A 69022-nucleotide genomic window follows, 5' to 3' on the forward strand; every position below is an offset into this window, starting at 1 on the left:
AACGAGATGGCGAGTCCTTATGATCGAGTTCCCCTTCAAGTAAAGGTGAGTCCGAAGTTGTTTTTCATTAGCCAATTCCCACTTTTTTGAAATCACTGAAAGGTTAGTGTTGAGAGCTTGTTTGAAACAGATGAATGAGTTGGGCAAACATTATCCGGGTTTATTTGATCTTCGGAGCACCGAAATTTCACCTTATAGTTGGATGGCTATAGCTTGGTATGTTCCATTCATCTCCTTTCCTTTTTGCATCATTGATTTAAGATATATGTTATTTTGATAATGTTAAAAGTATACATTCTCAAAATATATTCGGACATAAATATGAGCTATAATTTAATTATTAGACTTATTCAAAGTCAAATAAATTTAAGTATAGATAAATAATTATTGATCTTTGACCAATTCGATAATTATTAATTTTGAAAATAAATATATGAATTTTTTTAAAAAGAAAATTTAATTTGTTTTTATATCAAATAAGTAATAAGTTCTAGTGGCAAAATGGTGTTTGGAAAAAAAAGTTAAATCAAAATTGAATAGAGGCTTGCTTGTCCCATGTATAAGAGAGATTCCCATTTGATTTTATTAGACTAGATTTGTCTAAAGGTCAGGAAGTCCTCTTAATCCAGCTTAACCTAGCTTTGATCCAGCTTAAAATACTATTTATTAATTAAAATTTTATATTTATTTGTAAAATATTATTTAAACAGTCTTTAAATTTTTTTAATATAAAAGATGAAAAATTGAAATTAATTCAACAAGTTGAGCAAACCAGAAAAGGCCTAGGTGAAAAATTGAGCTGTGATTAACTTTATCCATGAACCGTCCAAAGTATTTTGAGTATATTCGAATGCGAGATATATACTCGTATTTATGAATCTAGTGAAGTCTAAAAATGGTTTGCTTATGTTTGATTAGGTATCCAGTGTATCAAATTCCAATGGCAACGAATGTGAAAGAACTGTCGGCCTGTTTCCTTACCTACCATCCATTGTCAGGTACATATAATCAAAGCAACTGCTACAATTAATCCAATGTTTTTTGTTGTTGTTGTTAATTTCAATCTTGTCTGGTATGAGATCTTCTTTTTTTGGATTTGGGGTTTTGATCAGGTTCAAGAACAGGCAGCAACAAAGAAGAAATTTCACTCCCTCCATTTGCAGTGGTTACTTACAAGCTGTTTGGAACATTGTGGATCAACCCTGAAACATCAGACAAGGACACCATTATATGTCAACAAACAGCTGCTTGCAATTGGTTGAGACAACTTCAATTCCAGCACCATGACTTCAACTTCTTCATGTCTCGTCAGTTCCAAAATCCCTAATGTTAACCCTAGTCATAGTTTCTTTTTCTTTTTCTTTTTTACAAAGGAGGCCACAATTCAAGAGATCGATTAAGAATTGCATTCATAAGCATTTTAGGCATTTCCACAGTTTTGTTTTACCAGTAATCTTGGGGTCAGTAACAATGGATAAATGGGGTTTGGATTCTGTATGTATAATATATATATGCATATAGATAGTGAAAGGTTATTGCTGGTTTAAGTGAAAAACATTTCCAGTTCAATACCAATGAAACAATATCTTTCTATTGAACTACAAGCATCCATTGATAGCAGCAGTACCAGTTTATATGGGAATCATCACTTTAAAAGGTTGAAAATGGAGGGAATAAAAAGCAGGATCCATGATTTTACATCTACATCCTAGAGTCTATCAGTGTTTACATGAGTCGCAACCGAAGACGTATCTAACCTTCTAGTTTTCTGACAATTCTGGATCAATGTTTGGTTCAGATTTTGAAGTACTTGTAGCCGTAGTCGGGGTTTGTCATACCCTCTTCCCAATCACCCATCTGGTGACCACCGAAAACTATCTGTTGAATGCCTAAATAACTGCCATAAAAGAAAAAAAGGGACCAATGTAGACATATTCACCATGAAATTTGATATATATATATATTCTTTTACGTATTAGTATCATTTAAACTTACTCTGCACTTAACACTGTCATGCAGTTGAGGAGAACATCAATGGATAAGAAATCCGAGGTACCAAGGTCTACCCTGTAATGTCATCGTGTAAATTAGTCATATTATTCCATGAGAAAGAGCAATAAGAAGCTAAAATGAAAACTGCAGATTGAACATCAGAAATCATACCAAACACGGCCCCAGTTGTCTTGAAACTCAACGTCACTGATATCATGGAACGATGATGGCATCACATTAAAACCCTTATCTGCATCATAGAGGGGATCATACTCCATTGAAGCATTTCCCACCTGTCATCAATATGAATCAAGAAGCTTATTTTCTCTTATGAATCAAGACCTGGTCAAAGTTAAGAAAATGGAGAGCAAAGGCAACCATTGCCAAACCTGCAAATTAGAGGAATTAAAGGCACCCAAGCGTCCCATGACATACCATGACTGAATAACCTGCATGTATATCAAATTCAGTGAACATAAATTGTTTGTACGTAACAGATAATACACAAAACAAGAGCAAATACAAAAAGGATTCTTCTAAAATTAAATAAATTCAGCACCAATTTGCCAGAAGAAGGAATCAGAAGGAGAATGAGGCTTTGCTTACACTGCCAATGAGATTGACTTCTCTGTCGGAAGGTGATCCGTATAACTCGAACCATATATAGGAATCAAGTGGATTAAAACTGAATAGCCATAAAAATTGAAAGTTAGAGAAACATCAGCTACTTCATACAACTTTGAAACTAAGGGGTAAATTAGTTTAATCATACAGCAAGAGCTTATTGCTCTAAGTTGTTCGTTTCTAACTACATTTTACTATCATGGATAAACTAATAGTGTAGAAGGCATACTCTCGGAAGGTGACTTTAAAAGCAAGCAAAGAGCCCGTCTTTTTCTTGTTAAAATCTCTACCCTTTTTCCTAACACGCTCTTCAATCTACAAAACATAGACCAGAAAACTCATTAGAATATCAGATTATAGATGATTAAGCTGAGGAAATGAAGAAAGGGAATAGGAAAAGGGTGTTAACGAACTCGTTTCCTCATTTGCTCAGGGTCGCCAATGCTATCACCAAGAACCGCTCGTAGTTCCTCATCGTCTTTGCAAGCGTTTTCGAGTACCCTGTTTTTAATGCCGAAAAAGAGAAAACAAACAAAATAAATTCACAGAGGCAATAAGTCGAACAGGTAGAATGCATCGTATATGTATATAAAAGAAGACGAAAGTGACGAGTACTTGGCCCATGATGGATAATTGTGAAGCCTGTCGAACTCTCGTTTCCTCTTCTCTTCACGTATCTTGAGAAGTCTCCTCCCTCTCGCTGTCGTTCCCGACCCTTTAACGTCGCTTGTGCTTGAAACGCTAACAGTCGAATTGCTATCCTCAGCTGCTGCTGCAGCTCGGATTCGAAGAATGGGTGTTTTGTTTTTGTCGTCGTCGTTGTTTAGAATCGGATATGAAGGAAAAGAAGAAATAGGAAATGACTGCCTCGCTAAAACTTGACGAAGAAGATGATGGCGGGTTTCAATTTTACTTGTATTTGGATTGCAAAAAAACCCTTTCACTGCCATGCTCATCTTTCAATCACCGTTGCAAAGTTTTCTCCAGTGTTTATTGATCATTGAGGATAATGAAAAAGATTTTCGGCCTTTTCACTGTAAATATAATAAAATCAGCATATTTTCCTGATTTTACGAAATAAAGGTCATTTTACCTTCTTTATAGGTTAAATTCTGCTATTAGTCTATATACTTTGTGAAAGTTGTTGATTTAGTCCCTGTACTTTTCTAATTGACAATTAGTCCCTATACTTTGCAGATTTTAAATTAGTCCTAATCCAAACATTAGCAGTTAAATCCTTTTGGTTAAATTCAATTACTAGTATTATATCGTGCATATAGTTGTAGATTTAATTCATATTTTTTAATTGAATCATTTTAAGTCCCTATACTTTTTCGAATTTTGAAACTTTAGTTTTAACGCAAACGACTACCGTTAATCCATTAATTGTATTTTTAGTGAGTAATATAAATAAATAACAAGCCGGTATGGCATTACACATGTAATATATTTGTCACGTCATATTTTGAAAATAGAAAATTTTAATGAATTTAATAGTTATTTTTTTGGTGAGAACTAAAATTTAAAATTTAAGAAGTACAAAAACTAAAAACAATCAAATTAAAATGCAAATATTAAATCTATAACTTTCATAAAGTATAAGGACTAATAACAAATTTTAACCTTAATTATATTACATACATCGATTTTTAAGTAATTAAAAATGTTTAACTATGTGTAAAAAATATTTAATCATCAAATATAGTTTTAAAGAAAACATATTTAGTACACTGCAAGGGTAAGGTGATGACAAGTGTGCAATAGGATACAGTAAAATATTTAAAAAAATATCTATAATATATATAAAAGCATGAGTTTAGAAAGACTTGACCGAGTATATTTTATTTTCCATCATATTATTAATTTAATTTTAAAAATAATTATAATTTAATTTAAACTTATTAGTACAAAAATGGTTCTAATTTTAAAATAGAGTTATTAATTAAATAAAATTCTAAGCATAAAATATAAGAAAATTTGTGATAATTATAATTTATTTTACAATTATTAGTTAAAATTTTTGAGGAAAAAATTGGGTTTATTTTATTTTATTTTTCTTTAAAAAATTGTGCTAATTTTATTTATATAAAATAGTGTTATTATCTAAATAGAACTCTAAGCATCTTAATTATCATTTAATTAATATTAGGGTAATTAATTAATATTTAGGTGTGTTTGATAAACCATTAAATTAGATAAGTAGCTAGGCAACTACTTATCACTTAATGTAGAAAATATTAAATCAAGTTTATTTCATTAAAAATTGAAATAAATTATCTTTTAAAAAAAAAGGAGAGATATTCAAATTACCATAATTATTTTAATAACATTAACATTAGAAATAAATATTCTTTTAAAAATCAATATTTACTTTTATCAAACAACATAATTATATTTTGTCTTCTTTTTTTTAACCATTATGCAACTTAACCCCTTTTTTTTAAATTAATATTATAATTTACTTTTTTTATATAATTTTAAGTTTGTATATTCTTTAAAATTTAAAAGAAAACATCATTATCAATAATAGGTAAAAAATAATTAAAAATACTTTATTTAAAAATTAATTAAACAAAATCATACAAAAAAATGGATATAAAAATTTAAATACATGTATACTTGTGAGTCAGAGAATAACACAAGAAAATGAAGGTAGTCGATCAGCCAATAAAAGATGGTTGTAAGATCGAACTTGTGATTGCAGAGGGTCAACCTTTAGGTGACAAGGACTCTATTAAGTCCCCAAAGAAGATGAGAAAAACCCGGTTGGATTATGCCTTCTAATTCAATCTCAGGGCATTAGATTAGTTCCCAGTGTTCTTATATGTAACATTTAACAACATTTAATAATTATCAAAAGATCAATGGACACTTATGTGTTCCAAAATCCTGTAGATTTATCCCCAATATGAGTACATAAAGCTAAGGTGAACCACAGTCTAAATGTTCAGCTTAGAACAGATGCATATAATAACACGAAAAGCTGGCCAACGATACAAGAGAAAGAAACAAGAAAAGGATGATAATTGATCCTGAGTGCCTAATCACTAGCCTCGAAGTTGACAAAAGTTGAAGAAGCCGGAACCAAGTGCTCCTCCACTACAAATTAAGAGTAAACAAATTAACATGCAAAGTGGCAATGATATTCAAAAGGTTTACAGAAAGCAGAAGAGTCAGGCATCCGTAGGTGCCAATCGGAATAATATAGATTGCAAGTTTTGAGTGTTCTGTAAGGTGTCAGCAGATTGCTACCTGCCTAATCTGGTCAATTAGGACACACAAAGCACTCATGATAAGCATCCAGAATTAAGAAAAAAAAAACCAGTCGATGACTTTAATCACGTCACATTTCTGTTTCTTATCTTTACTCGAGGTAATAGACTATGGTAAAACAATCTGCTAAAACATGGTCTAGTAGCAAGATAATAAAACCCTGGGTTGAGATTCGATAGTAACATTTTCTGAACTTGCTCTATCCGCATGCAACAAGTATGTATTTTTCCGTATTTGAATTCACATCATAGAATGCCTCGGAAAACAAAACGGTGTATACAAGGGCTCAAAGACATACATGGAGTTTAGTTTGACTGAGATGGAATCATTCCTGTTTTTCTTGCATACGCAAAGATTCCTCCAGCTTCAATGACTGGCCCTGCATCCCCAATGGACTTCAATTTATACTCTTTCCCGGTGGAATGGTTGATCAAACGACTCTCCCACAACTCTATCGTCACCACATCCCCAGTCTTGCATTCCTCACATATTCTTGCTTCTGATTCTAATGGATAAACTTCCCCGGTTGCAACAGAATTCCTAAAAAATATCCTAGCATAAGATTCAGCCACGACTGCCTTTGCCCCTGCTGCCCCAAGTGCAACCGGTGCATGCTCGCGAGAGGACCCGCAACCAAAGTTAGCACCACCGATCACGATCGAGTATTTTGTCTTAGTCTCATTCGGTTCAATAAAACGAGTAGCATATGATGAAAGGAGGCCGATAAGAGCGTATGAGCCCAATTTCTCATACTCAGCCGGGTTTGAGGGAACCAATGTAAGGTATTCAGCAGGGATTATTTGATCAGTGTCGATATTATCCCCAACCACATAACAAAGGCCATGGAAGGTTTTTGTTGAGGTGTCCAGAACAGAAGCAGGTGTCGAGGTGGCATGTGTTGTGAAACTGATCGCATGTGCTGCATGTGGGGCGAAGGTGGACCAGAGGAGTTTGGCAGTCAAAGGGGAAAAGGTGGGGACTTTGATGGAGGAAGCGAATAGAGAAGGAGAGAAAACTGAGGTTTTTGATGCTGAGAAGGTGAAGGCAGATGAGTACGAAATGCGAGTCAAAGAGGCAGCCATTACTTGAATGAGTGGTGTTAATAATGTCTAATACACGTTGCGTTTTTTTCCTGAGAGCTATGCTTGATCCCAACTTCAAATTTCACCAAGTAACATAAAGCAATACTTTGTCAAGTATTCTGCAAGGCAATGAGATCGTGTAACAACTTAAAGCATACATACATACGGACATATGTATAAATACCCAAAAGCATGCTCATGCAGTCATATCTACATATATATTCAAAAAGTTTCGCATCTAAAAAAACATCAACAAAATATTGTACTGGAATAATAAACCAGAATAGTTTAGAACAGTGAGGTTCTTCCCAATCATACTCTCTAGTGCGGTCGTGCTCGAAAGAGAACAGTCCTAAATGGCACCCTAAATAAAACAGTAGGCAACGGCATAGCCTAAGGGCTAAGGCTAAGGATTGATCATGAAAGAGATTCAGACAAATCCAGAGACATAACATAAGAAACAGGAAATGGAATTATGTTAAACCAGAAATCATGAAAATTCAAACAAGCTATATACTATCCGGAGTTCCAAACCCAGAATTCATGTTATATTATCATTACCCAAATTGCTCAAACAACCCAAATCTTCATATAACGTTAACCCTAGTAAAACTACCCAAAACTTGAAAAAAAAAACATTTTAACAATGATTTCAACGATATTAAATCACCGGAAAAGAAGGGGAAAAGAAAACGGAGATATAGAAAAGTGAAAGAGAAGGGAGAGTGGAGGAAATACCTATGATCAGGCGGTAATGCCGAGGGTAGCTTGACTTCAGATATGGGCTCAGTGGTGAAGTCTGTAAATGGCGGCTCTCATTTATGTTCCCGTTGTGTTTTTTTCCTTGACGAATGAGTGGATACTTGCTGTATAGTAAAAACCACCACATAGAGGTGGGTAAAATAGAAAAAACAACTTCTTCTTTTTACGGTTACGGAACTTTTAAAAGGTCAAATGCTACTATTAGTCCTTTTATTATGAGTTATTTGTGGATTTATCTGTAATATTCTAATTTTATCAATTTTAGTCCTTTACTTTTTCTTTTTCTTTTTTTTTTTAATTTTGAAGTTTCAATCCTTACTAGTTTTTAAATTTGTTAGGTCAAATTTTGCTATTACTCTTTTACTAGGGGTAAGTTGTGGGCTTAGTCAATGCCTTCCAATTTGATCTTTTTAGTTTTGAATATTATATGAAAATAGCAAGCGACATGACATTACATGTGATAATATGTTTATGGTATAAAGTTTTGAAAACAACATAATTTAACAGTTATCATTTAACTTAATATTGAAATTTTAAAATTCAAAAAAATACAAAAACAAAAAAATAAATTAAAGTACACGAGCTAAATCTGCAATCGATTGCGAATATTACTTTAGTAAATATAAAATTTCACTTTATCCCCCCTAAAAATATAAAATTTTGATTTAATCCTTTAAAAATTATAAAAATATAATCTATTAAAATTGTGAAATTACATTTTGATGCGGAATCCCGGATCTAGACACAAGAGAAACACAAATTAGAAATAAAACGAGAATAAATAAAATTAGTTAAATAATAATAATAAAAGAAGAAAAAGGATAGATTTGCCCTATGGAAACCTTGGTTAACTTGTAACCAAAAACGCCAATGATTGAGCGACTCCCTACGAAACCCCTAGAAGAAGCATCTCTAAAAACACTAATGAACGGGAAAGAAATTTGAATATTTGTAACTCCGAAATATCCGCGAAAGTAACAAACTCCAAACTAAATAGCAAGAGAAGAATCACTCTACTCTCAAAAAATTTGCCTCACACAAATTTGGAAGAAAACAAATACTCTCTTTCTATTCCCCTCAATGTGTAGAAAGCAAGCCTATTTATAGGTAAAATACAAGAGTAATTGAACCCTAATAAAACTCTTTAAAATTATCTAAGAAAATAAATAAATAATAACCTAACCAATAAAATTACTTAAAACTCATAAGTGATGTGTCCCAACCAATGAGAATTAAGTAAATAATAATAATAAGATACATAAAAGATTAATCCACCAATTTATGGGCTTTCACTATTCCAAGATTGGTCCAGTGAATTGCATTCCCGTATTTGTCAACGTTACGAACATGATGAGTTAAATTTGTAGCAACAAAGTCTTGGACAAAAGCATTCATCTTTGATTTTAATTGTCGTGCCTTGCTTTGAGTGATTGAACCACTAGGAAAAACAACCCATTGAGTGTCACCTCATTGACTCGTATCAGATTTTTTCTATTGTAAAAATTACAATTTAATTTCGACCCAAAAAAATATTATAATTTCGCCCCTGCCCGCAACTTACATGTAATAAAGTAACTACCAACATGAGAATTTGACTTTTGAAAAATAAAGTAGTCCAAATTAAAAGAAAAATGAAACCTTTAATGATCTTCTAGTTTAACTAATATCATCAATGTTATTAGAACTAGATTGAATCAACCATTTGAATCGAGAATTGGTGGGTGTACTAATGAATCCGATTTTGAGCAAGCTACTTAGAATTGACATTGAAACAACAAAAAGTATTAATTGAACCAACCAAAAAATCAATCTTTTAGCCCAATTTATTAACTCAAACCCATAAAATCCAACTAAAACCAATAAAATCTAATATAAAATACAACCCAAAAATAAAAATATTGCCCAAATAAATAAAACCCAACCTAAAAAGTATAAATAAAAGTTAAATATATATTAAAATTGTTATTTATTTGTTTTATATTTTTTTAGATTTTTTTTTGTAAATTTTCTATTTTTTTGAAAAACATATAATTTTAAATTGTCATATACTTCTCTCCCATTCTTTCACCTCTCATTATTTCAATTTAAACGGAATTATTTTTATGCTTTAAGATAGGAAATAATCATATTTTTTATTTTCTTTCTTCTCACTTTTTTTTTCTACTAAGTATATTAAAAAAAAAATTCACTTTTTCACTCTCTCTTTTCATCCATTAACCCCACCTTTAACTTTTACACAAAACTCTAATTTTTTACTCAGCTTTAAATAATCATACCAAATCTTAAACCCTAAATTTAAGTGTGGCTTTTAAATTTTAAAATGAAATTATTGTGATGACAATAAAAATATAAATCCTTAAATGCAACACAAATAATGAAATTAACATAAATCAAACAAGTAATTCAGCTATAAAATCGAAACAATATTTTATTATAATAACTAAATTTGTTGAATGACCGATTTTTTATGTTTTATTTTTATATTTTAAAACAATTTTTCATTTATAACAATAATAACCATAAAATATGGAGTGTATATTTTTTATTAAATTAATTTTCTATGTCATATTTTTGTCTTAAAGTTTAGATCATACCAATTATACGAGGGATCTTATTTGGATTCTATCGTAAATCGATCAATATGAATACGAATGGGTAGTTTGTTGGTAAATTTGTATTTAGTTAATATAATTACTATCATAAACAAATTTAACTTAATAATTTGAATTGTTGACAGTCTGTGTGGATATCATATTGGTATGATGCTATTATTATTGTATCATCGCAAAGGCACACACAAGCATGCTAATGTGTGAAGCGCGTGCACAATACTTATCAACTTTTATATCTTTAAGTGGCACTAACTTGATCGAGTTTTATGATAATTTAAGTTGTTTCAAGATATTTTAAGAGAGTCAAATAATTTTATTATGCCTGATATAATTGATTTACGTAAGAATAAAGAATGCTATTGGCTCGAGGTTTGTCGGGAGTGGATCGAGTTAGGACGCACATCTTAAACATATCGTTAGGGGTGCTAAATGAAAATTTTCTTCAGCCACAGTGACCAAATTAAAAGGATTTTTTTATGACCAAAACGAAAACCTCTTGAAAATTGGACGATCAACTTATAAATAAATAAATAAAATGAAAAACGTCACGCCCACGGTCTCGTAGCGACTCCTCCAGCAACAGCAGAAGATGAGATGAGATGAGATGAGATGAGATGAGGATTGAGATGGCCCACTAACTCATCCGTAACACAATCTCTAGTTTCCATTTGTAGCCATTATTATCCCTTTTTCCCCCTTTCATATTCGTACTGTTACTACTACTGCTATTTCACTCGCTCTATTAATTTATCCAACCCAGCATCCAAAGCAACCCTTCTTTGCTCCTTTGCTCTCCTCACTGGGTTTTAAGGATTCCACCCTCCAATCAAGGTTTTCAATCTAATTTTACTAATTTTTTTTCTTCATTTTTTTTGTAAATACTAATTTCTAACACTTTTTTTTTTGGTTTGGTGCCAATTCAGCTATTTCCCTATGGCTTCCAATTTGCAGAAGGAATCCACTTCTTCCGGTGAGCTTAATTATTATTATTATGATGATGATGATTTGGCTTGGAATCTGTTCTGAGATTCAGTACTAATTTGGGTCTTTAATTGATTGGGCTTTTGAGTTTATACTAAAATAGTCGCTACTCTCATCGTTATCGTCAATACTGCTTTCTGATTGCATTTTTTTTTTGTTTCTTTTTTAGTACTTAGTTTAGGTCTTGAATTTATTGAGTTATTGAATCAAATATGAAATAGCTACCTGCCTTTCCTCGTTATTGTCAACGCTGCCTTTTTAATTGTGTTATTCCTGTTGAATACTATGCTTAGGTCTTGTAACTGAATTAAGGATTGCTTAATTTCGTTTTGTTGGGGTTCAATTTTCTGGATTTCTGTATGACTTCATTTAAGAGTTAGTACTTTATGTTTCTTTTTTGTCTTTGTTAGATGAGAAATCGACTTTGACAACGGAGAGCAAAAGTTCTAACCCAGAAACATCCACCGCCGAGAACAAAACTTCTTCCACTGGGCCGTCTCAACCAGCACAGGCTGGAGCTTCCCCTACCACTATGCCTGGGTTTGTGCCACCCAATCCTTTTGATTTCTCAGCCATGAGTGGCCTTCTTAATGTAAGCTTCTCTCTGTTTTTATTTCAATTCTTGTTTGCATTAGTGTGAACTGTTTATTTGAATGAATTAATCCAATAAGCTTTCATTTGATTGCCTTTTGATTATCATAGCTCATCTTACAGTTTATGGCCGTGGAAATACTGCAGTAGTAGTCCAGTACAGCATCTCTGTAGTGTATTAAGGCTGGCAAGTGGAAGAATAGAACAGTGTCCACTGATAAATTTAGGAACTTCCATAAATCTTTTGAATTAATCTATAATTTCACTTGTACAAGGGATGTTAAACTTTGTTGGATCTTCCTTTATCGGCCTCCACACAATTGCACCATCACGTGTTCAAGTCATTTTGGGTAATTTTGAGTTTTGGTTGTTTTAGATGTAATTTTGGGGCAGATTAAGATGAGAATAAAATTGACAATTAAATTTTAATGAAAAAGTTGGTAATTGCTATTTTATAGTATTAAGTTAGTATTAATGTTGGTTCAGATCAAGTTTTGTTGGTTTTATGGGCTGAAAGCAATATATCTAGAATGGAGTGTAAGGAAGAGGTGGCAAACAGGCAGGTTTGAGTCGGGCCATATGGCTTTGAGTAGTTTTCGGGCTTAGGTTTCTTGAGTTTGTTTGGTTTGGATTCAAACAAATTGATTATTAATTTTTAATCAAAATGCCATTAATTTAACTTTTTGCATTGAATTTAGATTAATGCAGGTTTGGATTATGTTAGTTCGGGCTTTGGTTTGTTCAAGGCTCAGATTTCTTTGGATGCAGTTTTTTACTTTTTGGTAAATTTGGGTCTAGGCAGGTTCTGAAGTTTGTTATTCTTGTGATTGATTCGGGTTGATATTAATCTCATGCATATGTGTGTTTGTGTAATATATCATATACATTCCAATTTGGTTCCCTAATAGCTTTTATTTAAGCCTCAACCTCAACACATTTTAATTTTATGGCTTATGCATGTTAATTATCTTGGTTTGTTACTTTGTTAGGATCCAAGCATCAAGGAACTAGCTGAGCAGATAGCTAAAGATCCTTCATTCACCCAAATGGCAGAACGGCTCACTAAGACATTTCAAGGGGCAGCAACTGAAGATAGTATGCCGCAGTTTGATCCACAGCAGTACTATTCAACTATGCAACAGGTTATGCAGAACCCCCAGTTTATGACCATGGCTGAGCGCCTTGGTAATGCACTAATGCAGGTGCGGGCTTGGTTGCAAGTTTAAGGGGATTCACAGTTCTTTTAGTGTTTTGCCCTTGTATTAGATTACATGAAATCACATTGAAAGACGAAGCTTTTGTTTTGTCTTTCTTTAGGATCCAGCTATGTCTAGCATGCTTGACAGTTTCACTAATCCTCAACACAAAGACCAGATTGAGCAAAGGATGGCACTTATCAAAGAAGATCCATCACTGAAGCATATTCTAGATGAAATAGAGACTGGTGGTCCTGCAGCAATGATGAAGTGGGTGATTAGTAGCCTCATAATTTTATTAGCTTATGAGCATAACATTTTCATCATTAGAATGAGTGTAGGATGCGTGTGTTAAACAATTTGTTCACTAAAAGTTTTCTTATTTAGGTATTGGAATGATAAAGATGTTCTGAAGAAGTTGGGTGAAGCAATGGGTCTTGCAGTTTCAGGGGATGCAGCCACTTCTGCCGACAACTCTGCGGCAGATGAAGGTGATGAAGTAGGAAATGAGGATGAATCAATTGTACACAATTGTGCTAGTGTTGGTGATGTTGAGGTATGGCAAAAATGAATGGTTTGTATGTTTGTTCTTGCCCTTTGACTAATAATCTAAAAAGTTTGATTCTATTCATGATTTAGGGTCTGAAAGCTGCACTAGCCTCTGGTGCCGACAAGGATGAAGAAGATTCAGAGGGAAGAACAGCATTGCATTTTGCATGTGGATATGGCGAGGTATAATCATTTTATAACTGCATCTCGCTTTTCCTCCCCTGCTCTCTCAACTGTTGCATTCCCAAGAATTGGAAAGTTGGATTAGATTTAATCACTAATTACCTAAAAGCATGCGTCTCTAACACTTATTATTGTCTTGTTATATCATAATTCATAAATAATAACCTCAGTCCTCTATGCACTAAGGACCTTGTCTTAATTGCCTCGTTGAAGGCAAGTTTTGGGATGGACAAATATTGAAAGTTGAAACAGATCTTGGATGGCCTACTTATAGTATGTTGAAAGCAGTTGGGAATAGTAGGGCTTGGATCCTTAAAGCGTATTCTTTTGCTATAGCATCTCATCTTGGGATCCTTGTGGTGGGAAAAAAAGTTTATATTGTTATTAAACATCAATATCAGGAATTAGTGTATAATGGAATATGCCATAGCTACTAAGGTATATGCTTGCTTCTTGGTTCAGCGCTTACTAATGACCATCTACTGGGCATATCGATGTTGCTTTTTGTGTAACAATAATCCCTTTATTAAACAATAGGAGTATCATGTTTTCGATATAATTTCAGGTGAAATGTGCCCAAGTCCTTATTGAAGCTGGAGCAAAAGTGGATGCTTTGGACAAGAATAAGAATACTGCACTTCATTATGCAGCTGGTTATGGAAGGAAAGACTGTGTGGCCCTTTTACTTGAGAACGGTGCTGCTGTGTAAGTAAACAACTTGTCGGCTAACCATCGAAGCTGACTCTTATAGGGTATTTTTGCCTTTCAATGAAAGTAATTTCTTGTTTCATTGCTGCAGCACACTCCAAAACATGGATGGCAAGACTGCTATAGATGTAGCCAAGCTCAACAACCAGCATGAGGTGCTTAAGTTACTGGAGAAGGATGCTTTCCTGTGAGTTGGAGTGTCGGCAGCAGCCATGTGTATTGTGTGGGTCCTAGCATGTGATAGGCCATTTCACTGTGCTATTAGACAAAAACAAATTTGCTTTCATTTCGTATGCGGGTTATGATCACACAGTCACGGCTCGACTAGTTGTCCATGCTGTCTGGTTGCTACATGTAGCATTTTTTTTCCCTCTCTAAATATTAGTTTTACAATTGATTTTCTAAAATAGTTTATATGTGGGAATGTTTCATGTGGACCACCGATTTCACTTTTCCATTTATCACCATTTACAGCTGTGCGGTCTTTTTAATGATTAAAGAAAAGGTTGTTAACGGTAACCTTTGTTTCTGCCAAATGTCTAATTGGTTTAAAAACCTAGAGTCAACAATAAATCCAAAATAATTCTGATTAATATTCAATTAATCCAACAGATTTGACATTTTAACCGTTTTTTAATTATTATGTAATTTTTTAAAATTCAATCAAAATACAAAACACAAGTATTTATAATTTTAATCAATTAATTAAACCGAATTAAAATTTAATAAATTAATCGTTAAAAGAGAGAGAGAGAGAAAGGTTTAGGTAGTTGATATAATAATTATGTAAAAGGAATGTATTGGGCTAAATTTAACACACAATAACAGTAATTTACAATGTAAAGTTACGTTTCCATTAATGTATGTATAAGTTTAATTATAATAAGCCACCGACTGACCGACATGTTGTGTGGCTAGCTAGCCACGTGCTTGGATGTTATAGTATCTCTTAGATTGGGCTGCGCCCACGAATTTGTACAATTAAAAGGTAAGTGTAGAGTGTTTGGGATGAAAGCCAGGTAATAGAAAAAACATAAAAATAGAAATTGTGGTTCTCTTAGTTGCCCCGCTTTTGCCGTGTCCAACTTTTTTTAAATTTCGAAGAAGGTTACTTTAATAATAATTTATAAATTCTTTTAAATAAAATCTCGAGTTACAACTTTATAAATAAATTTTTTTTTATTATTTGAAGAATTTTGCCTTTCCTTTAAAGATGAATCAATGTAATTGTAAATAGAGTTTAAATACTATTGAAGTAGAGTAGACTTGATCATGGGTTGGATTATTTGTTTAATTTTGAAGGTTCGCTTGAAAAGTAGGAGGTTTTGGGTAAAAATATATGGACAAAAAATAAAATTTGTTTAGGAAATAAGTTGGGCCTCGGGCGACTTTTTTGGCTTGACCTCAGCCCAAATTTGACAAAAATTCTGTTGTTGTTTACTGTCGTTTTGTTTCTATTATGTTGTCCTTTTGTTACAATTTCGCTATTATAAAACTATTATTTTGCTACTATTTTAGAGGTATTTATTTGTTAAGTTATAACTATATTAGTGTTATTTAAATATAAAAAAATATATGTATTTTTAATTTGTTGAGAAATATTTATTTTAATGTTTTTAATCTATTTGATGTATTATATTGTTAAAATTTATTGTTATATAAAAATAATTTAAAAAAATAAGATAAATTGGTCGAGCTCGAGTTTAACATTTTTATTCGGGCTAAATTTGAGCAAAATTTTAAGTTTATTTTTCGAGCCAGTTCTAAAAAAAGAATTTGATTTTTTGCACTAATCCTGTTGCGGAAAGGATCGATTCGAGAACTCCGATATGACTACAAGTAAATTGACCGGAACGAAAAATAAAGTGAACACAAGGATTTACGTGGTTCGGCTTTAATGCCTACGTCCACGGGCAGAGGCGAAAAGAAATTTCACTATAACAAGATGAAGATTACAAGTGTTTTACTCTCAAGACACAACCCGAGAACCTCACAACTCTCAACCCCTATAGAAAACCCGAAAGCTAAAATCCTAGCTTTCAAAGAACAAGCTTTGCTCTCTCTTGGTTTGGGATGATGAATATGGCTAATGAACCTCTCTATTTATAAGAGAGTTCAAGGACATAATTGTCCAAAACTTTGGCAAAGATTTGTGGTTGAAAATGGACACCAACAACCATCCACTAATCCACTACCACCAACAACCCACTACCAACAACAACAATCCACTACCAATTTTAAGCCATTTCTTAACAAATCTCCACCTTGGCTTGAAATTTACCAAGCTGAACATCATAGTGAATTCCTCGAACTGGATCACCTCTTCCAAACGCCTCTCTGGCGCTAATCAATCCCGAATACCTATCAAGTCCAAGCAATGCTTGAACTTATATGCAGGGATCACCTTAGTTAACATATCTGCAGGATTCTTCTCGGTAGCAACCTTGCTGATAACAATGTCACCTTGCGTAACATGTTCCCGAACAAAATGATATCTGACATCAATGTGTTTGGTCCGTTCATGAAACATCTGATTTTTAGTCAGATGTATGGCACTCTGGCTATCGCAAAATACAACAGTGAAATCCTGTTGTAAACCCAAACTGCTTACTAGACCTTTCATCCACAATGCTTCTTTCACTGCTTCTGCTAACGCCATATATTCCGCCTCAGTCGTAGATAAGGCTACGGTAGACTGTAACACAGCTTTCCAACTAATGGCTCCTCCAGAATAAGTGAAAACATAACCCGTCAGAGATCTTCTTTTGTCCAGATCTCCAGCATAATCAGAGTCCACATAGCCCGTGACACTGCTAGTGCAGTCACTCTGATTATATACCAAGCATAAATCTGCAGAACCTCTCAAGTACCTGAGAATCCATTTCACGGCCTGCCAGTGTTCCTTGCCAGGACAACTCATGTATCTGCTGACCACACTAACTGCATGTGAAATGTCTGGACGAGTGCAAACCATTGCATACATCACGCTTCCAACTGCACTCGAGTATGGAATGTGAGACATTTGCTGCTTTTCTTCATCAGATTGTGGTGACAACTCTGCAGAGAGTTTGAAATGTGGTGCCAACGGAGTACTCACAGTTTTCGCTTTATCCATGCCGAAGCGTTGAAGAACCTTTTCAATGTAGTTCTTCTGCGACACACGAAGCTTGCCCGCCTTGCGATCTCTGTGAATATCCATGCCCAAAATTTTCTTGGCAGCACCCAGATCCTTCATCTCGAACTCACCACTCAACTGCGACTTTAACTTGTTGATTTCCGACATGTTTTTGGAAGCAATTAACATGTCATCAACATACAGCAACAAATAAATGTGCGAACCATCTGAGAGCTTCCGATGATAGACACAAGCATCATAGTCACATCTTGTGTAACCATGCTGAATCATGAAGCTATCAAACCGCTTGTACCACTGCCTTGGGGATTGTTTCAATCCATATAAAGACTTCTTTAATAGACAGACATGGTCTTCTTTACCAGGAACTGTAAAACCCTCTGGTTGACGCATGTAGATTGTTTCCTCGAGCTCACCATGCAAGAACGCCGTTTTTACGTCAAGCTGCTCAAGTTCTAGATCAGACTTGGCCACCATGGCAAGTAATACACGAATGGAAGAATGCTTTACGACTGGGGAGAAAACTTCATTGTAGTCAATCCCCTCTTTCTGAGTGAAGCCTTTAGCAACCAATCGTGCCTTGAATCTAGTTGCTTCAACCCCTAGGATGCCTTCCTTTTTCTTGAAGACCCATTTGCAACCAACTATCTTCTGGTTACTTGGCGGCTTAACCAACTCCCAAGTATGGTTCTTGTGAAGAGATTCTATCTCCTCACTCATAGCAATTGCCCACTGTGCCGACTCATCACACGTGACAGCCTCATTATAACTGGAAGGTTCTATACCAATGGACTCCGCCACACTGAGCGCGAAAGACACCAGATTAGCGTAACGCGGATTTGGTTTGATTTGTCTCTTCGTTCTTCCAGTGGCAATGCTATATGGTTTTTCTTGAGGTGACTCATCTTCATCGGAATCTTGCACCTCAACTTGATCATCCTGGACTGAAGTACCTTCCGTAGGAATTGGAGCGTCCACCTGACACTCCACCTGCTTCTCAACACCGTGATCTCCCATTCTATCTGACTCCTCCTTTTCCCGGGAATTTGTGGTGGATCGAAGCATGGATGACTCATCAAAAGTCACATCTCTGCTGATGATGAACTTGGACGAAACCGGATCAGGACACCACAACCTGTATCCTTTCACCCCTTGGCCGTATCCAAGAAATATGCATTTCTTCGCCCTCGGTTTGAGTTTTCCCTCATTTACATGAGCATACGCAGGGCAGCCAAACACTCTTAAACCAGAGTAATCAGCAGGAGAACCAGACCATACTTCCTCAGGAGTCTTCAGCTCAATAGCTGTTGACGGAGATCTGTTAACCAAATAACAAGCAGTATTAACAGCTTCAGCCCAAAATTCTTCACCGAGCCCAGCATTTGATCGCATGCAACGAGCTCGCTCCAAGAGAGTTCTATTCATGCGTTCTGCAACTCCATTTTGTTGTGGTGTTCGACGAACAGTGCGGTGTCTCACTATTCCTTCATTTTTGCAGAACTCATTGAATTCACCTGAGCAAAACTCCAAGCCATTATCCGTCCGGAATCGCTTGATCTTCTTTCCTGTTTGATTTTCGATCAAAGCTTTAAATTGCTTGAAGTTGATGAGAACCTCATACTTGCTCTTCAGAAAATACACCCAAACCTTTCTCGAGTAATCATCGATAAAGGTAAGCAGATATCTGTAACCACCTTTAGAAATTGTCGGAGAAGGCCCCCAAAGGTCAGAATGGAAGTAATCCACTGTGCCTTTTGTCTTGTGAATCCCAGTGCTGAACTTTACCCGAGTCTGCTTACCGAAGACGCAGTGCTCACAGAAATTCAACTTTCCTGTACACTGCCCAGACAATAATCCTCGTTTGCTTAGCACCGATAAGCCTCTCTCGCTCATATGCCCGAGCCGCATATGCCATAACTTCGTGGTGTCAGAATCTAGATCATCTGATGATGACACTCCCGCAACACCTGTAACCGAGGAACCATCGAGGAAGTAAAGGCCCCGCTCCAAATTACCACGTATCACAGTCAAAGCACCCGAGAATACCTTGAGAACTCCACCTTCAGCAGAGTACCGAAAGCCTTTCTTGTCCAACGTACTCAAAGAGATCAAATTTTTCTTCATTTCTGGAATGTGCCGAACATCAGTTAGAGTTCTAACAATACCGTCAAACATCTTTATACGAACTGTGCCAATCCCCATGACTTGACATGCGTGGTCATTTCCCATTAGTACTGAACCAGAATGCTTCTCGTATGTTGAGAATGCATCTTTCGAAGTACTTATATGAAATGTAGCTCCCGTATCAAGAATCCATCTCCCACCAGCGTAAGAGTCGGATACTGCAAGAACGATCTCGGCATCACTTGAAGAATCTGCATCAGCTACATTCGCACGATCATTTTGTTGCTCCTGTGATTCTGATTTCTCCTTCCTTTTCGGACAATCTACCTTCATGTGCCCGTACTTCTTACAGTAGTAGCACTGTATTCTCTTCTTGGACTGCGATCTAGGATGGCTTTTACTTGAACTTCCACCCTTTGCCTTGGATCTTCCTCGAGCAACCAAGCCTTCGCCTTCATTGTTTTCGACCACCTTACCAGTGATTTTCTTCCTCAACTCACTGGAACTTAAGGCATTTTTCACCTCCTCTAGAGTCAGGTCATCACGACCGTACATCATTGTATCAACAAAATTCTCATACGAGGGAGGCAAAGAACACAAAACAATTATTGCTTGGTCCTCATCATCGATTTTGTTATCGATATTATTCAAATCCATGATAATGGAATTGAATTTATCCAGGTGCTGGGAAACAGGTGTACCTTCCTCCATCTTCAGGGCATAGAGTCTTTGCTTGAGGTAGAGCCGGTTCGTCAATGACTTCGTCATGTACTTGCTCTCTAACCGGAGCCACAAACCGGACGCGGTTTTCTCATCCGCTACTTCTCGTAGCACTTCATCTCCTAGACATAGCAGAATAGCACTATGTGCTCTTTCTAGCATGTCATCCTTTTGCTCTTCCGAAAGCGTGCTTGGTAATTTATCTTTACCAGACAATGCTTTTAGCAATCCTTGTTGAACCAGCACTGCCCGCATCTTGATGCGCCATAAACTGAAACTATTTTTCCCGGTAAATTTCTCGACATCATACTTAGTCGATGAAACACTTGTAGCCATAATTTGGAACCTTTGAATGAATGATAATATTTTCTTCCTGATGTGAAAGATCAGACAAAGCTGCAGTCACAGGGCAATTCAGAAAATATTATCACTCCTTCAACTACGCTCTGATACCAATTTGTTGCGGAAAGGATCGATTCGAGAACTCCGATATGACTACAAGTAAATTGACCGGAACGAAAAATAAAGTGAACACAAGGATTTACGTGGTTCGGCTTTAATGCCTACGTCCACGGGCAGAGGCGAAAAGAAATTTCACTATAACAAGATGAAGATTACAAGTGTTTTACTCTCAAGACACAACCCGAGAACCTCACAACTCTCAACCCCTATAGAAAACCCGAAAGCTAAAATCCTAGCTTTCAAAGAACAAGCTTTGCTCTCTCTTGGTTTGGGATGATGAATATGGCTAATGAACCTCTCTATTTATAAGAGAGTTCAAGGACATAATTGTCCAAAACTTTGGCAAAGATTTGTGGTTGAAAATGGACACCAACAACCATCCACTAATCCACTACCACCAACAACCCACTACCAACAACAACAATCCACTACCAATTTTAAGCCATTTCTTAACAAATCCAATCCAATCCCGATCCGACTTATGATAAGCTATCTTTACCCCCCTTAATTTTGAGAAAATTTTAAAAAGAATTTAACTCCAAGATTTATTACTGGTTGCTGTAAAATAAAAAAGGTAAAGAAAGGGACAAATAGCGGGAGTTTAGGAAGACCAATTCACATCAAAAAGTGGCATTGACTGGCTTTTTCATTTCAATGAAGTGCGTATCAAGTTTAGGATGGGAAATTGTGCTCTTTGCCTTGCTTAAATATTCTTTATATATGTTTGCACGTGTAAACCACACCCCATGCTTTACCATACGCGCTATAACTTTTTTTTTAATTACAATAATAGATAAAATTAGGATAACATACACTATTAGTATGGCTCAAATTCAAATCACATCTAAAATGATAAACACTCTTAATCATTAAATCATCACATGAAATTCGAGCTCTAACTATTTCACTTAACATTAGACCTGTCCATGGGCCGGGCCGAGTCCGAAAAAAATTTTGGCCCGACTCTTAGGCCCGGGACCGGCCCGAAATATGGGCCTGAAATTTTGTCCAGGCCCGGCCTGGGAAAAAATAATAAGCCCGATCCCGGCCCGGCCCGATTTTTAATAAACACAAAAAAAATTTAAAAATAAAAAAATTATTTTTAAAGTATTTTAAAATTAAAAAATAAAAAAATATTTATTATATTCGGGCCGGGCCAAAAAAGTTGAGCCCGAGCCCGGCTCATTTTTTAAACGGGTCTCATTTTTTTGCCCAAACCCATATTTTGGACCTATATTTTTACTCGAACCCTCCCATATTTTGGGCCAGGCTGGGCCGCCCCGGCCCAAGGACAGTTCTACTTAACATCTTCTACACAACCACACAAAACTCTCCATCCATACATCCAATTAATTCAACATTAAATTACAGAAAAATTCATTCATTTATTTATATATTATTTAACCACCTTTTGTTAATAATGAAGGTGATTTGAACCGGTTTGTGGACCCCTTTCTTTCCTTAATGATTATTGAACTAAAAAGAAAGAGAGAATGATAAATAATTCATGGTAAACTACAACAATAGTCATTTTTGTTTACCTCAAATTACATTTTAGTCATTTACGTTATCTTTTTATTATGAAGTAGCAACTCTACCATTAAGCTCTGTTATCTCCCTAACGGCGGTGTTACGTGGCAGTCTAAACGGGTTTTAAATACCAACTCGGATGTCCTACCTGGTAGTCCAAATTAAATTTATTTAATTAAAAACTTATTTTCATCCCAGCAACTAGACATCTAAGTTAACATTTAAAACTCATTTGGACTGCCACGTAGGACTGTCGTTAGGGAGATAACAAAGATTAACGGTAGAGTAATCACTTTGTAACAAAACGATAACGTAAGTGACTAAAACGTAACATTTCAAACATAAGTGACTAAAATGTAATTTGAGTCAAACAAAAATAACTATTTTTGTATTTTAACCCTAATTTAATTATTTTAATTTGTTTTGCCGTATGTTGCAATTGCATTACCTTACCCTCGCGAATTTCATGAACGGTGCCGTTATTGTCGTTATCTCACCTTTAATAAAAACATTTTGTCTTCTTAACGTAAATCCTTGAAATTTCCTTTTTCTCCTTTTATCTTTTCCATTTTAAAAACTAAAATATTAGTAAATTAAAAATTATATATATTTAATTTTATAAAGGTATAATAATAAATTTAACCCTCATTATTTATATCTTTTATCAATTTAACTTTTTCACTAAATTTCATTATTAATCTTTTACAAAGATTCAAATTTTTTTTATAAAAATGAAAGTAGTAACTAAAGTATTAAATTTTAACAATATTGATGTGGGAGTCTGCATAGTAATCTTATATGCTACGTCAATAAATAATTTAAAAATTAAGAGAAATCCAAAAAAATATCATAGAAAGCTCGTAAAAATTTTAAAAAAATATGTTTAAAAATACAATGTTTTAGTTGATATTTCTGTTTTAAAAAATAATAGTCAACTCTCTTTGAAAGATTAATGGTTAAAATTGACTCATTTATAAGGTTGAGGGTCAAATTTAAATTAGAAAAAAAATAAAGATAAAATTGATAAAATATATAAACATTAAGGGCTAAATCTAGCATTATACCTTTTTCTTTGAATTTTTGGATACATGTTAACCTTTTTTTCACCGGTTAAATTAAGTTATTATTTTGTGTAAATATACAAATATATGGAAGTTTTAGATTTGTAAATAATATAAATAGAGTGTAGGACTTTATTTACATATCAGTGTTGTGCCGGAGGGGTGAGAGAGTGCTCGGTGGAATTTTGAGATCTGTTCTTGGAATCCATCCGAGCGCCAAGCTTCAGTTTTTGAACTCCGAAAATGGATTCACTGAAGAAACAATCATCAGCCGTATCCGATGTGGGAGCTTGGGCTATGAACGTTGTCAGTTCCGTTGGCCTTATTATGGCCAACAAGCAGCTCATGTCCCCTGCCGGTTATGCCTTCGTCTTTGGTCAGTTCCGCTTCGTCTACTTCAACTTCCTTTACTTTTCAACCCAATTGTTGTTATATCCTTAACATTTTGCCTTTGTTCGTCTCAGATCTGGAATCTTTTCTACTTTCTCAGCCTCAATTTCCCCCCTTCTTCTCACCATTCACTGCTTTCGGAGTTTTCTTTTTCTTGTTGTTTTAAATCTCTGGCAGATCCCTTGGAATTTCTCAATTTTTTATTCTGGGTAAAAATGGATTTGTTGTTTACTGGAAAGAAAAAAAAGTAGCTGAAGTTCAATTTTGCTTGCATTTCAAGGTTCTTGAAATTTAATTACTTCAGATTGGCTCCATTGATCCTTCTTTTTTCTTTTGTTTTCTAGCGTTGGTTTGTTTTAACTTCGGCCATGGATTATAGGACTGTAAAAGCAGATCTTCCCATACTTTGCTGCCTTAGTATGTAGGAACTAGTGGGTTGCTTATTGTTAACCTACTCCATCTCCTTTCATTACGATTGTGTATCCAGATCTTACAATCTTACATGTTTAAATTCCAGATCAATATGTTTTTTAAGTAATTCACGGAGAATCAAGTCCATGTTTCTGCTTTTGTAATCTTCTTTAGTTTGATCCCTTAAAATGGTTTGAAAGTTTGATGGGTTATGAGTTGAGAACTTGAAAGTTCTCTTTGTATTCTACCTTAAAGTTCAAATTTGATCTCTCACAATGAAATTAATAGATATGCTTCACCCAAATTTACCAAAAATCTCCGTAGTTCCATTTGTTTTCTTTTTGTATATTTGGCAATCTGGACTGGTTTAAATCAGAAAATATTTCTTGCATTTACAGCGACTACATTAACTGGATTCCACTTTTCTATGACTGCCTTAATCGGTTTGGTATCAAATGCTACGGGTAACTCAACAAGAAAAAAAGTTCCTTTATGGGAGCTTCTTTGGTTCTCTGTCGTTGCCAATACTTCAATCACCGGGATGAACTTGAGCCTCATGCTGAATTCAGTTGGATTTTATCAGGTAAATGAAATGCATTACGATGTAGATTTCATATATTCTGGTCTGTCATTGTCATTGTCATTGCGATATAGATTTCGAAGCTAATCCTAATGTTTATCATTATGATATAGATTTCAAAGCTAAGTATGATTCCAGTTGTTTGTGTGATGGAATGGATACTACACAGCAAACACTATTCGGACAAAGTCAAGATTTCTGTCCTTGTCGTGGTGGTTGGTGTTGGTGTTTGTACAGTCACTGATGTAAAAGTTAATGCTCAAGGATTTATTTGTGCCTGTGTCGCTGTCCTGTCTACCTCGTTACAGCAAATTGTAAGCATTCCTCATTTCTCCAATTTTTTTTTTTCAGCTTGAGAGCTTTTTTAGTTTGTTCCTTCAGTCACCTTACGATGCATAAGCCTTCAAATCATCATTACAATTTATGTCTAATAAATGCAGATATTTGGAAACCTTGTTTTTCATTTTAGTTTGGTTATTTAAAGCATCGATAGCATGCGTCAACTGCTCTTATGCCATCATGTCTGTTTCCTGCCGCAGCTGTAGTGATCTAGATTCTAGACCCTTCTATGTAACTCATATGAGAAGAATATTAGATGCTTAAGTTCATTCCAACCTACAACCTCCAAGGGTCTGGCTAGCATGCATGCCATTTGAGCTAACATTCAATTGGCAGTTGAGTGATTATGTTAGAGACCTGTAGGCTATGGCTTGAACAATAAGCAGCAACTTCCAGAGAATTGGATTATATTTATCAAGCATTTAGTTAATTTGATTTGTACCCTTTTAAGGTTTTATCAATTTAGATATATTTAATAACGAGTTTCAGATCCTTTCTAGCCATTTATCAACCATGCTTTTGTTGGAACAGTCAATTGGCTCCCTACAAAAGAAGTACTCGATAGGCTCATTTGAATTGCTCAGTCAAACAGCTCCAATCCAAGCTCTGTCTCTTTTGTTGTTTGGTCCCTTTGTTGATTACTACCTCACTGGCAAATTACTAGCAAGTTACAAGTTCTCCTCAGCTGCATTTGTAAGTACCTCGTCTCACCAAAGCACTGCAAAACCATTTTCGCACGAACACACACGCATATATATATGCAGAAACACTTTATGGTGCTAAGACTTGTGAGGAAAAATACTGATGGTTGGGTACAACGTGCAGTTTTTCATACTACTATCGTGCTCGTTAGCGGTATTTTGCAATATAAGTCAGTATCTTTGCATCGGACGATTCTCCGCCACATCTTTCCAAGTCCTAGGCCACATGAAAACGGTTTGTGTATTGATATTGGGATGGCTACTCTTTGATTCGGAGCTGACACTGAAAAATATACTCGGGATGGCGATTGCCATCCTCGGCATGGTAGTCTACAGTTGGGCTGTTGAAGCTGATAAACAAACGGAATCCAAGGTTTCACCACTCCCCAAGGAAGCTTCTGAAGAAAATGTTGAATTGTTAAAACAACAACAGCAATCGGACGGTTCTCCGCTCAAGGACGTTGAGCTCGGCAAATCTCAGCCTTAGATTTGTATGTTCTTCATTTTTTTTTTGTTTCTTTTTCAAAAATTGATTTGTTTAATGTTTTAAGCTCTTGGAATTGGCTGTACAAATTTTAAAAGTTTACTAATTTTTTTCCTACGTTTTCTTTTTAATATTTCATTGTAGTAAAGTCATTCCAGGATAAGCTATTTTCTGATTGAAAAAGAAGAAGAAGAAATTGTTATCTTAGTGTGATGATTTATTACTTTATTTTTAATTCTAAATTAAATTAATTTATAATTTGTTATAAAAATGGTAAGATAAGCGGGAAAAAAGAAGTAATTAAAGTGCATAATTTAAGGTTGTTTGATGACATCAGTATCGTGATTCGTGGGGTGACAAAACTCCTATTGCGTGATAAAACTGTAATGAAGTAGCCATTCTTTTTTTTTACCTCATCTGTATGGATCACGTGATCTTTAAATGAGTGGAAGCATCAGTTATTTACTTGTACCCATGATGGCCAGTTAAAAAGAAAATCGAATTAATAGAATGGAATTATTCAAATTTTTCGAGTTAATTTAAGTAAATAATTCTAGTTTCGAGTTTAAGGTTAATTTTATAATTTGAATAATTTAAATAACAAATTAGCTTTAGTCCTTATTAAAAAGAATTTTAAAATTATTTTTAAAATTCCAAAATTTATCTTTTTTTAAAAAACTTAAAGAATATATATAGAAAATTCAAAATTCAATTTTTTTTCTAAAATAATAATTTTGGAGACTTAAATAAGTTAATTAATGATTCAAGTTTATCATACTAAAACATCTTCTTCTTTCTTATTTTGCATTGAATTTTTTTAAAATATATATGGTTTCAAATTTATGTGCTCTAACATGTAATTAATTATACTCTAACAAGATTTTAATTTGATATGTTTAAATTTTTAATTTCACTCAATTCGATTCGACTTGACTTTAACTTCATTTCACTCGACTCGATTAAAAAAATCAAATAGAATTAAGATGATAAAATATATGACTCATCACTTCAATTAACTCAAAATTTTTTAACTCGATTCAATTCGATTGAACATTCACCTCTAATGACGAGATTAATTATTGTTAATTAATTAATTGTATGCATACCAAAAATAAATAAGCAGCAAAATGATTCCATCCTTTTAGAAAAACATTGTAGCATTTGCTCAAATACCATGCCTTTTAAATTCCTTCTACAACTACATGGATGATGGTAAACCATTTAGCAATCTTTGTATCATATTATGGTTTATTTATTGGAAAATGTAAAATTAATCTTTATATATTAAATAAATTCATCCTTATACGTTAAATAAAACACCAAAATAATCTTATTAAATTTGTCTTTAAAGGTTTTCTTTGGATTTATATAGATAAGTAATGATAATAAATTTAAATTTTAATATTTACATTTTTATTTAATTTGGTCCTTACTCCTTACTTTTTTATTTATAAATTAACCAAACTAACCCTCTACTTTTCATTGTCAGCATCGCAATAATTTATCTTATATGCCATATTAGAAAATAAATAATTACTAGAATAAAAATATTCAAAAAATATAAAGAATTGTAAAAGTTAAAAAAATAAAATGCAAAAAAAAAACACTCTTATATCCTCTCTTTGTAGAGCTCTATAAAGAGTAGAGGTGGCAATCGGGGAGTAAGAGTGAGTTAGGATCTGGTTATTTTGGGTTAGGGTTTTATTGGGTTCGGATTCTTTCGAGTTCAAGATTTTTTATGTTCAAATTTTTTTAAGTTTGGATTTTTTCAAATTCGAGCCTTTTCAGATTGGGGTTATTTTAAGTTTAGTCTCGGGTTTGGGTTTGTTTTACATTCAATGTAATTATATGTTTTAAGTATAAAAATTTTAATTTAAATTTTTTTAACTATAAAAAATTAATTGTTCGGACTAACAAAAGTTTAAACTCTAATTCTTGAAAAAAAACTCTAATTTTTTTCTTTTTGATAACATAAAAGTTTAAACTCTAATGTAGGTTGTTCATGGGTTGGACTATACATTCATGTTTTAAGACTCGCTCAAAATTTGAAAGGATTTGATATTAGGCTTGAAAAATAAACTTGGGCAAAAAAACTAGACCCGTTTAAAATATAGGTCGAACTTGGGCTTAAACATTCAAAACCCGAGCCTAGCATGTTTTTAAGTTTATAATACTCTATATTATATTATTTTTATATATATTATGTAATTTATAACACATTAAAAGAATAAACTTATACTAAATATATAATACAATTCTAATGTAAACATTAAAATAAGGTTAAGATGGCTATATAAACATTTTCAATAAATAAAATTATTAAATATTAAAATGATATAATATAAATATTTTTTTAAAAAAGATTAAAAATATATGGGTGAGGCTAAAGTAAGCTCATCATGCTTATATCCGACCGGATCCATAAGCTCTAAATGTAGCCTTTATTTTTTATAATTTCTCTAATTGTTTTATCAATAGTTGAAACAAAATATGTTACTTGATAATATATAAATATTTCTTAGATGTAAATCATCTAAATTAATAATTAAATTGTTAAATATAAGTTTATATTCCAAAAATTAGAAGTTAAATACAATCACAAGTAGTTAAAAGAAGAACATCAAAAATATGTACTTATATCATAGAGCTTTTGGTGTTTGTGTAATAGTGGTAAATTCATTTTCTTAAAAAATTATCATTTCATTCGGGTAAGTATTTGGTACACTGACAATGTATTTTTTTATTCGGAAAACATTCTTAAAAATTTAATTTGTTTTTTAAAAATATCTAATTTTTTAATATTTTAATATACTCCTAAAAGACACTTGTCAACTCCTAACCTTGTTTGTGGAGTTTAAAAACTTCACTCGACAATTTACCAAACATTTTCCCTTTTATTATATATAAAATAAATTATTAAAAAAATTGAATAAAACTAATAATTAAAGCTTTTACAAAAATATTTAATTGTTTGATTTTTTTTATTACTAAATTTAATTTTTTTCAAGTCGTGTTCTTGAGCTCAGACCCATTTTACCACCTCTAATAAATAGGAATAAAATGTCTGGAAAATGCCAACCCTCAAAACTATTTGGAACCCAATTTCTTTTTGGCCATTGTATTTGCACCATGTTTAATATATTCAATATTATGAACATAAGTTTTTTTATTCTCAACGTACAATTTATTGACAAAAAAAATATCATACTAAAATTGGTAAAAAATGTCATGTGATATTTGTATTATGTGTTAAATTGAATTTTATTTCTTTTATTAAAAAATTAAATAAATTAGTCTTTATATATTATATCAAAGCGCAAATTGATATTTTTTGTTGAAAATTTCATTTATTTTTACCCTTAAAAATAGTATGGTTGATAGAATAGCTAAATAGTGACACCTATTACGTTATGAGTACTTTATGTTAATATACAGTAACCATTTTTAACTATAAAAATGGATAAAATTTTTAACAAAAAAAAACCAACTTATTTTTTTGATCTAAAGTATAAAAATTATTTTACCCATTTTTTTAATAGAAGAGGCAAAATGCAATCTAATAAAAAAACTTTTATGATATTTTTACCTATGATAATAAAAATTAATATGATTATTTAAAAACTGCATTTTTATTATTTTATAATTATTTCTTGGATTTTATAAAAAATGTAATTTTATTTATATTTTTAACTCTAAAAACACATTTTTTTTTTATAAATTTTAAATTACTTACTCATGTCACCTATAACATAAAGTAGTGTGACCTTCCCAATGTGCCCTAAACGTCATGTAAAAATGAAGTTAAATATATTATTATATTTTACATGTAAAACATTAAAATGATGACTTTACAAAAAATTATTTTGCTGTTAATGCAATACGAGATATAATATAAAATCCGCTATAGTACTTTAACCTGCATTTACCATAATAGTAAACAATACATAAACTGTCAAATTCAGGATATATTTCTAACACAAGTATGTTACAATGTTCTTTTCTTTGCTTTTATATTCGCTTGGAGGGCCTTTAAATATGTACTTCAAACAAAAATAGAAAGAAAAAAAAAACTAAGCCAAAGCAACAGAGTGCTGCTACTAATCTAAAACCTTTTTGACACAACTTAAGAGAGGCTTAGAATATATATATATATATATAAATCAAAACCGTTTTGGGTTTTCATAGACTTGCATAAATTTGGACCGATCAATTAACATAATATCTTATAATGTTTGATAAAATGCAAATGCAGAGAGGATGTTTGCTTTGGACTTTGGATAGTTTTCTCACTCAACTTTCACAGTTGGTACATCAATAGGCATTGGACTGACATCTACACCCTGCAAAAAACACAGTACCAAGGCAACTTTTCAAAGCTGTAATATCGGTTTCTGAATGTGGTTGCGTTATAAATGATGTGCTTGGACTCGGACTCGGGTATGTTTCAAATATGAGTATGTGTGTGATATAGGTTCAATCAATATTCTTTTCTAAGTTTTTTCATATGATATATGGGTGTTACAGGCGGATACTACATAGGATACAAGGGAAAAAGAGTGTTTTCATCCTGCTGCTATTATATTTTTCGAAAGTTCGTATTTGTACTTACAGTTTCATTGGTTGCAGTATCAAATCCTCTAGTTTGTTCAATTGTTTCTATTTGAACCTCCTAAGAGAATATAAGCAATAATAAAAATTTTCTTTTCGCAAAATAAATGAATCACGTCATAAATGCCCTAAACCACACAATAAAAAAGAAATCCGATATCATACCATAGAGCATACTGGATCTCTCGTCTCTGGTTCGATCACTTCTCTCTTTACTCTACTTGGAATGATGAGCTTACTGAATAATTGTGATGAGTGACGAAAATACAACACAATCAGAAACAGTAAGGGGTGCAAAACATGGAGAGAAAAAAGAAAGGAAAGATAAATACCGGTCCTCATCAATATCCATGTCCGAATCAGAGTTCCATCTCTCATCTCCATCATCCTGATCTTCATCAGCCTGAATATTTTATTATGATTCAAAAAGTAAACAAGTATAAGAACAAAGTTGATACTGAGACTAATATGTAGCTTCGAGTAAATGCAAGAAATGTGTCAATGCAAACTACCACCAGTTGCATTACACGGGCAGAATGTGATTTCTGCTCCAAAAATATGTATAGCACATAATTTTTCCTCTTATCTATCTTTGGGATAAGATAAATCCGTAATAGATATTTATTATTTAACAATCAAGGAACCGAAAAAGGAAAAAAAGATTTACTGAGTAAAATGTGCAATGCCAACCATGGACACATAAAAGCACATGCAATTATGGAAAAAAAAATGAAAGCTTAGAACGGAAAATGTTGTAAATTTCCAGGGTAGATACCGGATGCAAACGAAAGGTAGGGCAAAATTCAAGAAGTAGCGCCAGAACACACCTCAGGAAGCTCGGTGTCAGGTTCTCGTTCTTGAAACTGGACACTTGGTGCATGCTCAAGCTTCGAGAGATTGTCAAGTAGTTTATTGCGTATTTCTAGGAGTAACTGGCGTGAATTCTTGTTTTCCATGTTACTAGGGGAAACGTGAAGATTATAATCAGGACCAAAATACTCGTAATACTCGTGTTGAGGCATCTTGTCGTCAACTTCAACTCCAAGTGCAACTCCTGTCTGCTCACATTGACATTGATATAAATAAAGTAGTCCATCACAAACAAATTACAAATAGTTCTTCCATGTTTCGAAAAGCATAATACGGTCAAAGTAGAAAAAATGAACCAATTTAAGTACTGTGTCATGAAATATACAATAAAGTTCTTTAGAAATGTGTATCTGACTTGAGAAGCTGAAAGGACGGATGGCATACAATAAATTTAACGCTGGTGTCTTATACCTTCCAAAGAAATAATTACCTCTTATCATTTCAAAATCCGAAAAACTATAAGGGTTTTCTTTTTTTAAATAGGGATTAAGAAGAATAAAAACAATTAAGCACTATGATTTGGACATCTTTGAACTTAAACAACATGGAGAAAGGAAGAAAGGAAAGGGTAAGGGGAGGGGGAGAGACATGTTGATTGTTGACCTAAATGTCACCTTTACTGTGTATTAATATTTGATAAAAATCAGCAGACCAATCCTTTAAACCGATTAGTATATATTAATCACTTGAAAATGTGATAGGTCAGCTACCTCATAGCACCAACAGCGAGCAACATTCCGAATGGTATAGCCACCACCGCCTAGAAGCAACAATGGAACGTTAAATGATCTCATAAATTTAACGCACTCTGCATGGCCCTTGATTGAAAGATTGAAACACCCCAACCGATCTCCAGAAAGGGAGTCAGCACCACATTGAAGGACCACAGCCCCAGGCCTGAAAACTTCCATAACTTTACTGATAATTGGCTTAAACAAGTAATGATAACTCTCATCATCAATCCCATCATCCAAAGGAACGTTGAGGGAATAGTATTTCCCTTTGGAATATCCAATATCACGTATATCACCTGTACCAGGAAAATAATCCCCAAATTTATGAAATGAAACGGTCATGACCCTGTCAGTTGTATAGAATGCTTCCTCCACACCATCTCCATGGTGGATATCAATATCAACGTATAGAACACGCTGTAACAAAGAGAAAGGAAAAGCATTATCAATGACAGACAATTCGACATAAAATTGTTACTAGTGCAAAAACATAAATCTGTACACCCTAGGAGGAAATGCAAGAAATGAATAATTAAGCATTTATATTTATTATTCCGTGCCTACTATAGCATCCCTCTTCAATGGTTGCCAGTTGTCAACAGCACATCTAAGTTGCAATTAATACAATATTGCAAGACAAATTGCAAAAAAGGCAACACAAATCACATTGGCCTGGATAAGATTGGTACAAGCGGATTGTTTTCACGCATGAAGAGTTCACTCATGTACCAAAAGAAAAAGTCTAAATCAGTGAAGAAAAGCTAGATAGATAATAAGGAATTACGGTACCAAATACATACCTGATGCTGCTTAAGAAGTTCCAGAATTGCAAGGACAATATCATTGACATAGCAAAACCCTGAAGCCTCGCACTTCTTTGCATGATGCAAGCCACCAGCCCAATTAATGGCAATGTCACAGAAACCATGGTTTAGTTTAACAGCACCACCAATAGACCCACCTGCATATGTTTGGCAGAAGGAGAAAAGGCCATCGAAGACAGGACAATCCTCACCAACATTAAAGCGCTTGAGCTGCCTGAGCTGATCTTGCTGTGTTTCAGGGGTTACGTTGTGGAGAAAGTTCACGTAATCATCAGCATGGAAGCGGCAAAGATCCCGATCCCTGGCAGGGACAGGCTTGTGAACTTGCATATGCTGAAGCAGCCCATAGTGTGCTAAAAGGGCATGAGTCATTCGAATCCTGTGAGGCTTCATAGGATGACCTTGTCCATAATAGTAGTTCCCCACCTCAGGGTCATAGAAATAGAGCACCTTCCTCTTCACCCCATCAGGCCCCGAAGGTAACGAATTCCCTCCAGTTTCCATCAAATAATAAGGCTTCGAATGTTCGATTGAATCTAAGTTTACTCTCTTATATTCTTTTTCTTCTGCTCTCATGAAAAATCCTAATTAGATTTACTGATAAATCCACAAACTACACTCAATTGACATCTCAAAGACAAAGATTTGAAGAAGAACTAGGCTCATTCAACTCCATTCAAGCATATAAACATGTAAAGGTCACAAAATAAGAACCCAAACAATTATGAGATATACCAGGGAAGAATAAAAGAAAACTAAATTTACTAACTTTTCAGCAATAACAAATAAAATGAACAACGAATTACAGAACAGCGAAACAAAATTTGCTTCGTAAATCACAATCCAATCGCATTAAACTCACATATATACCCAGAATAAAGCCAGAACCTTTGATCATCACGATGAACATTGATGAACAAAACAAGCATATTTACAAACTGAACAAAGAGCAGAACAAAGGCATCCAAAGTTTCAAACAAACAAAAGCACATCAAGGAAGGGGAAAAAAAAGAAAAGAAAAAGCAAACTGGGAAATAAATGACAGTTAAAAAAAAAAAAGAAACAAAATCGATAGGCTTTCACAATATAACTTGGAACCAAAGAAATCAACCATTTTAAAAATGAAACCCAGAACGTAAAGAACGTTATTTTTACCTGCAGAAGAGAAATTAAAAGGGTTCTTTTCTTTACCTACGTTGATTCAGAACAACGTTTCCGGTTGCTGAATGGGTTAAGCACAAAGAAAATGAAAAGCAAATCAATGAGCAGCAGTAGGGAGATTTTGACGAAGGCAGCAATGGCCGTTTAAAGTTTAGATGGTTTTTATTTATTTCATGCGGAACGGTCCAAGATAAAACGGTTCGAAAAGGATTGGGATGTAATTTCTAGAAAGTTTGATGCGCTGGAACCAAAAAATATCAAGGATTATTACGTCCTTAAAATCCTTGGATTATCTTTGTTTTATTTATTGGTTCTTCCCATATTCTCTCTCTAGGGCTAACCAGATTTTTAAATAAAAACGTATATATTAGATTTTTTTTAATAATCCAATTATAAGCTCTAATAATATTTGCTTTCTAAGCTTATGTCTAAAATTATTCATAGCTCCTCCTCAACTATAAGAGTGTTAGAGTTGTGTGACTTAAATTTCTATTAAAAATAAAATACAAACGCCAGTGTAAATATAAACGTATTTGTCTCTTCTCTTGTATTCATTCAAATTCGACATAATAAATTTTCTTCTTCTCAATTCGTAATTTTTTTCTCGAAAGGATTTCCACGTCAAATTTTATGTGTTCTATTTTTCTCTTTCTTTGTGATTCATTGTCATTATCAATGTTGCAAATTTCACAATAGTAATATACAATTTTAGTATATGCTTTTTTTTGTACTTTTTATGTTCATTTTATGGTGTATGTTTGGAGTTCATAATTGCCCCTCCCAACAATATTATCTCCAATGTTTGAACCCTATTTTACCCTTTAGAGTACTATATGATATAGAATGAAAGCAAAATAATGATAGAATTCAAGTTGATTTACTCAAAAAGGAAAGATTTAGATATGACCTGAAAGGAAAAAACCAAATCAATTTAAAAAATAATAAAGGAAATAAAAAAATTTTAAAAAATAAAGAATAAATATTTAAAAGAATAACTAAATAACAAAAAAGATAGATTAAAACAAAATGAAAGATGAAACAATAAATCGTTAGATATGATGGATAAAAGGATAAATGTCCAATTGAACCTTTGAGATATAAATCCCAACAAATTTAATTAATGACTCTAATCAACCCTCTAAGAAATAATCTTTGGCAAATTGAACCACTAAGAAATAATATTTGGCAAATTGAAATGTGAAGAATGAATTTTTACGACTCATTGAAAAAATCGAGAAAAAATTATTCTAAAAATCACAAGAAAGAAATCTTGCACAAAGAAACAAACTTTCAGAGTTGAAAACTTTATTAATGAAAATAATTGTGTTCTTAATATATAATGAAGAAGCCTTTATATAGGCTAACTAAGTACATTCAAATAAAACTCTAGAGTATACTAAAACTCTAATTACTCTAAACAAAAACTAGTTTTAAACAAAACTTTTTTAGTAACATAAAACTTCTAAATAACTTAAAATACTTAATAATTATAAAAAATTTTATTAAAAAATAATAAAATAATAAGAGCTAATAAATACAATATTAGACCCATATATAATAAAAATTAAGCTCAAAACTTGAATCCAATTTGATTTAAACTCGAGTTAAAGTCTAAAACTCATAATTCCCGTCATAATCTTGTCTAGAAATTCTGCTCGCGCAGTTTTCACTAAAACGGTCGTAACTTGAGCTCTTAGACCTGAAATTGAGTGATTCAAAGTGCGTTTCGAAGATAAGAGATAGATCTTTAAACTCCATGAGACATTTCAACCTAAAAATGTCTGGATTCCATTAAAAAAATTGTCGTAAGTCTGTTGATTTCTCAAACTTGAAAATTGACAGTTTCAATGAATGAAATTTAATAAATTTCACTCCATTCATGCATGTATCACTATATATCTTACCATTACATCCAACACTTATCAGTATATATTAAATTTCCTTTTAAAAAAAATTTGATTTGATTTTACCACCGACACAATTCATTATATATAAAAACTTTTAAAAAAAATTCAATTGAAAAATAAAAAATGTCAAAAAAAAGGTTCATTTATATATATAGATAATTTATTTGAAAAAAGAAATATGGTTAATTTGATTCAATTCCCGATTTGTATATATGTGTGATATATTTAAATTTGAAAAAATTTAGTACACTATCAATAAAGTTTTTAAACTCCACAAGTAGAGTCAGGGGGTTGATAAGTGTTTTACAAGAGTAGTAATTTATTAAAAAACATATATTTAAAAAGACACATATCAATTTTTAAATGTTGCTTGTAGAATAAAAAAAGTATAGTGTCAATGTACCAAATACTCACTCTATTTATATATATATGGTATAACAACTATAATGTATATAATTTTTATTATTGATTTTAAAATTTAATTGGTTTTAGTTTTTTTTTTTGTCGTTGTTGCTCATTTTATAGTTCATATTCGGAATTCTTGATTATCCCTCTCAACAATATCATCTTCAAAGTTCGAACTTAATTTACACTAGTGTTACACCCAACAAGGAATTTGATTTTAATTTTTTTTAAAAATTTTAAATGCACATATGTGAAGTAATAAGAGGTACCACTATTCAATGCATGACACCTAGAAACATGAATATAGGCTGATAACTGGATTGTGAACACTTTGTGCATCCACTCTGATAGCTGATACTGCACTAATGATGTCGGAGTAGGCATAAAATAAAAACCAATAACCCTCCTATTGTGCTCTCAATAGCCCTATAGGATACCTTAAACATCAGATTTCATTTGTTTGGTTTATTCTATTCTCCTCTTTCTCGTTTCCACGCTATGCATATCAAATATGGCAATGCCCGATGGCTTCAATTAAATAACGACAACCATAGCATGTGCTTATTTGCAGTACACAAAAAAGAAAAAAAACATTGGTCTCTGTTGATAGCACAAGTGAGTTCATGGTCCCTGTGTTCTTGTTTTTGTTCAAATTTTGGAAACTCGAAAAGTAAAAAAAGAACATAGAGAATTAACGAAAGTATAGATACATAGAGAACAGTTATGTCCTACCATGCCTATTATCTCTTGTTTTTCCCCACTCATGCATGCAAAGGTGAAGCTTCTTACTTGCTACAAGAAAATCCACGCCCTGCAATGGAGTCAATATGCTAAGTAATTCCTTCAAAGTGCTTAGCCTCATCTTATCAGCCTCCTGCAATATATTCGCCATAGAGCTCTCGTGTTCATCCAATGCATGATCTACTTCCCCACTAGTTTCACCCACTCGGCTCATCCTTTTAACAACAATGGCAATCGGCTGGTCTGCAATGTTCTCTTGCAACCCCGCCAACTTATTCGAAAGCTTCTCTTCTTCCTTAATCGTCTTCATGTGCAAATCGTTTATCATTCTCAGCTGTGCAGCCGAAATCTGCCCAAGGTTTCCTCTAACTAAGCCTTGGATGATTTCACTGAGCTGAAACTCCACTTGTGATCCACAGAGTGCATAAGTGAGTCGAATGTAAATTGAAGGTCTACAACCAGCTACCCAGAGCAACGATTTCTCCAAGGCAGTATTCCATGAAGGTGAAAACAAGCCAGAAATATCCAGGCGAGATAGTTGAGCTCTCTTGTCGATATACTCTTGGAAACTGTTGATAGACTTCTCAGTTAGTTGAGCACAAGTGGTCTCCGTTAAATCGTCTCCACCATTACCGCTCTGGTTAAGAGCTTGGAGAAGTTGGTTGAGTTCTTGTTCTTGAATAGCCATCCATTCGTGAAAACAACGTTGCAGGATTTGATCATCGCTAGCCATATCTCAACGCTAAATTGAAGCATATGAAGTAGCTTTTTTGGGTTTGTAGCTAATATGTTTAAGCGGTGAGCATATAACAACACAATTAACATGTGAAAAGGATCCAAAAGCTTACAAAAGAATGAACAGAGGGGATGTAAGTGTAGACTTCTGTGTGTTTCTTTAAAATCTCTTCTTTTTTCACCGGTTTTCATTATTGTTTTTTATTATTATATTTTGCATTTTGCATCGGTTATTCATTGTATTTGATACTTGAGGATTTTGGGGTGGTGATGGTCCAATGTGGGTTTCAAAATGTAGCAAGATTCCACGATGAACCAAATGGTTGTCATCGCTATAAAACGACACTAGTAATTGATGAGCTGTTCCATGTGATGTGAGTGAACCAGGAAACCTTTAATCACCCTCTACCCATATAACATCATTAATTTAATTATGATACATATGACGATTTTAACTAAGCTGTTGTATTGTAGCAACGAAGATGTAAATTTGAAAGCCTATAAATGCATTTTTTTCTCTAATGTTCTCTAATGCGGTTATAAAAAATCACATATTTAAGAAGCACATTCATATAACTAAATCTGATCATGAGTGTAGTTAGATCAATACAAAATTTTAAAATAATTTTTTAAACTCAAGTTCAACACAAAAAACATGTTTAAAATTTTACCCAAACCCGACCTAACCCACCCATATTAAACTTCTTTAACTTACTTTTATATAAAAACAACTTCAAAAAATATAATACATAAAAATATAATAAAAGAATGAATCAAAACTCAATTCGCACTCAATTCGCATCCTTCATTATAGACTAGGATCATGAATATCATTTCTATTTATTTTGCTGACTCTATTTATTTCAATTTCTCTTCCCTAAATTTACTCCTCTTAAACCCATCGTATAGAAACCTGCAGAAGTGTCAAAAGCTAGGAAATTAAAGAAAAAAAGAAAGTATAGACATCTAATTCAAGTTGAGCCAGGCCTAACCCCAATTCAAAAAAATCCTACTCAAGATCCAATCTGTTTAGAAAACAAACCTTATTTTTTGTCCAAACTCATTTTTCGAGTTTATATTTTTGTTCAAACCCTTACACTTTTTCAAATAGACCTTCAAACTTGACCAGGTGACTAGTAAAAACGAAGACAGACCCGAACTAAAAAGCGTCCACCCTTACCACCGGGATCAAGCCTCATAATTAATATTACCTCTTAGCCACTGTCAATATGAGATACCAATAAAAATATTAACTTCACAATGAAGAAAATTAACAATGCCGGTTGCATGTTACAGCCAACAAATGAACGGCTGAAACCCAAATGCATGACTGTATACATAATTAATATGATGATTATATGTGATCATTTCTACAAAAGGCTCCCGAATCTACATTCATAAACATACAATTAAGTTCTCAAACTAAAATCCAGAAAGAGTTCTCACAACAGATGAGACACCAAAACCAACCCCAATACAAATGGCAATCCGCAACCACTCTCGGTCATAACCTACTTTGTGGCCTGTGCAATTATATTGCTAATGGAACTGGCCTGCTCTTTCGCGGTCTCCACCAGTGAATCCTACAGTTCAACGAAACAATTCTCTCAGAAAATTGGAAGTTATGACACACGACATGGAGAACGGTTTAACAATGAAAAAATAAAAATTCTACCTGTGCAGCTATTAAACGTGCAACAGTTTTCTTGCTCGACTCTTGAAGTTCACCAGCAAGTAAGAGTTCATCCAATATATAATAGGCCTTCAATGTCAAATAGCATCAAAGAGTTAAGCAAAGACCTCATTTTAACATCTATGATCTCCTTCTGACAACAATGCTATTTACTTCCAAATACATTTGGAATGACCATTTATCATATAATTCATCTATAAGGGGGAAAAAAGAGATGAGCTACAAAATGGTAGACTCAAGTCTACATCAAAATTGCACATGTACCTCCTATTTTCAGAAACCACATTTTGTTCTAAAAATTTAAGCAATTATCAGAGTTCACAAGCAGACATAACACAAACAACTTGTGTTGATGACCAAAAAGACTGATGCAAACGCTAGTTCCTTGAATCATGGAGAAAACAGATTCCAAAACAAAAATGTATTAAATTTTTAGGGAAATAAGTAAGTGTTTAAAAAAAAAAAGCCTTTTCTCAGAGACATCAGATCCAGCAGTTCCCCATAGAAGAAGGCGAATTCCGACCAATAGAAATCTCAACTACATAATTCCTTTCCTCAAGCACATGGTTAACTTGCCACCACAAGGTTCACATTTTTGGGGGATTTATTTGGCAAGTACCCAGAATGAAAAATTATGGTGCCATGCTGGAAGAAGATGCACCCGAATCAATCAAATGATGGGCGTCAATTCAGCAAGATGCACATTAGGTGCTTCCTAAGGATACTTGAGACCGGAGAAAATCAAGAGACACACTGGTATAGGAGCAAGTATGGAGAATTTAAAGTTTACCGTTTACAATTTAAATAAATGCAAGAGGATATAGAATGGTATGTTAAAGAATGGGAAGAATGGAGCAGTAACGGAATTGGAGGATAATTGCTGCTAAAAATTACATGAATAAGAGCACTTTCAACATAAACTCAAGGATTTAGATGTAAATTGTTCTGGAAAAAAAAAAAGGAAAGATAACCCTAACAACAGGTACATGGAAAGCACAGTAACTGTACCTTATGGAAGTTGAAGATTAAATCCAATTCACAGACCTGTATAAAAAATTAATTCACAATCAGATAAAATATAGTGGAACAATAAGAAATCAACGAAAAGTCAATTTTTACTTCACTCACACTGCCAAAGTATCGATCAAGTATCTCAACAAAGTGATGAATGATTTCTAGAACCTCTAATTCGTTGTCATCCTGATCAATGCACATGCAGAAGTAAAGACTAGCATATCTGTGCATAATTTATCCAAACTCAGTTGATAAATCTCTGAAACAGTCAAGTACATTATTAATAAAACAAGTCTCACAGGCATATTGTAGTATAACCTTTTATAAACAACTTTAAATCCTCTCCAATCCACAAAATTACAGAGTTTTGGCCCTCTATTGAGAATCACCCCACCGAGCTCACGGATAACCTTCTCAAAATGCATTGTTATAAAGCATTAATATAATGAAGACAAAACCAGCTTCAAAAAAAGCACTAACAAAGTACTAAAGACAGAAAAGTGCACAAGATTCTTGTAATTTATAAAGAAATTTTCCTTTCAGTCAAACTATACAAAAATAATCAATTAAGTTATTCAAGTGTGCTAGCCATACCTTTGTTCTTTCCTTCTGAGAATAAGGAGAATACCATTTTGTCAACCTAACTTTCCCTTGTCGACTAATTAAAAGTACAAAGTGAATCTGAAACACAAAAGAGGCTCATAGGTTATAGATAACAGCACTACAATAAGTCAACAACCTAAAGATGAAGATTGATTCTAGGTTTCTAAGGTGAAATTAAACAATTGTAGATGATAAAAAAAAGGAATATATGTCACTGGGACAATCTGATCTCGAAATTAATACAATTTCATTTACTACGAGGGCCGGGAGTCATCTTACAATCAGAAACCATAAACGTAAGCTCCTTTTGTAATCTAAATGAATTTCTAGTTATAGAGCTTGATTAGTAAAATGAAGCTTTTGCCATCCTCTTAGCATGCTTCTTCATGGAAAATCTTTCAACAGCTAAAGTATAAAATATGACATTTTCTTTGTATTGAAAATAACTCTAAAGGGGGGGGGGGAGAAATACGATATCTTCTTTAATATGAATAATGTTACCCTGAAAATAAGGTTTTATCAAACAGAAAATTAAACAATTATAACATAGTAAAACTAGAAAAAAGGTCTTACTGTGACAATTAGAACCCAAAATTAATACAAATTCATGGTTTGCTAGCACTATGGGAGCCAGGAATCACCCTATAAAAAATGAGCTAAATCAACATAACGCCTGCAATCATAGCCAATCTTCAAGAAACTATAAATTCAAGCACCTTATGTGATCTATATGATTTTCTAGTTATAGCTTATAGAGTCCAATTAGTAACATGCAGCAGTGGCCATCTTCTAAGCATGCTTCTTTATGGAGATATGTTCAACATCTAAGTATATAAAGCATGACATTTTCTTCATATAAAAAAATAACTCTATCCGATGCCCTAAGAAAGGGGGAAAAGGCAATATGCTATCTTCAATGTGATTAATGTCTCACAGAAATGTGAAACCCTTAGAAAAATAAGGTTCTATCAAACAGAAAAATTATAGAAACAGCCAAAATTAAGTAGTCAAACTCGACTATCCCAAAATGCAAAGTATCCATTAAACAGAAATGCTTAAGTACGAATTAATATGATTAAAAATCAGAAGAAAAAAAAAGAAATAAGCTAGATCTAATAATTAAATCAGACGAACTATCAAAATGAATCAATTAAAGTGAACTATAACAGAAGATAAGCTAACGATAAAAAAAAAGAAAACATTTCAGCAGAAACAAGTTGCAGATCCAAAGATAAACGAGAAGGCGCAAAGCTTAGACTCAAACAACAGCATGACGAGGAATTTCATGATCATAACACAATAATAAAATTCAGGATCCGTAAAATTCAAAACCTAATCAGCGTCAATAAGCAAGAAAAAGCAGATCCATGTTTAGCGTTGGAAAAAAAGAAGAAGAAAAGATCGAAATAAGATCATAACCAATTCACCGAATAATCATAAATAAAAGGAGCAAAAATATGAGACAGAGAGATAGTTACCATCCTTGATAATAGCCGAAAGAAAAAGTCCAAATGAAAATCTGGATTCTCCGAAAGCACCGAAGCCAGGATCCCGATTCGGATTTCTGCTGCCGTTGCTGCGCTGCGATTTCTATATTTATATTTGGACAATTTAAAACCTTCATTAACAAAAAGTTCAACCGATTCGAAGCGGATCTGGTAAATTTGGGTTTGGGCTGGCTTAGATAATGGCTAGACCCAATATGAGAAGCAATGAGCGGCCTAACTTTTCACTGTGAAAAAAGTAGACCGGTTCACAGTCCAGGCCGGTTCACAAGACAATCTGAAATATTCTTTCAATATTAAAAGTTATTTATTTTTTATTGTTGAGATGGTTTTATATAAATATTACTTCGATTCAAAAAATATTAGTTTTTGATTGTAAAATAGACGAGTACATCAGTTATTATATAAAAAAATTATTTATGAAAAAAAATAAATTTTATAACTAAATTTAAATTTAAAATATTTTGACATGTATTCAATTTAAGTTATTATTTTTTAGTAAATTACTTCAAATTAAATACGGGATATAATTATTTTCAAAAAAATATTGAAAATATAATTAAATTCATGACTTTGGATATAAAGAGGAAATATATAATAAAACATACTATTAAATATAAAATGTTATAAATCTAAAAAAATACATTATATTGAGAACAATATGAAAATCAAGTTCAAACTCATAAAAAAATAATTAATTGAATGATCAATAATCATAACTTTCTTTTTAGGGTAAACTATTAAATTAGTCAATTTTGTTTACCTTAGGTTACATTTTAGTCACTTATGTTTGAAATGTTACGTTTTAGTCGCTTACATTAACGTGTTATAACATTTTAATCATTGATTTAAGAGGATATGATTTTAAGTGCGTTTAAATGCATACTATTTTCTGATTTAAAAATTTGAGAATTATGGATAATTAATAGAAATTGTACCAACAAAAAAAAAACCATAGTCCAAAAGATCGTGGATGAGTATCCAAAATCTATTGAAAAGAAGTGATAAAACTAGGTTTGATAAATAGTAATAGTTGCAAACTAAGTAAAAGAAAAAGAAAAAATTGCAAAACACCTTTAGAGTGTGATTGGGTGAAAAAGTAAAAGGATGGAAGAAAGTTGTCAAAAAGTGGAAATAAAATAAATTTTGAATGTGCTTCTTGGGAAGAAAAGTGAGATCGAGGAAAGAAAATAGGAGAGATAAACATTTTTCATCCTGATGCATAAAAATCAAATCTTCTAAATTTAAATGATAAAAGGAGAAAAAATGAGAGAGGGTGTATGTTAGTTCAAAGTTATGCATTTTTCAAATGTTTCATTTTTCTCTCTCTCTCATTTTTCGGCTCTACCAAGCAATGATGGAAACAAATTACTTTTTCTTTCAATTTTTCCATCTTTCCTATTAAACATATCTATGGAAAGAAAAATATATATTTTTCATCTTTCTTCTTTTCCACCCCTTCAATTTTGTATATTTCCAATTTTCTTGCCACCCAACTAAGTAAAGCTTTAAGGTGTGCTTCGTTGGGCCGAAAAGTAAAGAGGCAGAAGGAATGAGTGAAAAAGTAAAAAGAAAATAAATGGAGTTAAAAAGAAAAGTGAGGGGAAAGATTAATCATTTTCTATCCTAATGTATAAACACCAATCTTTCCAAATTGGAATGATAAGAAGAGAAAAATACATGCTAGTTTAAAATTATACATTTTTCAAAAGATTTTTTTTTCTTTTCTTTTCCTTTTTTAACTCTACCGAAAAATAGATGGAAAAAAATAAATCTTTTTATTCATTTTTTCTAACTTTTTGACCGAACACAACTATGGAAATTCTCCACTGCCAACAATGACTCTATATATTAGGGGTGTTCATGTAATGGCCCAAATTTAAGGTTATCGGAATAGTGGTTTCGTAACCACAAATCCGATTTAAAGAGAAATTATTATTAATTTTTTTATGATTTATCAGGTGATTAGATATAAGTATTAGAGTATTGATAAGAAATTTTATTGATTGCATGCCTAAATTGCCTATTAGGACTTAATTGCAAAAGTGGGTAAATATGAGTTTTAGATGATAAAGGATTTATTTGAAGTGCATAATCAAAGTAGAGGTCCTTAAATAGTAATTAGACCATAAAATTTCCATGGACAAAAATAGGCATGCATAGATAAAAATAACTAAAGTTTTAATGAAGAGTATTTTAGTCATTGAATAATAAAAAGAATAAAAAGGGAAAAAGATGGCAAAAATATCATCTTCTCCAAAAAGCTTGCTGCCAAAATTTGAAGGACACCATAGCTAGGGTTTTCATACTTTCTCAAGCTCACAGTAAGTGATTCCAAGCCCCGTTTTTAATGTTTTTTACGTTTTTGAGATCCCGGTAGCTTAATTTAGCTTATTCTAGCAATAATTTAACCTAGGGTTTATATTTGGAAAAATACCCATAGGTGAAAAGTGTTTATTTTGATGTTTTAAGGTACAATATGAAGCTATAAATTATGTTAAACAACTTTTGCTAGTCGATTTTAAGCAAAAACGAGTAAATCTTCATAATTGGTAAAATACCTAATGTTCATAAGTAGATGTTAGAGTGAGAATTTGATGTTGTCATAGAAGAAAAAAATGTTCAGCATGTTGTAAAACATAAGAATAAGAGATGAAGTTTAATTTCCGAGCTTTGGGGCAAAAGTGTAATTATGTAAAAGTTTAGGGGCAAAATTGTAATTTTACCAAAATTAGAGTCTAGGGCTGTTTTAATGAATGTGAGTATTAAATAAGTTAAATTTTCTATTATAGATCAAGAAGAACGGAATTCAAGGTTAGATCGAGGAAAGAATAAGATTGAAGACTAAGTGATAAATTTGGTTATATTTGGTACCGAGGTAAGTTTACGGTAAATAAATGAAATATTTTAATAATTATTATTAATGTTGTTATTTTCCAGCAATTATATATTTATTTCATGAATTTATCTAATGTTGACTCAAGTATGAGATGACAGAGAATTAGTGATACAAGCCCCGTTAAAATATCAGAAATGTACTAGATACAAATGTCATGACATTTGGGTAAAGAGATCCCATGTAAGACCATGTCTGGGACATGGCATTGGCATCCTTGAGATCATGAGAGGTCCCATGTAAGACCATGTCTGGGACATGGCATGGGCACCGATATGAGAACTCCCATGTAAGACCATATCTGGGATATGGCATTGGCAGTACATGAAACATCCCATGTAAGACCATGACTGGGACATGGCTTTGGCATGTTATTATCAGAAAGAGAGCCAAGTATACTTATTGTTCCAATGTGGCTCAACGGGCTAGTAAATAACTTATGTCCATGAAAGTTCAGTTAAAAGCATAAATGGCAAGTTCAAGTGAGTTATAAGAGTTAAGAGTATATTACGTTACCCATTGAGAATCAACATTTCAGCAAGAGAAAAGTAAGTCATAATTATGAGTTATCTAAGTATACAAGTAAGTGAATGAGTAAGAGATTAAGTAAAGAGGAAATTAAAGATTATGTTAATTGGTATTATTATTTGTGTTCAATGTTGCTATTTATTTACTTGTAAACTTACTAAGCATTATGCTTACTTTGTTTATTTTCTTTTTATATAGCATTATTAATCAAAGTCGAGGATCCTAAAGACGTCGGAGATCGTCCACACTATCAACCATAACGACTCGGTATTTTATGATGAACTATGTTTGAACTATGACATGTATAGGGACTTACTTATTTTGAATGTTGTATTATGATTTTGCTAAAGAATGATGTGTAAATATCTAATGATGAATGGTTGTCAAAATGGCTAAGTATGAAGGTGTTTGTTGTTATACATGTCTATATGATAAATTATGCATATAAATCACGAAAGAGTAATAAATTGCAAAGAAATAGATTTCAAACAGCAGCAGTGACATGATTTTGAAAAATCACTTAGGATAGTATAAAATGAATTAGTGAGTGTATGATATATAGAATGAAAGCTTGTTGAGTCTATTTTCATGGAAAATAACGGTTTAGCAAAAGAAATTTTATATTTTGAGATATGTGAATTTTGGTGAGACAGGGTTAGAACTGTTTTTGGAGTCCCCTGTTTTGAGTTTAGAAAATTACTAAAAATTGTAAAAAAATATTTATGAGTTGTAATTTATATTTCTAGATTCCTTATTGAATCTATTTTCTGTAGAAACAAGTGAGAACACCATATGAAAATCCTAAAATGAGAAAACTTATTTTTAGTGGCAAGAGGTCAGGACAGTCGAGTGGTGAAACAGGGGAGACTTTAACTAATAAACTGTACTAATTGGCTGAACCAAAAATTCTGAAAATTTAATGGTAAGAATATATATGAGTCTAGTTTCAGGAAAAATTTACGGATTTAAATTTTGAGTTCCGTATCTCAAGTTATAAATGATTTAGTGACTGCTGCGTGAGTGGACAACTTTATCATAAATAGTGAGATAAATTTTAAAAGTAAATTTTTATGTCCCGAACTAATAAGTTAAGTAAAGTAATGCCTCGAGCTCGACTCCGGCAACGGTCTCGGGTAAGGGGTGTTATAGTTCAGTTGGTTAACCGACCCGAAATAACGTTAACTGAATTAATCGATCTTTCAAAATTTTTAACCGTTAACCAAACTGAAATTTTTTCAAAAAAATTAACCGAACCGAAATTTTTTCGGTTAATTTGGTCGGTTAACCGAATAAATCGAAAATTATATATATTTTTATTTTTGGTTAAAAATTAACCGAATTATCCGAATTAACCGAATTAACCAAATTACCCGAACTATCCGAATTACCCGAATTAACCGAATTGAATCACTACATAATTAAAAACATTACATAAGTCTTGAAATTAACACATAAACATTACATAATTAAAAAATATAGGGATCAATCTTATAATTTAACCTAAAATTTTTATTTGAAATGATAATTTAGCGTGCCATGTCAGTTTCTCATTACACCGTTACACTGTTACACAGCTAACGACAATTAACAGTTCAATGACTAAAATGTTACAACACGATAACATAAGCGACTAAAATGTAACTTGAGACAAACAAAAGTGACTATTTTAATAATTTACCTACATATATATAAGTTTGGCTTACCGTTGATCACAATTAAAGACAAAATTATATATGTTGACTTACGAATAATGAATTGAATCATTATTATTATTTTATATTTTTTAGTACATTAGTCATCATAATTTATATGTATAAAATTCATTCATTAAATTTTAAAATCTCATATTAAATAAATAATAATAATGAAAGGGGAGCTTCACCCATCATAGAATCTAATCTAATGGGAAAAACTAGTTGGATGGATGGGCCCTCCATCATATTCGCATTTAGATCTAGCAGCTCATCAATTATTAGGACTAATTTGATCTAAATTTATTTTAAGTGCTTCAATCAAATAGTATTAAATAATTATATTTTGGATTTTTAATTCTTATAATTTCTTTAAAATTTTCAAATTTTAGTACTAATATTATTATATCGAATTCCCTTCCGTTGACTTTGATATTTAGCTGCTCCTTAGTTATCGTCATTAAGACATTTCTTCCCTAATTAGAATTTGATCCTCGTATTTTATAAAAATTGGTAATTTCGTACCATTGGTTAATAATATTGTTACACATTGTCCTAAATCACTGACTTGAGAATCAACATTTTTGTAATTTATATACAATGAGTAATAAAATAGGTCAACCATTTATACGCAACAAATTAGTAAAAATCCTTTGTTAAAGTTGATGTGTTTACTAACTTCATAAAATGCGAGGATAGAATTTTAACAAATTAAAGTAGATGGATTAAATTTTCATATTTCATAAAGTAGAGAGATTAAATTTAGAATTAAACCTTAAACTTAACTTATCTACAACATAATTAGAAAAAAAACTATAGGTAAGTTTTTGTTTTGGTCATTTAACTAAAAAAAGTTACAGTTTGGTCACTAAATTATTCAAAAGTTTTTATTTAAGTCACTGGGCTGTTATTTTTTTTAAAGTTTCGCTAGTGAACTCCAAGCGACAATTCGACGATCGGTATAATAAATCAGTATCCATCAACGAGTAGAAGAACATACCTTAGATCTAAGTCGATCTGACGGACAATGTCAAAGTTCGAGGAAAAAAATGTTTGAATTTTGATTCGCAAATTCGTAATGTCCAAAGTTGTTTCATAAAAAAAATTGAATTATAGAAGAGAAAAAAAAACGAGCTTTCAATTTGTGCATGCAGTGCGAATAAAGAAAGCCACTTAGTGACCAAACTGTAACTTTTTTTAGTTAAACAATCAAAACGAAAAATTGAAGAGAAAAAGAAAGAAAGAATTGCAACTATTTTGATATATGGAAAAAAAATTGGTCTTTTTCTCTAGACGTGAAAGAATTTGTTATTGAAATGTACAAATATCTACTCTGAATTTCGATTTAGAAAAAAAAAAAAGTCAAAACGAAAGCCATGAAGAGACCAAATCGGCGGCTGTATATGAAGCAATGTCTCCACATTTTGTATGAGCAGAAATTACATTATTAAACAAGACAGATCTGCAAAGTGGGCAAGTGAAGTGACCGCGTTCCATCCATTTCTCAATGCAATTCATATGAAAAACATGTTTGCATTTCTGGATTTGGCTCACTGCATCGTCGTTATCGAACTCCACCAAGCATATGGAACACACTTCCTCTTCCGCCGCGTTGCAGCATCCGGCGGAAAACTTCAAATCTTCAAACCTCGCCACCGGAAGAGAAACATTGATCGTCCCGCAGCTCCGTGGGAAAACAAAACCAAGCAGGCTTAAAACAAATATCTTGAACTGAATAAACGGGATCCATACACAAGTGTAGAAGATCAAGGCCGCCGTGCATGAACCCGAGTTAGAACACACTAAAGAAATCATTTTCTTCTTTGGAGTTTGATATGGAAAATGAAAGCAAGCATATGTTTATATAGGCACAGTGGGTAACTTGAAAATAACATGCGACTGTTCCCCCAAATACTCCAATTGGAGCAAAGATTTTGACTTTTTCCTTTGGGGGATTTCATCATTGTTTAAGGATTATTAAAATGTTTGAAAGAAATTATTTTTATTGACCCCACCCAAGAAAATATAAATTAAAAAATTGATTATAATATTCAAGTCGTACTGTTTTTATTTTTTTTATTTTTTGGGTGGTTATCGAACTCTGAAATCGGCGAGTGTGCAGGGCCGGCGCCGACCCCACATCGTCTGAGTCGTTCCTTTTTATTTTATTTGGATTGAGGGAAATAAAAACACTTTCATTTTTAGAAGCCATACTTCCAGCCAAAGCAATCAGCGAGCATGCTATTTTAGTAATACATTATTATTCCATTAAACATTAATTAAGTCGTTAACCCTAAACTGCCAAAGCCACCCAAATATATATAATTTAGCCAAGATGGATGGAGCATTTTTAATATTTACGTGTCCTGCCTCGCCCTAATATTTTATCTCTTATATTTTTTTTAATTTTAAAAATTATTTTTTAAGCGATTAAGTTTTAATTCGATTGGCATGATCATTGTTATTAATATAGGATGATGTAAATTCGAGTGTGTAGAAACACATTATCCTCCTATTCAGGGGCAAATCTAGGGGGGCTGGCAACGACCCCGGTTTTCCTAAAATGCAAAATTTTTCATTTTGACATTTTAAAATTTTTAAAATTTAAATTAGTAAAGGTAAAATTGCACTTTGATCACCCTAAAAATGATAAAGTTTTGATTTAACCCTTTAAAAATTACAATTTAATTTCGGCCCCCTACAAAAATTTTCTAGCTTCGCCCTTGCTCCTATTTATGGGTTGTGGAGGGGCTATGTCTAGTTCTAAGCATTGTGTAAAAAAAAAACAACAGATATGATCAGAATCTATAATAAAATTGTTAAAAAAACCAATTCTTTAATCATTTAATCAATTTTGAATCCATTAGTTTTGAATATTTTTTTCCCTTTTTCTTGAATAGGGAAGTAGCACAAAACAAAATAATTATAAATTTAACTTTTAGAAGTATAAATATATAAAAATTATACTATATAATAATAAGATCAAGTAAAAAAGTCAACCTAAACTGAAGTATTTAGACGATTTATGGAATGTAAGTTCAAAAACTGCGACTACTAGAAATTGAATTGAATTTTGTTTTTATTTAATATATAATTAATTTAAATTTTATGATATAAAAAATTATATTTAAAATAGTGAAAATAATTTAAAAGTTCATGAAAATTTAAAATTATTATTTTTTAGAAATATTTATGAAAATGACCTTGAAATTTTGTCAATTGATATTTTAAAACCATAAAACAAAACTCATTTTATCAAAATAAGTCTAGAAAATTAATGTGAAAAATCGAATTAGGATGAACGGTTCAAAATTTTTTAAAAACTCTAAAATATTTAAATTATTTATATTTTTGTCTACATGCCAAATGTACAAATAAAAATATTAAAAATTACTAATAAATATGAAATGGGGTGAGGAGAGATGAGATGAGACAGAATTATCATGGATGTATCTAATGTTTATGAAACGGTGATGAATTTGGTCGTATTTACCTGCTCTACTTCATTATCATCTCAGATGGTTTATAATAAATATTTATTATAACCCAAATTACAATAAATGTGAGATAATTAGAAATATATAATTTAAAATTTTGCTTCGTAAAACTCGTTGAACTGGATTCTAGGAATCAAGATTAATAAAGAAGATCAAGTTGGTTTAATTAGAGAATTTAATAGGTAAATTCCAAGTGAGTTTAAAGAGAGCATGGTTGTTTAATGTATACTTGCTGGTACCAAGGTCAAATTTCTCTACAATCGACTTGCTAATCAAAAATGGACAGTCATATTTTGTCCTATCTATAACCTGACCATGGTTGACCTTAGCCGCTAATAGATCCACCCTGAATTGCCTCCTTAATTCCTGTTTTGCATTTTCATGATAAAAGTACGATAGTGGAACTCGAGTCGGATTATATTTTAGTTTTTTTACTTAAAAAATAGTAAATTAATCTTTATATGTTAGCATGAAATACACATGTCATTATATAATTTTTTTCTTGGTTACGTTAATTTTTAATAATACAAATGAGTGTAATTTTTAACAATCTTTAATCTAATTTTAATTTTCGTTTTTCTTAAAAAAATATTGAACTGCTTAAATCGGAAAAGAAGATTCGTTAAAAGAGAGTACTTATTTTTATCATTTATAATGTAATTTATTCGTCAATTATCATAAATTAATAAAAGAAAAGAAGTCGTCGCCACCACTTATCACACATTAACATATCAAAACCGGCTAATTTGATGGTTTAAATATATGAAGTTTAATATTAACATTATTTTTTTAATGTTAAATAAATAATCAACCCAAGGAGGCAGCTGCACAGAGCACAAAGACATCAAGATGCAATGCCATAATTTTTAAATTTTAAATACAACATAAAATATTATATCTCACCAAAAATGATGGGTTTTAAGATTTTTTGTTATACCACATATTTGAATTTTATTATTTGTAAAATTTATTTTATGATAATTTTTTATTTAATAATTATTTAGATAATTATAATTTTTTTAAGGTGCAATGTCACATGCATGTTATCCTTCCCAAGTTTATCCTGGGGGAAGGCAATGTTTGAAGGCAATGTATACGTGGGTTGGTTTCCTGGACGAAGAGAAAGCAGGCAGGCGGGCAAACAGCAGCACGTGGTGTTTTATCGAAGTCACGCAAAAACATTTTCGTATGTTTATGAACAGTAATGAAGGGGAAAACCAGAAGTAGGGAAAGGGAAAACCCACAGGTTTTCTTCCAAATCCTGGTGACAGCCTGCCCTAGTTTAGACAATGTTTTGTAATATACGAGGATAATTAAATAAGCATGGATGACCGACCAAATCCCAAACATCTCTTAACGGATTTCTTGTGAATGCCATCGCTGAGTTGTTCTTTACAAGCACCGAATTTAGGGGCTCGCGTACACTATGATAGAAGTGATTCATTTATGATTTTTTTTTCACTCAATTTTATAAAATTATTATTTAATTATTAATAAATTTTTTGTTTAGTCATTCAATTATTTATTTATTTATTTATTGTCATTAGTTGACTAATATAAAAATAAAAACATTAAAACATTTAATATAGTTGGTTGACTAAAAAAAATAAAATTGAATAATTGAATGACCATTTCATAACTTTTCATAATTGGATGACAAAAAAAGAAATTTGCTAATAAAAATTGGCAATTTTTTTCATTTTAGTTCCAAAATTTGGATTTTGTTAAGGTATAATGTAAAGTTTAGCTCTCAATATTTATATTATTTGTCAATTTAACTCTTATTATATTTTTGAATTAAATTTGGTCATTTTATCTATTAAAAAGAGTCAAATTTTTTTAACGAAAATACTAAATAACACATTTATTTTTTTAACAATGTTGGCGCGGCAACGTGCGTGGAAATCCATGTGTACTTCATTCTAATATGACGCTATTTGTCTCGTATGTTACATCGATAGATAATTTAAAAGTTATAAAAATATTCAAAAATTTAAAATAATAATAAGTTCATAAAATTCAAATAAATTAGCATGAAGTACAAGTAAATTGCCATTCAAGCTGCTATATTTAAAATCTTAATGTTTTTGTTAGTATTTTTGTTAAAGAATAGAATTTTCCGTTGCAATAACTTGATAGTAACCTAAATTTTTATATAGAATTTTTTAACTTAAATTTTTAAACATTCTGATAACCTACAATGAAAACTACTTGAAAAAAAGTGTAGAAATTGATAGGTAGATAGAGACCTACTTGATTCAACGGTGATATTATTTTATTTCTTTTAAGATTATATTATCTTTTATTAATCAAATAATTTAATTATATTCACTATTTAATATTAAATAAAATGTCAAACATATTTTATAACTTAAATTCGACACTAAATTTTTCAGTACTTATTTTTAACACTTATTTATTCACCACTTAATTTTTTAATCTATCAAACATAGCCGAATTTTCAGGTTATATTTTTGCCCAAATCCTCCCACTTTTTGGACGGGTGACCTGACCCATGATCAAGTCTATCACCAACTGAGTAGTTTTTTTTTTATTTCAAAATGTCATAGCAACCAATTTAACAACAACAAAAATAAGAACACTGTTAAGAGTTGACTTGAATTTTAAAATTTGAAAAACAAAGAAACTAAATTCCTAAAAATACAAGTACAAAAACTAAATTCCTAACTTTTGAAAAGTATCAGGATTGAAGGCATATTTTAACAGTATTTTAAAGTTAAAAAAAATCTTATATTAGGGCTCTTGTAAAATTATAATTTTTATTAAAAACCCTTAAAATTGAATTATTAAATTTTTTTGAATGGTTAAAATTTTTTAAATATTTATTTTATTATAATCAGGTTACTAGGGGATAGTGCTGGCAACAATGAGTAATTGTGGGTGTTTTCTGAAAACATAAACAGTTGATTATAAAATATATTCTATTCCAACAGTTGGGATTAAACCCTATCACATGATTAAAAGAAGAAAATATACATAAAATTATTATGTTTACAAATGAGCCCAAATTGGAAATTTTGTGCCCTGCTAAAAATTGTTAACAATCAAAATCAGATTTTGATAATCAAAATGGGAATCAAAACAGACGGATTAACTTGTCTAGATGAATCTGAAACGTATCAGGATTAGTTTGAGAAGTGCGTTGGAATGAAACAATGCCGTCACGTGTTGTAATTGCAGAGGCAGCAAACGGATACGCCAGCAGAGTATATTCCATTTGATGAGTCTTGGAAGTCTGTCAAATTTTTGATCCTTTGAAACGAAAGTTCTTGGATGAAATGGAAGATGTTGGTGATTGGTGGGCGGTGGGCTGAATCTTGGTTCCTGACAGGACAGAACAGGGCAGATCGTGATCGGATTTCACTGCAATTCCACACGATCTGTTCTTCTTCAACCTTCCCAGATACATCCTATTCATTTCAAGCTCAACATTTTAATATTATGAGGGCAGAGAGAGCTGGCACCATTTTTAAATGCTTTGACCAAATGTTATGAGCCTAGCAGAAGAAAACAAGCCCGAAAAGGCTGAGAGGCTTTCAGTTTTTCTTCCCAAATATGGCTACAACATTGGTTATTAGCTTTCCTCCGAGATTTAGGAATTTGGTTCAATATGCTCACCCAATGTAAGTGGTGCTACAGAAGGGACATGCTTGAGATGTTGGACATCTTCTCCATTTCTCCCATCTGATCCATAAGCTAAGAATTCATCAACATCATATGGCATTATTTATTATTTTCAGACCACTGTTATCTCCAAATCTTTCATTAAATTGGTTTATGCTTTCCTCCTCAACAACTTAACACATATGAACTTCTGAAAATCAATACCAAGGATATATGTTACCACCCAAACCACTAAAAAGTTTAAAAGAACATCCCAAATATCTAGTTTTGTAGTATGGGATTGCAAAATCATAACATGTTATCGGCACGGTGAAGCTAAAATTGTTGATAAGGGCTAAGATATTTTTATAAAATATACATTTTCACAAAGGGACGAAGCTAGAAATGTTAAAATTTGAGTCTAACTTTATTATCAAAATTTAGGAAAAAATAAAATAAATTAAATGCTCAAATTGTATTAGATATTATACTTATTTAACTTTAATTTTTACCTAATTAATATTTAGGGTAAACTACAAAAATAGTCACTTTTGTTTGCCTCAGATTATATTTTAGTCACTTGTGTTTGAAATGTTACGTTTTAGTCACTTACGTTATCATTTTGTTACAAAGTGGTCACTCTACCGTTAAACTCTGTTACGTCCCTAATAACAGTCCAAATAGGTTTTAATTAAATAAATACTTTTGACTGCCATGTAGGACATCTAAGTTGGCATTTTAAACCCATTTGGACCGCCACGTAGGACCATTGTTAGGAATGTAATGGAACTTAACAGTAGAGTGACCATTTCGTAACAAAACGATAACATAAGTGACTAAAACGTAACGTTTCAAAGATGAGTGACTAAAATGTAATCTAAGGCAAACAAAAGTGACTATTTTTGTACTTTACCCTAATATTTATATACCATTTACATTTGGATATGGCAATTATTAAAATTTATTTTTATCAAATTAATATTTTAGATACTATTTTGTATTAGTTTACCAAATTAAACTAAAAATGTTATTAAATTTATCATAAGAGAATATAAATTTTATAAAAGAAATCAAATTTAAAAGTTTTTGAAAAATTTTGGGATCAAACACAAATTTATTATTTTTTTAAATACTAATTATAATATCAAAATATCAAATTTAAATTTAAAAATATTAAAAATATTTTTTTATAAAATTTAGTGGTCGGTCCTCTGTAAAACTTTAAATTTACCACTTATTATCATTGATTCTATTTGTAATTGGAAACTAGATTAGTAAGTCCTAAATTAGTAAAATTTATTCCATGCCCATTTTTTAGATAAAGTTTAGGAGATTGGCCAGTTGTTTGAGAGCCTATAACAGGGACTATAACCCTCCTTGTGATATACGGATTGAGAGCATCAAAAACTTCTTAAAAGAAGTCTCCTTTCTTCATTCATTTCTAAGATCAATCTAAAGTGTTTGTTGGCTTCAAAGGGAAAATGTTTGAGAGTATGGATTGATTGGGGTTAAATGTAAATGTATAACATCAAATTGTGTAAACAATTATTCTGAGCTTATGTTTATTCTTTCATCTCAAGGTTTCATAATAAGACGAGTTACAGTATTTCATATATTGCACTTTTAGCATATAAAAGAAATACGATAGTTGGAGGTAAAAGTATCACGAAAGTCCTTATATTAGAAGTTAGATTATATTTTATCATTTTTACTCAAAAAATATGTAAATTAGTCTCGTACGTTAAATCAAAGAACAAATTAATCATTTCTGTTAAAAATTTCATCCCTTTGTATTGTTAAAAATTGATGTGGATGACAAAGTAATCAGCCAGTGACATGTGGCATGCCACTTGTACCTCATGCTGGCGTACAAGGGCTAGTTTTTAACAAAATAATTTACCCATTTTTTAAAGTAAAAAGATCAAAATACATTTTAACTCCTAATATAAAGACCTCTACAATATTTTTACCGTTATGAAAAAAAAAATATATATATAGAATTAAATATAATTTCAGAAAAGAAAATTAAATTAATGTAAACAAAAAATCAAACATTGAAGATATAAAACGGAGTGATTAATAGAAATATATTATATCAAAAGCAAACAAAAGAAGGCAAAGTTCCAAAGAAACATCAAAAACGCAATTATACTTTCCCCATTTTCAATGTTTGTAAAGTCCCAAAACTAAGCTAATCTCACCTTCTCCCACTTTTCGAAATTAGGGTTTTCTCATGCCAACCATGAACTACTACCATACCTCAACAACAATTATTGAGCAGAAAAACATAAAAACAACAATATCTGATCATAAAACATAGAGTAAGAGTTAAAAAACCTTTGTTCAAAGATGATCGAAGTTAGTGTCAAATAAAGATTTCAGTACTAGTCTTTCACCATTCTAGTTTTTGATAAATAATTGTTTTGAAGTGTAATCCATTCAGTTATATGATTGGTGTCGAATTCAAATCTCGATTATGTGATACAAAAAATGTACACATGCAAGTAAAGTATATGATGGATAGAAATGCACTTTAGAGTAATATGTAGCAATTGGATGGGATGGGATGGGATTAATTTGAAACTTTTAAAAATTAACCCTAGAACTCTCTCTATATGCATTAGGTTTAGTTTCTTTCATAAAATCTCTACTGTTCATATATAAATTAACCATGTTTTGAAGGAGAAAGAAAATTCCCACAAAAAAGAAACAAAAAAGAAGATACATATATATAAAGAGAGAGAGAATATGATGTCAGAAATAATGTTTTGTACAAAGAACTCAAACTTACCGAGAGTGCCAAACTTAGGCTAGAAGGTAGGCCTTGTTGCAGTACCACTCCACCCGAATACATCACCTGGAAAAGGATAGCTTCCCAAATTATAGAAAGGAACACCTCCACCACCGCCAGTTCCAGTAGCGCCGCTGTTGCTGGTGGTGCCATTGCCTCCATCACCCAACTGCCCTCCACCACCACTGCCGGTCACTCCAGATGTCTGTGAAGCTGCTGGTTGAAGCTGAACTGCTCGCTCTTCCTCTTGGTTATCAAGAGGTAACCTATCATAAACTGCATTGGCAAATGATGCAGCCATTAATACAACCGGACCCGAAGCCATCAATGGACCCGCCACGCTGCCTCCCACCACTTGGCCCTGACCACCGGCGAGATAAATAGTCAAGCCACCGGCTCCAGGAGGCGCCGGTGGTGGAAGAGAAGTACCGGTTAAAGATAAAACCTCGAACCGTCCATGTAGTGTTATGACACTCCCGGATGGGGCAGCCGGTTGCCGCAATGTGACATTAGTGACGGCCCCGGTTCCACTGAGCACACAAACACCCCGACCGCGCCGCCGTGCGTAGTTTGCTACCGAGTCAACTATGTCCGAACCAGAAGATATTTCAAGCACATGGGATCTTAGTGAATTTGGACTGTCGCGAGTGACGATGATCGGTGGTTTAGGTTTATTCTTAGAGCCAGCTGGACGACCTCGAGGCCTTCTTTCTCCACCACCAGAACTGGTGGTGGTACCGCCATGATCGGTTCCTTCTTTGTCCGGTGAGTGCTTGGTGTCCCTCAGTTGGGGTTGCAGCTGAAGCTCTGGTCCGAGTAGCTGATGAACATACCGAGAACCTGAACCTGATTCCAGCCCTGACATTGCTAAATTCCACCTCTTCGATCTGACCACTTATTAAAAAGCAAATTTAAGAGAATAATCTGTAAAAATAAATGAAAAAAAGAAACAAAAAATTTCCCAATTTATGAAGCTACCTGCTCTACGTGTTGAAAGCTAGGTTTTCTTCATTAACCAACATGATTGTGTGCTGAACAGAGATTAGCCAAAGCACAATATGGAAATAATTGTGTATTTTATTTACAACTTTACTGATTAAATGTCTTTTTTTTTTCAAATTTAAGTTCTCCAAGAATTCAACAAGAACCCAAAGTCATGATCAAATTAACAACACTGAAAGTTAAAACTCCAAAAAGATCTATTAAAAGCTGAAAATTAGATTAATTAAGTTTGCCTTGACACCCAGATCCAGATCATTGCATATAATTAAGGAGAAGAAAAAGAGAGCAAAACCCACTTGATGAATGATAGTGTGTGTATATATATACATATATAAAACTAAATCAAATGAGATTTTTTATTATTAAGAAACTGTGTATTATTTTATATAAACTAATAAAAATCATTTTATCTTGATTACCTCAAAATTTACGGGTTTGAATGTCTGAGAACCAAGCTTTGAAGGAATTGGATTCAAGGGAGAGACTTGAGAGCTTTTTAAGGGGGCAAAATGGAAAGCAAAGTGAGTGATTTGTTTCATTTAATATAGGTAATATCCACTATATATAATGATAAAGCTAAAGATAAAGAGATGCTTTGAAAAAAAATTAATTAAAAATTAAAAAAAAAAAAGAGAGGAGGCTTTGTTGACAAGCAAGGCATGTAAATATACAAGTGTTTCTTTTTACCTTATTAATTATTTAGTTAGGAATTTAGGGTTGAAGTTAACCATTTTTTTTCCTTGCTAAATGGATACAAAATAACTTTAAAAGGTGAACCTTGTGTATTCACTTGATAGTTAGAGTATTTATCGTCTCAAATGTGATTTAAGTTTGAATTGTACTAATTGGTGAACCTTGTGTATTGATCTAATTGAGGGTGTATTTAGATGGGTGGTTGGGTGCGATACGGTGCCTTTAGTTTATTTTTTGTCTCACACTATAGTATATAATTTCACGGGTCGGCCATAGCTATTTTTATACTAACCGCAGGTAAACGCACTGTCCATCTAAACCCACCCTGAGTTATGTCTACTTAAAATCTAGGTGTGATAAAATCTAGTATATATCAAGAGTTTGATTGAGTTGATGTTCGTCATCAACCGGCTCTCAACTTAGTTGTGAAATCATCAAAAATTTATTATTTTTACAAAGCAACAAATATTATTTTAAAAGTATATTTATCTTTTTATATATTTTTATATCAAACCTAAAAAAGTACATATATATATAATGAGATTTGAACCCAAAACATTGTAACATTTATTTCCTCAATTTTACTATTTTAACTAAAATCATATTTATATTTATATATTTTTTAAATTTATTATATAATTGTTTTCGTCCATAATCTTTTTTTTTAGGAAAACCTGTTTTTAGATCCCATTTATCAATAAAAGGTGTAAAAAGAATAGTTTAATTCTTACATTTGAATAAAAGATGATAATGCATAAACAAATCCACTATGACCTTGATAATTAATTAATTAACTCTGGGAATATGATAATTAATTATTACTACTGTGTTTAAATTTCAGTTAAAATTAAATTAATCGACTAAATCGATCTGATTTGGTTGGAGATCGGTTAATAAATTTTTGGAAATTCGGTTATCGATTAATTCGGTTTGAAATCGAGTAATTAACCGAATTAACCGAACTTATGTACTGTTTTTAATTATGTAATGTTTCAAGACTTATAACTTGATTAATTATGTTAATTTGGATAATTCAATCAAAAGAACATTATCAATTTATTTTTTATATGTTTTATACTTGTTTTAACCAAAAAATAAAAACATATAAAATTCAATTAATTCGGTTAACCGATTGAATTAACCGAAATATTTTGATTCGATTAATATTTTTTTAAAAAAATTTTAATTCAATTAACGATAAAAAAACTAAAAGTATTGATTAAAATTAATTTAATGTAGTTAACCATTTGAAAATTCTACTTATAAGGTTTGCTGTAGAAGTGGTTGACCTCCCATAAACAAAGATGATATAAAACAAAAACCATTAATTTTGTGATCAAAACAAATGATGATTAAACAAATGAATTTAAACCTTAATTTAAACACATAAAAGAAAAGAGTACCCACAATGCAAAGCTACGAAATAAAAGTATTCATTCATTTGATATGCTAACCTTGGACCAAACAAAAATGGTGGCAGTGGCTAGAAAGTGAACAGCAGAGACAAAGAGAAGAAGAGTCTTGAAATGCAGCATGGACCAGACCAGACACGATAACTCTGCCCAAACGTGTCAGTCACGTGAAAACTGTCGGGTACATTGAAACTTCCCTTCTCACTTCATGCCTCCCCAGTAGTATGTAATGCTAATCTTATTTAATTCTACCAAGCAGGTTAAATATATTTATATTTTTTTAAAAAAATTCTGCATAATTATGATTATTGTTAAGGCTGAAGTGCAAATCTTTTTAAGGTCATAATTTCATTTTTGGAAGATGAAAATATAATTTTATATTTTTTAAGGGATTAAACATAAAATAAATTTTTATAATGTGTTAATATATAATTTCATTATTTATAAGGGAATAAACATCTTTTTTTTCAATTCTGGGAGATTTAGGGTTAATTGCATTTTCTTTTATAGGCATCGGTTGATTATCCTCAATTTTCTTAGAAAATGTTATGAATGTTTGTTATGGTCATGGTGCATGATTTGATTTGGCTTTTGGATTAAAAAAATCATTTAGTCTTGGGTCATTCCCAATTTTTTTAAAAAGATTTTTGATAATTTTATGCTTAATTTTTATATTTTAAAAAATTAATATTTAGATTCTTTGGAATTTATCATTTTTTTTAGAAATTTAACAGATTTTAGATTTTAAGATAGTTTTAGAATTTTTTAGATTTATTGTTAAAAATATTATAAAAGATATTTTAGTTTCAGTTTAGAGGGCCAAATTAAGTAATAACCTTATATAAAATGTGTTACATCATTGTTTCTTTTAAGGGGCTAACCACAGTTAACTTGTGAATAATCAAAACGTTAGAAATCGATAAAATTTTGTAACTTTTCATCGTTTAATGATTAAAACGAAAAACTATTAATAATTAAGCAACTACCGTACTATAATTGAATTGAATTGAATTTCTTAATCGGTATATGACATTACAGGATGGAGGATGGCCCCATCATTATGTCCTCCACCAAGCCAAAGAAGCAAAACCCAGAAGCTCATGGTTTTGTAAGAAATTAGGCTTTATCCTTACCTAATTGACCATCTTTAATTTCTTTGTCCATCATCACTCATCACTATGTTGAGAAAAAGAATGAAGACAAATTGAAAATCCATTAAACATAATATTAGATCTTATTCATAAAATTTGCAACATTCAAGTGATGTAGATTATTAGTTTTTTTTTTTCATAAAGGAAATGATAGATTCAATTTACAATTACTTTATTTATAATTCAATCCTGAACATCAATCCACTGTCAAGGGCGAATTTGGCAAGGTCCTGGTCTCTTAAAATAGATTTTTTTTTTCATTTTGGTTAATAAATATAAAATTGCACTTTAACCCCTCTTAAAAATAATAAAATTTTGATTTAATCCTTTAAAAATATATTTTTATTATAGTAAAAATTACAATTTGATTTCAATTTCCCCTAAAAAAAATTTTCTGGTGCAATGGCTTCAAATCTCAATATATGACTTCGTTCATGTATATAAATGTGTATGTATAACTGGCAGGTTTTCAATTTTAAATTATGGAATTATGGAATTGAGAAGCATATCTCATTTGAATTTTCCCTGGCTCACAATATGCAATTTGAGTGTAAAAAAAATTGAATACACAAGGTATTAGATAAGATTTTCTCTAAGGGTGTAAATGAGATATTCGTGTTCTCAAATTATTGGACTTTGATTCAATAATTATCAAGTCGAACTCGAACTCGAACTCGAGCTATCGGTCGAGCTACATTTGAGCTTAGTAATACTTGACTCGAACGACTCGCGAACCTTATCGATCTTTTCATGTTTTTACAATATTAAATTACGTTATTGCCTTTAATATATATTATTAATCTTAAGCTTAATTATTGAGTCAAACTCGGGTTCGAGTACAAAAATTGATAAGCGAACTACTTGAACCAAGTATTGAATTCCAAATTTCGAATCGAACTGGAACTCAAACTTATTATATGAAAAGCCAATGAGTCTCAAAGAAATTAATAATGTCTAGGTCTCAAAGGATTCGAATATAATTTCCAGTACTCGAAATAGCAGGAGTTGCAAGATAGTGACTCGATTAAGGGTGATACTATTTTTTTAAATAATAATAATTGTGATAACCTTTTTGAGAAGTAATGGTATTTGGCGGATAAAGAAACCTCTTCGGGCTGGTGGGATTCTAAAGAAAGGGAATCACATGCTCTGCAATATGGATAGATTAGCCTCCTCATGACCTAATTAATAATAATTATAATTGTTATTATATATACAAGTACCCTTCTTGAGCCACCAAAAAGGTTGCATTAGGACCTGGATACAAATTTTTGCAATTTAGGTTGGTTTGATGTTACGATTATCATCGAGTTAATTGCACTAAAGATCCTTAAATTATGATTTTCATTTAAATTAGTTCTTAAATTTTAAAATATTTAATTATATCTTCAAACCATTGATGTTATATCAATAAAGTCTTTTTATTATTAAAATTATTAATTTAATTATTAAATGAAACATCAAATCTCATGCTGCATAATTTAAAATAAAAAAATTAAAGTAAAATAAAACATGGTCGCATAACTTTTAAAAGTAAAAACTAAGGGTCTGTTTGATTGACGGAATTGATTTTCCGGAAAATCATTTCCAACTTTTCCAGTGTTTGATTGGCGGAAAACATTTTCCATTTGGAAAATGAACTCCAAAACAAGGGAAAATGGGTTACATTTTAGGGAAAATGTCTTACCCTTTCAATTTCCGTAAGACATTTTCCTTTCAATTTCCGTAAGACATTTTCCGTGCTCTCCTCTCTATCGCCTCCTTCATTCCTTCCTTCATTTCCGGTAGAAAACTGCTTCTGTTTATCGATTTTCCAGTAACTTGTTTTTTTTAATTATTCAATACTTGTTTTTTTAACACAATTACAAATAATTTATTTGATATTAGTTTTTTTCAATTTATAACGATTAATATTGTAGCTTAATAATTGAGTATTATTATAAATAAATCATTGCAATATAAGTAAAAATAATTTAAAATATAAAAATTTATTAATATATATTAATATATGTAAAAACAACTTTTCCGAAAAATATTTTCAAAAAATCTGCCAAGCAGCAGAAAATATTTTACACAGATTCAATCAAACACCAGAAAATATTTTCCAGTAAATCATTTTACAGAAAAGTAAAACATTTTCCAGAAATCATTTTACGGAAAATATTTTACTGGCAATCAAACAGACCCTAAAAGTAAAATAAAATTGAAAAAAAAGAGTGAACAATAAATCTTTTGTAAAAGTTTTGAAAAACTTAAAACCAAAATTTTTACGACAACCATTTTCAGAATATTCTTTTGTTCTTTAGAATTTTCGTTTTAAATTATATCACATGAGATATGACATCCAATTTAATGGTTAAATTGACTATTTGAGTAACGAAAGGACTTTATTGATAATTTTAGGATGTAATTGAAATGTTTTAAAGTTTGAAGACTAAGCTAGAATGAAAGTCATAATTTAAGGATATTTGATGTAATTAACTCTTCTTTATTAATAAAATTATATCGTATCAATCTATATATTAATATAATTATTAATAACGTAAATTTTAAAATATTTTTCAGTATTGATATTTCAACCTAATTAACTTGGGAAGGAAAAAATTATCAAATGGAAGTCAACAATTACGCTTGTACTATTATTTAATATTTTGATTGGGTTGAAGTTATTAAATAATTGAGTCTATTTAATTATTAAATTATTAAGAATTATTATTTTTATAAAATAATAAATAATATTTTGAGGATATTTTTTATTTTTATATAAAATCTAGAAAAATATAAACATACATATACTAATTTTTTTTATTTCAACTTTACCATTTCAATCAAAATCACATTTGATTTTTATATAATCTTTTTGTATAAATTGTTACATTAAGTTTTCCACTTGCATCGTAAATGTGCTAAAATCTAATATTTTGGCATTCTAATAAAATTTAATCTTCAACGTTTACATCTTATATCATTTTGGCCATATTTTTTTTTTTGTTAAATTTAGTCAATAACCTTTAAAAAAAAGAATCAAATCACTTCTTTTAATGGAAATACTAACTAAAACATAAATTTTTTTTAACGATGTTGGCATGGCAACGCACGTGATAATCTACGTGTATTTCATGTTGACATAATTTTTTTTGTCTCATAAGCCATAAAAAATTAAAATAAAATAGCATAAAGTACACATAGATTGCCATGAAGGCTTCTATATTTAAAATTTTAACATCTTTATAGTAAATAACATGTTTACCCTTATTTGATAAGTTTATTGTATTTAAAATTTTCTCTTTTAGTCATTAGTGTCACTTCAAACTCAGCCACGTGCTTAATACTCTACTAGATTTGACAAGCCCATTATGTGGACGAAAAAAATTATGAAGCAAATTGATTAAAAAATATATATACAAATTGTCACGTCCCAAAATATAGAAGGTTAATAAAAATAAATAATCAAAAAATTGAATAGGCTTGATGGTTAAGTAGTTAGTGTATTCCCTAACACTATGTTTGGTTGGGTGTATTGGCTATGCCAATACACCCCTAATCGGTGGGCCTCACCTAATACATCTTTATTCCATCGTTTGGTTGAATGTGTTTCTAATACGCGTGTAATACAATACAGATCTAATCGGTGAAAACCACCGATTTGTAATACAACCCTTCTGCTCAGATTAGGTGCTGCATCGTTTACCCTCCCTGTTTTACCCTCCCAATTGGCTTCCCCATTCCGTCGCCTCTTCCTTCGTTCTACCTTCGTTCTACCTTCGCCTCCCGATTGGCTTCCCCATTCCTTCGCCTCTTCCTCTGTCTCTCAACCTTTTCTTTTCTTTTTCTTTACAACCAGTCACTCTTTCGATTTGCCAACCAGTCGACCTTTTTCTTTTCTTTTTCTCTGTGTCACTCCTTCCATTGCTCTCAATTGGTGTTACTGCTACTGAAAGGTAAAGGTTTCTAACTCTCTTTTGCTCTCAATTATCTTGTAATTGTTCTAACTCTCTTCTTCTCTCTGTACTGAGTTTTAATGGCTATCTGTATTTAACATTCCTGTGGATGCTTGCTAAACTACGTACGTGTCTTGAAATTTTTCTGTGGATACTTTACTTTCCACTGGATATAAAAATTCTTCAGCAAAAATAAATAATTATATTTTGTTTTGAAAAGTAAAATAAAATCTTATTTGTGTTAGGAATTGCTTGTACAGAATTTGCCCTTGAGTTCCAAAGGAATATCATCAATGGCCATGAATGTCAGCAGTGCCTGTTTCTCAGTTTTGAGTTGCAAGAAACCCAACCGAATAAGAGCGGTTGCTTCCGAGGATTTTGCCACTACCGCTGCTCTCAAAACAGATACAGAAGACAAATTGAAGTTAGGAGGATCGGAGCTCAAAGTGACAAGGCTCGGAATCGGAGCATGGTCTTGGGGTGACACCAGTTACTGGAACAACTTTCAATGGGATGGTAAACTTTTACATTTTTCAGCTCATTTTTCTTTGATTTTTTGCTTATTTTTATGGTGTTTTGTGTAAGTAATTTCATAAAATGAAAATAACAGAATAATGGGTTTTTTCTTCTTCTCTTCCCCCAATATTTTAATGTAATTCAGCGTTTTCTTGCTTGTGTAACGTGTTTGTATGGTTCAAAAGTTAAAAGGTTGTTTGATATCTAGATTTTGGATTATTTTACTCTTTTTTTTTCTCTCTAATTAAGTTTATATATTTGTATCCCTTGTATACTGGCAGGTTCTTGGATTAGAACTATTGATTTATTGTTTTCTTCCAATTACTAGGTTTAGTGTTAGATTTGATTTGTACAACTGCCACAAAGTGATGTGTTGAGAATGTTCTATGTGGAGCTCTTGGTCTGCATTTGTTGCTTATGCTTTCTGCATATCTGATTGATTTGTACTTGCTGTGGAAACAGATCAGAAATTGAAGGCTGCTAAGGCTGCTTTCAATGGAAGTCTTGATTGCGGAATTACGTTTTTCGATACAGCTGAAGTTTATGGCTCTCCGGTAAAACACGAGATCATCTATAAATCAATTTATTTACTTTATTTATGGAAGAATATCGTTGATGATTCCTTTTTCACAGCTCGCCTTAGGTGCTGAAAATTCTGAAACTCTACTGGGAAGGTATGTGTCTTGAATTTCATTGAGGACAACGGTGTTACTTTAAAATCTCACCGAAGGTGGAATGTAGTACACAAAGTCAAATAATCAGAGTTTGGAAACAAGAACTAATGTCAAATGCATAAACTGAGTCTGGCATATATATTCTTTTTAACACAAGTAGGGTGCATATCTTTGTTTCAGGTGCCCTTATCGGGAAATATAAACCAGAAAATCCGCCATCTGGACCTAGAGGCCGGATTTACACTCCGGAGTTTTTAACTAAGGTATGTCTCTTGAGTATTTCGTATCCCAATTTTAATTTCAGACTTGATTGCTAAGGTCTTTTTAAATATACAGCTCCGACCTCTCCTTATCAGAATTAAGGAAATAGGAGGGAACTATGGGAAAACTCCAACACAGGTTTGTTCTTGTTCTTTTGCTTGTATATATATATATATGCTTAAATCTGTTGATAGATCTGTTGCTTCAATATTATGGTCATATTAATAGCACTTAGCAAAAAGACAAGTGCATTAGAAACTCGATATTTCATGTGCTGCCCATTGGACACCCAACATCTTTAGGCATTAGGCTTGGATGGCGTTTTCTTTTCATTGCACAATATGTGACTCAGCTTAATTACAACCATGGACACTAGTCCGTCTACAACAACCTCATAATCATGGCCTACACCAGCTGGGAAAATCTTGGCTCAAGTTGGTGAAATAATTGGTACAGAAGTTGTCTTCTTTAAAGTATATTTGATTTCCATGACCCATTCCTCGACCAAACAACATATGCAGTCATGCACTAAGATCACAATGAGATGAGAAAAAACCACAAAGCTTCGCAAGTGCTTTAAGTCCTCTTTGATGGCATTATCCTAATTTGGTATCTATGTATCATCTCCCCTGTAACTTTTAGATACACATCTGGAAGTTGTCACAAATAGGTGGAAACAGGCTGTTTTATTCTCATACTTTTTCATCTCGAGTTGCAACTACTCGATGGGGTATTTTAAAATGTGCTGAGATCTTTTATGAAATGAGCTTTTTTTACTACAGGTGGTGCTCAACTGGTTAATAGCACAGGAGAATGTTGTGCCAATCCCAGGAGCCAAAAATGCTGCACAAGCTAAGGAATTTGTAGGTGCCCTTGGCTGGAGACTAAGCAACGAAGAAGTGGATGAGCTACGGTCACTGGCATCGGAGATAAGTCCTGTTACCGGTTTTCCTGTGGAGAAGCTGTAATTCTTTTTGCTCCGATTCAGGTTGACTTAATTCTTGAATGTTAAACATAGAATGAATAACTCATATTCTAGTATTGGTTCCTTTGAGCC

General features: G+C 32.1%; 10 protein-coding genes, 1 long non-coding RNA gene and 1 pseudogene across 23 annotated transcripts in view; 5 read left to right on the forward strand and 7 right to left on the reverse strand.

Annotated features, from left to right (window-relative positions):
- The window catches only part of LOC107908994 (uncharacterized), a 3293-nt gene extending 1738 nt beyond the window's left edge, over positions 1-1555 (forward strand). Inside the window, exons 3-6 of the mRNA XM_016836338.2 lie at positions 1-45; positions 131-216; positions 919-998; positions 1113-1555. The exon at positions 1-45 is cut by the window's left edge and continues 202 nt beyond it. Of these exons, the coding sequence (XP_016691827.1) occupies positions 1-45; positions 131-216; positions 919-998; positions 1113-1327 (426 nt within the window). The 3' untranslated portion in view covers positions 1328-1555. The remainder of the gene's footprint in view (positions 46-130; positions 217-918; positions 999-1112) is intronic.
- Positions 889-3710, reverse strand: LOC107908995 (uncharacterized). 2 transcript variants are annotated; one of them, XM_016836341.2, is made up of 9 exons: positions 3232-3710; positions 3030-3117; positions 2846-2931; positions 2599-2677; positions 2382-2441; positions 2164-2285; positions 1996-2067; positions 1758-1897; positions 889-1202 (listed from the first exon to the last, which is right to left on the reverse strand). In XM_016836341.2, the coding sequence occupies exons 1-8, from the start codon at positions 3570-3572 to the stop codon at positions 1795-1797; spliced, it is 951 nt and encodes a 316-aa protein (XP_016691830.1). In that variant the 5' UTR covers positions 3573-3710; the 3' UTR covers positions 889-1202; positions 1758-1794. The 2 variants fall into 2 exon arrangements, with proteins under 2 accessions (XP_016691830.1, XP_016691829.1); XM_016836340.2 differs by lacking the exon at positions 889-1202 and having other exon boundaries at positions 1565-1897.
- Positions 3711-5443: 1733 nt separating this feature from the next.
- LOC121214804 (3-isopropylmalate dehydratase small subunit 1) lies at positions 5444-8810 on the reverse strand. 2 transcript variants are annotated; one of them, XM_041089064.1, is made up of 3 exons: positions 7710-7867; positions 6188-7090; positions 5444-5715 (listed from the first exon to the last, which is right to left on the reverse strand). In XM_041089064.1, the coding sequence occupies exon 2, from the start codon at positions 6969-6971 to the stop codon at positions 6195-6197; it is 777 nt and encodes a 258-aa protein (XP_040944998.1). In that variant the 5' UTR covers positions 6972-7090; positions 7710-7867; the 3' UTR covers positions 5444-5715; positions 6188-6194. The 2 variants fall into 2 exon arrangements, with proteins under 2 accessions (XP_040944998.1, XP_040944999.1); XM_041089065.1 differs by lacking the exon at positions 5444-5715 and having other exon boundaries at positions 5788-7090; positions 7710-8810.
- A 2034-nt stretch (positions 8811-10844) lies between these two features.
- On the forward strand, positions 10845-14960 carry LOC107888129 (ankyrin repeat domain-containing protein 2A). The gene is made up of 9 exons (XM_041089066.1): positions 10845-11176; positions 11269-11315; positions 11737-11918; positions 12907-13119; positions 13235-13383; positions 13501-13669; positions 13753-13845; positions 14411-14550; positions 14645-14960. The coding sequence occupies exons 2-9, from the start codon at positions 11279-11281 to the stop codon at positions 14742-14744; spliced, it is 1083 nt and encodes a 360-aa protein (XP_040945000.1). The 5' UTR covers positions 10845-11176; positions 11269-11278; the 3' UTR covers positions 14745-14960.
- An 8679-nt stretch (positions 14961-23639) lies between these two features.
- On the forward strand, positions 23640-26695 carry LOC121214807 (UDP-rhamnose/UDP-galactose transporter 2). 2 transcript variants are annotated; one of them, XM_041089073.1, is made up of 5 exons: positions 23640-23959; positions 24783-24967; positions 25078-25278; positions 25835-25996; positions 26129-26695. In XM_041089073.1, exons 1-5 carry the CDS (start codon positions 23827-23829, stop codon positions 26489-26491), a joined length of 1044 nt encoding a protein of 347 aa, XP_040945007.1. In that variant the 5' UTR covers positions 23640-23826; the 3' UTR covers positions 26492-26695. The 2 variants fall into 2 exon arrangements, with proteins under 2 accessions (XP_040945007.1, XP_040945008.1); XM_041089074.1 differs by lacking the exon at positions 23640-23959 and adding an exon at positions 24049-24182.
- Positions 26696-30433: 3738 nt separating this feature from the next.
- LOC121214805 (histone deacetylase 19) lies at positions 30434-34929 on the reverse strand. 6 transcript variants are annotated; one of them, XM_041089069.1, is made up of 8 exons: positions 34720-34864; positions 33501-34090; positions 32677-33117; positions 31924-32154; positions 31429-31499; positions 31262-31334; positions 31098-31157; positions 30434-30828 (listed from the first exon to the last, which is right to left on the reverse strand). In XM_041089069.1, the coding sequence occupies exons 2-8, from the start codon at positions 34026-34028 to the stop codon at positions 30775-30777; spliced, it is 1458 nt and encodes a 485-aa protein (XP_040945003.1). In that variant the 5' UTR covers positions 34029-34090; positions 34720-34864; the 3' UTR covers positions 30434-30774. The 6 variants fall into 6 exon arrangements, with proteins under 6 accessions (XP_040945003.1, XP_040945002.1, XP_040945001.1 ...); XM_041089068.1 differs by having other exon boundaries at positions 34716-34864; XM_041089067.1 differs by having other exon boundaries at positions 34680-34864.
- A 2373-nt stretch (positions 34930-37302) lies between these two features.
- Positions 37303-39535, reverse strand: LOC121214808 (protein DELAY OF GERMINATION 1). The gene has a single exon (XM_041089075.1). It carries the CDS (start codon positions 38469-38471, stop codon positions 37719-37721), a length of 753 nt encoding a protein of 250 aa, XP_040945009.1. The 5' UTR covers positions 38472-39535; the 3' UTR covers positions 37303-37718.
- Positions 39536-39703: 168 nt separating this feature from the next.
- On the reverse strand, positions 39704-43476 carry LOC107908992 (AP-1 complex subunit sigma-2). The gene is made up of 7 exons (XM_016836330.2): positions 43262-43476; positions 41775-41861; positions 41499-41590; positions 41295-41403; positions 41175-41210; positions 40149-40235; positions 39704-40056 (listed from the first exon to the last, which is right to left on the reverse strand). Exons 1-7 carry the CDS (start codon positions 43262-43264, stop codon positions 39985-39987), a joined length of 486 nt encoding a protein of 161 aa, XP_016691819.1. The 5' UTR covers positions 43265-43476; the 3' UTR covers positions 39704-39984.
- Positions 43477-45564: 2088 nt separating this feature from the next.
- LOC107908194 (uncharacterized) lies at positions 45565-47068 on the forward strand. Its single transcript, XR_001686929.2, has 3 exons — positions 45565-45612; positions 46081-46166; positions 46911-47068. It is a non-coding gene; the product is annotated as an uncharacterized lncRNA (long non-coding RNA).
- Positions 47069-49593: 2525 nt separating this feature from the next.
- LOC107908195 (RING-H2 finger protein ATL18) lies at positions 49594-50242 on the reverse strand. Its single transcript, XM_016835439.2, has one exon. The coding sequence runs from the start codon at positions 50216-50218 to the stop codon at positions 49766-49768; it is 453 nt and encodes a 150-aa protein (XP_016690928.1). The 5' UTR covers positions 50219-50242; the 3' UTR covers positions 49594-49765.
- Positions 50243-54871: 4629 nt separating this feature from the next.
- LOC107908993 (AT-hook motif nuclear-localized protein 25) lies at positions 54872-59849 on the reverse strand. Of its 5 annotated transcripts, none has more exons than XM_041089076.1 (3): positions 59737-59841; positions 58316-59209; positions 54872-55735 (listed from the first exon to the last, which is right to left on the reverse strand). In XM_041089076.1, exon 2 carries the CDS (start codon positions 59178-59180, stop codon positions 58335-58337), a length of 846 nt encoding a protein of 281 aa, XP_040945010.1. In that variant the 5' UTR covers positions 59181-59209; positions 59737-59841; the 3' UTR covers positions 54872-55735; positions 58316-58334. The 5 variants fall into 5 exon arrangements, with proteins under 5 accessions (XP_040945010.1, XP_040945011.1, XP_016691820.1 ...); XM_041089077.1 differs by lacking the exon at positions 54872-55735 and having other exon boundaries at positions 58118-58591; positions 58745-59209; XM_016836331.2 differs by lacking the exon at positions 54872-55735 and having other exon boundaries at positions 58118-59202; positions 59737-59849.
- A 6387-nt stretch (positions 59850-66236) lies between these two features.
- LOC121214810 (uncharacterized oxidoreductase At1g06690, chloroplastic-like) overlaps positions 66237-69022 on the forward strand; it is a 3067-nt pseudogene continuing 281 nt past the window's right edge.

Source organism: Gossypium hirsutum, chromosome D02, assembly GCF_007990345.1.
Source record: "Gossypium hirsutum isolate 1008001.06 chromosome D02, Gossypium_hirsutum_v2.1, whole genome shotgun sequence".
Taxonomy (NCBI): Eukaryota; Viridiplantae; Streptophyta; class Magnoliopsida; order Malvales; family Malvaceae; genus Gossypium; species Gossypium hirsutum.

What these genes read in the sequence shown, in the direction of transcription:
- LOC107908995 (XM_016836341.2), bottom strand. Translation starts at nt 3,572, where the DNA reads ATGAGCATGGCAGTGAAAGGGTTTTTTTGCAATCCAAATACAAGTAAA. An exon ending in GACAACTGGGGCCGTGTTTG is followed by an intron (nt 2,068 to 2,163) that starts GTATGATTTCTG and finishes ATGACATTACAG; the next exon opens with GGTAGACCTTGGTACCTCGG. An exon ending in ATGACAGTGTTAAGTGCAGA is followed by an intron (nt 1,898 to 1,995) that starts GTAAGTTTAAAT and finishes CTTTTATGGCAG; the next exon opens with TTATTTAGGCATTCAACAGA.
- LOC121214804 (XM_041089064.1), bottom strand. Translation starts at nt 6,971, where the DNA reads ATGGCTGCCTCTTTGACTCGCATTTCGTACTCATCTGCCTTCACCTTC.
- LOC107888129 (XM_041089066.1), top strand. Translation starts at nt 11,279, where the DNA reads ATGGCTTCCAATTTGCAGAAGGAATCCACTTCTTCCG. An exon ending in CCATGAGTGGCCTTCTTAAT is followed by an intron (nt 11,919 to 12,906) that starts GTAAGCTTCTCT and finishes TTACTTTGTTAG; the next exon opens with GATCCAAGCATCAAGGAACT. An exon ending in GGTCCTGCAGCAATGATGAA is followed by an intron (nt 13,384 to 13,500) that starts GTGGGTGATTAG and finishes TTTCTTATTTAG; the next exon opens with GTATTGGAATGATAAAGATG.
- LOC121214807 (XM_041089073.1), top strand. Translation starts at nt 23,827, where the DNA reads ATGGATTCACTGAAGAAACAATCATCAGCCGTATCCGATGTGGGAGCT. An exon ending in CGGTTATGCCTTCGTCTTTG is followed by an intron (nt 23,960 to 24,782) that starts GTCAGTTCCGCT and finishes TTGCATTTACAG; the next exon opens with CGACTACATTAACTGGATTC. An exon ending in CTACCTCGTTACAGCAAATT is followed by an intron (nt 25,279 to 25,834) that starts GTAAGCATTCCT and finishes TTGTTGGAACAG; the next exon opens with TCAATTGGCTCCCTACAAAA.
- LOC121214805 (XM_041089069.1), bottom strand. Translation starts at nt 34,028, where the DNA reads ATGGAAACTGGAGGGAATTCGTTACCTTCGGGGCCTGATGGGGTGAAG. An exon ending in CTCGCTGTTGGTGCTATGAG is followed by an intron (nt 32,155 to 32,676) that starts GTAGCTGACCTA and finishes CAATGTGAGCAG; the next exon opens with ACAGGAGTTGCACTTGGAGT. An exon ending in GAGATCCAGTATGCTCTATG is followed by an intron (nt 31,158 to 31,261) that starts GTATGATATCGG and finishes ATATTCTCTTAG; the next exon opens with GAGGTTCAAATAGAAACAAT.
- LOC121214808 (XM_041089075.1), bottom strand. Translation starts at nt 38,471, where the DNA reads ATGGCTAGCGATGATCAAATCCTGCAACGTTGTTTTCACGAATGGATG.
- LOC107908992 (XM_016836330.2), bottom strand. An exon ending in TTTAAAGTTGTTTATAAAAG is followed by an intron (nt 41,404 to 41,498) that starts GTTATACTACAA and finishes AATTATGCACAG; the next exon opens with ATATGCTAGTCTTTACTTCT. An exon ending in TAATCTTCAACTTCCATAAG is followed by an intron (nt 40,236 to 41,174) that starts GTACAGTTACTG and finishes TTGACATTGAAG; the next exon opens with GCCTATTATATATTGGATGA.
- LOC107908195 (XM_016835439.2), bottom strand. Translation starts at nt 50,218, where the DNA reads ATGATTTCTTTAGTGTGTTCTAACTCGGGTTCATGCACGGCGGCCTTG.
- LOC107908993 (XM_041089076.1), bottom strand. Translation starts at nt 59,180, where the DNA reads ATGTCAGGGCTGGAATCAGGTTCAGGTTCTCGGTATGTTCATCAGCTA.